General features: G+C 40.3%; 4 protein-coding genes across 6 annotated transcripts in view; 1 reads left to right on the top strand and 3 right to left on the bottom strand.

The window, feature by feature from the left end:
- Nucleotides 1-3,859, bottom strand: part of LOC148861466 (serine/threonine-protein phosphatase PP1-like) — a 3,944-nt gene extending 85 nt beyond the window's left edge. The window contains exons 1-4 of the mRNA XM_088941966.1: nt 3,143-3,859; nt 1,320-1,879; nt 700-903; nt 1-566 (exon numbers count right to left, since the gene is read on the bottom strand). The exon at nt 1-566 is cut by the window's left edge and continues 85 nt beyond it. Coding sequence (XP_088798092.1) covers nt 543-566; nt 700-903; nt 1,320-1,879; nt 3,143-3,332 — 978 coding nt within the window. The 5' untranslated portion in view covers nt 3,333-3,859 and the 3' untranslated portion in view covers nt 1-542. The remainder of the gene's footprint in view (nt 567-699; nt 904-1,319; nt 1,880-3,142) is intronic.
- A 15,363-nt stretch (nt 3,860-19,222) lies between these two features.
- On the top strand, nt 19,223-20,568 carry LOC148861465 (late embryogenesis abundant protein Lea5-like). Its single transcript, XM_088982684.1, has 2 exons — nt 19,223-19,688; nt 20,021-20,568. The coding sequence occupies exons 1-2, from the start codon at nt 19,618-19,620 to the stop codon at nt 20,271-20,273; spliced, it is 324 nt and encodes a 107-aa protein (XP_088838810.1). The 5' UTR covers nt 19,223-19,617; the 3' UTR covers nt 20,274-20,568.
- Nucleotides 20,569-22,093: 1,525 nt separating this feature from the next.
- LOC148861464 (uncharacterized protein At5g01610-like) lies at nt 22,094-61,214 on the bottom strand. 3 transcript variants are annotated; one of them, XM_088985158.1, is made up of 2 exons: nt 60,340-60,982; nt 22,094-22,396 (listed from the first exon to the last, which is right to left on the bottom strand). In XM_088985158.1, exons 1-2 carry the CDS (start codon nt 60,832-60,834, stop codon nt 22,268-22,270), a joined length of 624 nt encoding a protein of 207 aa, XP_088841284.1. In that variant the 5' UTR covers nt 60,835-60,982; the 3' UTR covers nt 22,094-22,267. The 3 variants fall into 3 exon arrangements, with proteins under 3 accessions (XP_088841284.1, XP_088841286.1, XP_088841285.1); XM_088985160.1 differs by lacking the exon at nt 22,094-22,396 and adding an exon at nt 45,822-46,233; XM_088985159.1 differs by lacking the exon at nt 22,094-22,396 and adding an exon at nt 49,332-49,642 and having other exon boundaries at nt 60,340-61,214.
- Nucleotides 61,215-63,785: 2,571 nt separating this feature from the next.
- Nucleotides 63,786-64,316, bottom strand: LOC148861463 (uncharacterized protein At5g01610-like). Its single transcript, XM_088985048.1, has one exon. It carries the CDS (start codon nt 64,314-64,316, stop codon nt 63,786-63,788), a length of 531 nt encoding a protein of 176 aa, XP_088841174.1.
- Nucleotides 64,317-72,089: the final 7,773 nt, after the last annotated feature.

Here is a 72,089-nt window from a genome sequence, read left to right as displayed (position 1 = left end):
ACATGACATACAATCAACTACAATTACAATTCCAATTACAGACGGGTTCACAGAAACCTCGACACCCAGACTACAAACAAAAGAACCCAAATCAAGATGGGAAAAGAGAACATCAGGTTACCATGCATGCTTCTGAAACTAAATGACCAAGCAGAAACTGACATCATATCTGAACTCGCAGCAGCAAGTTGGACGATAATAGCCAGATCTAGGTTGATGAAAGGGCCAAGAGTTAATATGATTTGTTCTACCATTACTCTCTTTTAATGGTAGAACTATTAAAACTCTCAGTTCCTGTACATAGGGCTCTCTCCATGGTTAATTTACAGACTGTATGAACCTCCCAGTGCACTTGGACTACTTGCAAGCTTCAATCTCGTTATAGATTCTGATTGCCGCAGGATGGATAACAAGGTGTTCAGACCAAAAAATCTACTAAGAATAATTAAGCTTCAGAAAACGAAGCCCTCAATATCAAACTCCTACCTCCCTATCCAATGTGAATTGAAGGGGATCCCAAAAGGTGTGGGATATATCATATCTCAAACCTTACCACCTTTGGGTACCTATACTCAGCAAAGAATTTCAAGTACTGATCAAAATTTTTGATGAATACAAAATAATCAATCAACAATACATCTTAAACCACAGAATATAGTTGATAAATCATATATGAAAAAAAGATGCTAAAATATATACCTTATGAATATTCAACCCTGATGTATTAGAACCACCTGGTTCTGGTTTATTATCAAGTGGTTTCAATATCTCAAAAGAACATGTCAGTTCTTCATCAACACTCAATAAAGCACCTGCATTATCAAATTCCCCGCCATAATTTGGAGCTGAGAATATGGTGACTAATCTCTGCTTAGCAAAAAATTCATACCCATCCTCTACTACCTGCAAGTTCATTTAAGAGCACTACTAACATAAGTTAAATGTGGAATATGAGAATCATGTCCCTATTGGAAGATGTGTCATCCACATTTACTGTAGCTTGAATCTTGCATTTAGGAGGAATAGTGAAATCCTCTGTTCAATGTAAACTAGTTAGGAAATCTTGTAAGGCCGAAGAACAGAAATGTTAGAATCATGATAATCACATTCTCCTGGACAGACAAAAACATAGTGAAATGGCAAGAAAAATAAAGAAGATTCATACATATATTATGCATAGTTATGTGGTTTGCAGAGAACATTCTCAGACAACTTAACAAGAACCTTAGCTTTCTTTTTTTTTTTTTTTTGATAAGTTAAACAAGAATATTAGGATTGCCACAAGCGATGCAAAGGTTGGATAAATAAAAGTTGCTTACCTGATGGGCTCGGCATATGAGGTCAAGATCATTCTTCTCTAAAAATTCATCAACCCTATCAGGTCCGAAGGTATATGAGACGCCTCTATCACTTTCCCCCCAACCCTCGATTTTGGCATCAGGATCCGACCAAAGCAAATCACAAAGGAGACCATTATCCGGGATCTCTATAGGTCTTGGGAGGTCATTTATTTGATTGACATTACTTAATTCTGGAGAAAGACCTCCATGCATGCAGAGAATCTTTTCATCAATGAGTGCAGCCACAGGCAAACAATTAAAGCAATCGGTAAATGTCTTCCAAAGCCGAACATTAAACCTCCGTTTACACTCATCATAGAACCCATAAATCCTATTGATTTTCGCATCTTCATGGTTTCCCCTCAAAAGAAAGATTTTGTCAGGATACCTTATTTTATAGGCCAAAAGTAAACATATTGTCTCCAAGCTTTTCTTTCCTCTATCAACATAATCCCCAAGAAAAAGGTAGGTTGAAGAAGGAGGAAATCCACCACAATCAAAGAGCCTCAAAAGGTCTTGGTATTGCCCATGTATATCACCTGTAGAAGGAAATGATCAACTTAGTAAAGCAGATAGCTGCACATTTAGCACATAAACCATTGTTGATGCTATTATGCATCAAAATCTCAGGTCGGTAAGCATGAAATCAAGGTTCCAAACATCGGTTCACCCGGATGTGGTAGATGGGACGTATTCGACCCCACACACCTTTATTTTTTTTAGTTTTTTTTTTTTTCAAAAACTGGTCAGGGGGTCTGTCTAAGGGCTGCCTACCCTCGGAAATGGGTCAAAACCCCAAAATACCAAAATTTCGCATGTCAGTGACCTACAGATGGACATGTTCAAGTGGTCACTTAATGCTAAAATGCTAGAGTTTAGGTCCGTTTGCAGGTTATAGACATGAAAACCCTTCCCAAGACCCTAGAAGCTGGGACCAGCTTTGGCTTGGCCTTTGCTGCTTGATGCATGAATCAGAAAACTCCACATTTACAACTTATATACATAATATGCTTTGACTGTTTATTTGCATCCCCTGATCGATGTCCATTAGGTGTGTCTTAGTAATTTGACATATCAAATTCAATTCTCAGATAAATACTTTCTGAGATATACCATAATAATTCCAATGTTTCATTATCAGCTAAAGAAGAAAGGAAAATGGAGGAGAAAAAAAAGATCTTCAAACCAACCAACTCAATAAAACATCCCAGTTAAAAATACAGTTAACTTGGCAACAAATCTCCAACAATGTCAACCAACTTCCAATTCAGCAAGCCCCAACCCCAAGTCCTTAACATTCACAGATAACTCATCAATTGATTCAATGAACCTGGATAAATTCAAGATAAATGTACTTAAAATTGCCCAATTCGTTTAAAACCCTGTATATATTCATCCTAAGAATAATTCATCACATGCCAATGCACAAATACATTGGATGAGCCAAAAATAAAAAAAAAAAATGCATTGGATGAGAAACAACAAAAGGGAGAGAAAGTAAAAGAATTATATAGTTATATTTTCTTTAAATTATATCTGCCATTGTAAATCATTATTCTGCCGATCCCATATGGTTGGGATAAGACTTGGATGATGATGATGATGATTGTAAATCATTATTCATGTCCAGACTAGCTGAAGAGATAATTATTGAAAGACAGAAAATTCGTTACCTTCAACTTTCGTATTCTAAAACAATCAATTAAAGACGGTAATGGGAAAAAAGCTTGAACGGGATTCTGTCAGGAATTGCTGATTAAAGAAGAAAGGAGATTATATTGGGGAGGAAAACGAGAACGAACCGCAGATCTTGATGGGAGCATGGATCTGAAGGAGATTAGGCTGAGAGAGGAAGAGGTTTCTGGCGTTGACACAGAGCTGCCGGATCTCACCCTCGGATAACTGAACCTGTTTCCCTTTTCTGCCTTCGAGAAGTCTCCAAATGATGTCTTCTAATACAGACCCATCTAACGTTCTTTCTATAGTCATCATTTTCGCCGTCTATCGGAATCCAAAGATCTTGTTCCTGCACCCTGATTATTGTTGATGGAGTGAAAGAGAAGAAAAAGCAGGAGATGCAGAGAGCTGCAGCTTTTCAAGGAGAGAGCGAATGAGCAGAGAGGAATAGGGTACGAGAGATGGGCATCTAATAAACGACTTGCAGGAGATACACGAGGCGAATTCACATTGTTGTGTCTGTCTTTTTTCCATTACGACTGCTCTGCTCTCTTGTTTCTTCATAAATTTCTGCGGGGATTTTTCTTTTCCATCTATTCTGGACTTCTCTTCCTGAATCTCTCTTCTCAGCCCTTATTTGAGAGAAATAAGAAGATGATTTCATCCGAAATGGTTGAAACCTTCAACAGACGCGTAACCTGCGATTTATGAATTGTGCATGCTATTGCTAGCAACCAACAAACCTTCTGGCTCCGGAATGGTGCCCTTTTCTTTTCCCTGTTTTTACCGGTATATCATTTAGTCAGCAACACAATTTTCCGGATTATTTGGAACGAACACGTGTTGATCCTCTAATTTTCTTCATTTTTAATACGCCACCTCATAGTATAAAATTCTGATGATGTGGCAAATTATTCTAAACACATTACCCAATCGTCCTACAGGCCACAGATATTGTGGGTCCCATAATTGTCTAGAAATTGAAAACTAACCGAATTAGACACGCGTCCCACACTCCCCCACCTAGACGCAACAAACTGCATTCGTTTGATCCAGATTCAGATCCCAGCACGTTCCATTTTTAACCATTAATCAAGAGTTGACTGGGTTCATCCGAACACTATCTCTACCCAGTTGGCCCACCAAAGAGGGAGGTTAGTTATAATTTATCAAATTCTTGCCCCCATAAAAAAGGTCATTCATTAGACACCCCAATACTTTTACATATTTACTATAATCTATCCTTTATTATATATATATATATATATATATATATATATATATATATATATATATATATAATAAAATACCCTATAATTTATAAATTACTTAACTGACCCTTCATCAAGAATTATTTGTATTTTTTTCATTTACCCTTGAGGGCATGCATAAAATATAAAGGGGCATAAGTCCAAGGTTTTTATTAAAAAAAATAGCCTTAATAACTCTTTTATCAATCTTCTAAAAGCAAACTTTAAAATCCAAGTGATGGCTCAGTTGATAATAAGTTTAGGTAGTCCTAAAAGCGATGGGTTACCTAGCCCCGTTATCATTTCCCGCCACCATACCTTTGAGAAGAGTTATCTGATTGCTGCTGAAAAAAGTAATGTTTTATGCCAACTAAAAAATGAAATACAACCCTTATCCTATGAGGGTAAAAGATGATGATTCAATATCAAAAGAACAAAAAAAATCAATGGTTTTTTTGGGGAAAATCCGATTTTTTGAAAAACAGATCCCATTTTTTCCAGTCTCATTGTCTGGTCCGATCCGATTTTGAAAATTATGACATAAATATATACAAAATAATATAAATTATAAGGTTTTGCACTGTACATATTTGCATTTATACTCTTTCCAAACTCAGCCTAATGGACAACTGAATAAAAAATTGCAAACTATTGGGAATGTTTTATTAATATGCAAACTAGAGAATAGGTTTTTCAAAAAATACATGAAACCATAAGGACTGCTAAGTAAATGACCAAGAAAACAAAAGTATATAAAATCCTTTTACAATGATAAGTGATAATCCTTTAACAAAGACACCATCAAACTGAGATGAGATGAGATGAGATGAGATGATACGAGACCTGTAACCTAACAAGTAAGTGCTTTGCCCAATATCACAGATACAATATATGATCAATCGTCATCATATCATATATCATAGACAAGTAGATTTACCCTATATTCTTCTGATTGCATGGAATCTCATTTATTTATTAATACATAATTAAAAAGCGAATTCAAGGGGGGAAGAAGGAAGAAAAAGGAAAGGCTCAAGTTATACCATCATTCATCGAAAGTTAGGTGAAAAACAAATTATAATGGCCCTGATTATTTGTTGAGCTTGAATCCACCTGTTTCATTAAAAATTACTTTCTAAGGAAACGATTGTTGCAATATTATAAGGCATAAGTTTGGCGATTACATCATCAACAAGAAGTAGCTATGATTTTAATGTCTCAACTATTAATTTGGTAGCGAATTATTCAAACAACAAGAAATAGACTGGTCATTTCATATGGCATGAATTTAAATTTTAAAACTGAGTTTGGAAGGAGTACAAATGTAAATACATAGAGAGCAAAATCTTATATTTTGTATGTATTTATAATGTAAACTGAGCCTTAAGTAATCAGACTTTTAAGACTAGAGATATTAATGTAGGACTTATTAATCCTGTGTGTCCTATGCAAAATAAAACAATAAGAAGAGTGAGCTGTATCCTTGGGGAAAAAGCCCTCTCAGCTCAAGTCGGTAATAAGATGAGGTAATACGCTGAATTTAGATAGCAAAGTTGGTTATATTTGTTTTCGGTGTAAATGTGAATTGATGTAAAATTTTACAATTGATTTGTATTTTCAGTGTTACCCATTGATAAATGATGTTAATATACATCGATTCAATTATTACATCTTAATATTTATAGAGGAGAGAGAGGAGAGCTGTGCTCCTCGCAAAGTTCTAAAGTTCTAATCCTCCTAGGAGATGGTTTCCCCTAAACGAACCAAGGAGTTCGTATGGGATATCTTCATCCAGTCCCAGGTCCAGGAGAGGTGCAAGGTCAAGGTTATTCTGATCAGCATAGATTTTGGTTCCGATTGGCACAGGTCGTCAACAAGTTTCCCAAAATGCCCATCCATTCAAGGGGACATGACAAGCTCAGATCGGGGCCACATCAAAGGGGACGGATGCATCAAGGGTGCTACCATGGCAAAGATTGGCCATCCCAGTGTGGAGGGAAGGTAATCAGGCAGCCGATTGGCTATCCTACATTGGTCATACAGCAAATCTAAAATGCCAAATGTTATTTTCCTTTGTAACTTGAGTTATTTCTAAAAAACCCCGAAGCATGGGTTGCCCCAACTTAAGTATGGCTTTGGGCAAGGTTTAGTCAGGTTGATGATTGGGTTAAGGTTAAGGTTAAGTAGGGGTGGATTCGAGCCAAGCCGAGTTGAATATTTGGCTATCGAGCTCGGCTCGCAGGAATAGTATTTGGTTCGACTTTGAGCTCGACTCGAGATAAAGACTTGAAATCAAGCTCATCTCGGTTCATAGTTCGCAAGTTCGAGCTTGGCTCAAGTTTTTCTTTTTTTTTGAAAAATAAAAATTATATGGATAGAGCTGTAAATCATATGAGCCCTTTATATGGATAGAGCTGTAAATCAGGCCATGTCGTTTGCAGCCCGGCACAGTCCGATATGATGGAACGTGGGTCGTGTTGGACTTGGGGTCTTAGGTCCATAGACCAGCATGGCACGACACAATTCCCGTGGGCCCACAATGGGCCAAGTGCAGCCCGTATGGCTAGTTTAATTTTTTTAGGGAGTTTTTACAGAAATACCCCCTCAATCAACAGTTATAAGCCTATAAATAGCTATATAGGAGGATATTTATGTATTTTGGCTTTAGAGAATAAAAGGACAATAATGCTCCTCCAATAACTATATCATATTATCCTATATAACAGCTAGTTTGGGACCATGGAGGCATTTGGGTAAAGTGATAAATGACTTTATTTTCAATTCCTATAAGTAGCCCTATCCTCCACCATTCTCATCACACTAATTCAGAATTTCTCTTATCAATTCTCATACTCTCTCAGTCTCTCATACACTTGGCAAGTTAAGAGGAGGCTTTGAGGCTTCAATCGCCTGAAATCAAGTTGAGATTCCAAATCGGTAATCCGGGTAAGTGCAATTAAATTAACTTTTATTTTTTTAGAATTAAAAAAGTGGCCAATTCCTCCTTCTGAAACCAATTCCCCAACACTAAATTGACTAGCCTAATTTGAAAAGTATTTAAAATAGAAGAGGTTGAATGGAAGGAAGAGCCGTCCACCAAAAATGTAGGATTAACTTTAGCTTCAGTAGCAAGGGTGGTACTAGCCATTTGGGTGGACATTTGTTCTCCCATGAGAAACAAGAAACAAACATATACTTTAATGATTTGTTGGATGTTGAGGATAAATTACAAGACAAAGAATGGCATGACACTATACCTAATGAAGCAAATGATTAAAGTTAAGGAGAAGGAGTAATTTTTTCAATTTTATTTAAATTATTTCTTATTTTTAAACAATGTATTTTTTTAATTTTCAATTTGTAATTTTTTTTATATTTTAAATGAAATAAAATTCTTATTTTTTTCCAATTTGTTGTCCATTTTGTATTTTGGTAAATATTTTTTTTTTCATTTCTTTTTTAGATTTTTCATTTTTTTTCAATTTGCTTCCAAAAGAAAATTAAGTATTTTAGTTTTACTTAGCAAAAAAAATAAAAAAATCAAAATATATATAAAAAAAAAACAACAAAAAGAATAGTCTGGGCCTTTTTAGCCCGGTTCAGCCTAGGGCCAAGGCCCAACCCATTGCCCCGCCTGGCATGGCCTACAACCCACCCAGCCCAGCCCAAACCCGCAGCATGGCATGGGCTTGCACGATTTCAGGCCATGGGCTGTACCAGGCTGGCCCAACAAATTATCCTAAGGGATAAAAGGCAAAGGTTGTGCCGTGCTGGCCCAGCACAAAAAAGAAACCTTAAGAGCCCTTCCCTTTCTCTTTTATTTAACTGAAAAAAAAAACAAAAAAGAAACAAGGAGTGGGGGAGGGGGGGTTCTTGGCTTGGGGCCAACATCTTTGGCATGTTACATATTGAGCCTACTCATGGGATATTATTAACATTTTAGTTTTAATGTTCTACATGAAATTGTTAGTTGAAAGTTGGCGCAGTAAACCAATACTACAGAAATTTCACAATGACAATATTGGTTGTACCCTAAAAAACAAATAAAAAATCAAGATATATATCGGATGGAGTAAGTTTCAAAATATCGATACACTTAATACGCCAGTAGGGGCATATCGAGTAATTTTTTTTTTTGCAATTAGTTCGGGAGAACGTATTAGAAGAATCCCGGAATGATACGTATCAGCCAATATGAACCGATACATATTGATACTTTGAACCTTGGGATGAAGTCCATAACAGGTTAGGCCTGCTTATGATATGGGCTTGGACTTCAAGTTTGATTCACAAATTGGGCTTTAGTGAAGGCTCAACTAGTTAGTGGTGTGGGCAAATCTAGGTTGAGCACGGGTGGAACCAAGCTCATCGACCCCATGCTTTATCACCAAGTAAGTCAACATAATCATGTTATAATCATGTTTAGGGTGTTTAGGCCTGTATCTAAGCCCACAAGAAAAAAAGAAAAAAAAATTCTCGGACATCCTTCTCCAACCTTTTCTTTATTCTGCTTCTTTGTGTGACTTTCCCCAATATGGTCCACTGTCTTGGTTGAATCAACTCAACGCTTGTAAGTTGTAATTGTTACATGCCACCTTCAGAATTAATGCTCGACACAGTTCAGAAGACCATAGTCTCTGTGCTTCATACCAAATGTTTGATGACTTGAGGGATGAGAATTTTGTTGCCAATTCAACCTTGATGCATCAATGAATCCATTGGTGAAAAATAAATGGTGTGAGATTCAAATTAAGAGATGTAATGGAGGATTTCTTGGAAAATTGGAAATTGGATTTAGTGCTTAAAATATTATATTCACACTACTGTTTTCACAACCCTTTTTAGACGTGCATTGAGAACATCTTCCCGTGAATTAAAAGATACAAATATGGATATATTCCTAAAAGAAACGGGCTGTATGAACAGTGTTAACACAATTTTGTAAATAGGAATGGCAATGAGGTGGGTATGGGGCAGGGCACCCCTCCCATCCCCGCTCTTGGGCTAAAATCCCCTAACCTGTTCCCGCCCCATCCCTGACCCTGTCGGGCATGGGAAATCCCCACATTTCCCTGCCCCGTTGTCTGGATTACTCCAAAATCTGTTCTATTAATAATAAGTTTAATATGGGTTTTACTTCTCAGCATTACAGGTACAGACCTCGAAAGATTATTCACAGCATATGTCAACTGGAAATGGCAAAGGAAAAAAAGCTCTCACTACTTAGCATATAGATTTTCCTTGCATCCAAACTCCAAAGGTAGAGGGGGTTCTTATACATTCTATAGGGAGGTTAATCCTTCCTTACAAGAAATTGTTAGGTAGGTTCAGTTTGAAAGGAGTACAAATACAAATTTGTAGATTATAAAACGTTGTATTTTATATTATTTTGTATGTATTTATATTGCATATATTTGTATTTGTACTCTTTCCAAACTGAACTATAGAAGTAGAATTGTGAATGGTAGGGAAGTGGCTAGGTGGGCATGTGACGACTGATTAACCGAAGATCAAAATGAAAACAAAGATTTGCTTTGGGAGCCGTTCAAAACACTCTGATTTGTGTTTGTATGGTTTTGTATTGTGGAAGTGGAACTAACTTACTAATACTCTGTTATCTAGTCTTTTATCTATATCTGCGGCACCAAACTGTGTGATGCAGAAAAATAATTAAACAAATATTATTTTTTATCAGTAACAAACGATACAACTACTAGCATGCCTCTATCTCACCGAAGCAAGAGTATGTTAATGGAAAATGATGTAGGCGCTTTCGGCAGGCCTATGGCATGTTGACACGTGGCACAGTGTGGAACCAATCAGCATGTTTGGCAGGGCAGAGGTCAGTGCCCAATGTGGGACCAATGGCACGATTGTACACGGCAAGCTCAGATGACTGCTCTCTCAGGGCTGGATCGCATCTTGACCGTCTACATGCGTCCGCTATCAAGCAACCTCAAGTATAAATAGGGCACTATTCCTCCAAGGTAAAGGATCCAGAACTGATCCCTCTCTAGCTCTCTAGTTTTTTGGTGATCTCGTCCGAACTCCTCGGACCTTGCCCGCCTTATCTACTACGCCCTCACTAACTTGGCTGTCGGAATCCCCTCCTTGGGTTATCACCTGGGGCCTCTGATGTTCCCTTCCTTGCAGGTACTCAGCCTTGGCACCCCCTCGGATCCATCCACTAGCCATCTCGTCCCGAAAGCTAAACAAAATTACTGTGTTGCCCTCAGTCAATCCGAGCATCAACAATTGGCGCCATATGTGGGAACAACTACGGAGCCTTCCCCCCAGCACTACAACTCAGCTTCTAGTGGAATGGCTAGAAACAAGAGAGCTCCATAGAACTTGGTCACCAAGGACCAACTCCAAACGGTCCTCGACCAGCTTGACAACCTCACATAGAGTCTGGACGAGGTGGGGCGACCGGCAGGAGGCCGCCCCGCAAAAAGCCTAGGGTATCGCCATAGACGCCCTTCGTGGACTCTGCTGGCTAAGTGGCCTAGGCCGACCCCTCAACGTCCGGTAGAAGTGGTCGAAGTGTGAGTCAGCCACTAAGGACCCTCCAACCTCCCGGTCAAAGGGAGGACGAATCAGTACGGTCTCGCGACCACTGCCGAAGTCAAGGACACCCCGCCGACCAGAAGCACCACCTCCACCTCGCAACTCGAACCTCCGTGACTACCTCGGTGACCGACGAGCCAAAAGGACCCGAGATGCAGCCGGTTCGTCCCACTGTTGAGGACACCAAGATGAAGCCAAGGTACCTGTCGGCCAACAGATCACTAACCTATAGGCACAGCTCGGCGCAGTAAAGAATGAAATTCAACAAGTAAAGGAGATCTGAGGTGACACCTCGGCAACTCAGCATGCCTCCACTAGGATGGACACCTTCACCGTCGCCATCACCTCGAAGCCTCTTCTGCATCATTTTAAAGCTCCCACGCCGAAGACTTACGATGGCGCCTTAGACCCAAACGAATACCTGGAAAGCTTCCGGGAACTCATGTTCCTGTACGGGTACATTGACGCATTGATGTGCCAAGCCTTCCAGGCGACCTTCAAGGGAGCAGCTTGGCGTTGGTTCTTCAGGCTCCCACCCTACTCCATCAGCTCTTGGGACTAGTTCACCAACCTCTTCCTCACCCACTTCATCAGCAGTCACCGATTCCAGAAGAGTGTCATCTCGCTCATGGCCGTCCAACAGCAACATGGCAAGAGCCTGCGGTCCTACCTCGACCACTTCAAGAAAGAAGAATTCGAGGCCTGTGACCTCAACTCATGTCTACATGCATGCAACGATCCAAGGCCTCCTTGGGTCGGCCCTTAAGCGCTCTATTTCCAAGACGCCGCCCAAAACCAAGGCATAATTTTTGAAGAAGGCACAAAAGTCATCGCCGCCAAAGAAGCCTTGGCTGGCGAGCCCCGAGGTGGAGAGGCCAACCTCTGCCATGGCAACCACTGATGCGAAGATGGCCGCGACGATGACAACAGCAAGAAGCCACTGGCCTCATCTTACGACCAGTATACAACCACTCAACTCCACCCAAGCACACATCCTCATCCAAGTAGGAGGGGAGGAGTATATGAAGTGGCATGGGAAAAGAAGAGGAACCCCAAGAGGGGTGACCTAGCAAAATGCTGCACGTTTGACCATGGCGCTGGCTATGACACCGAGGACTGTTACAACTTCCAAGATGAGATCGAGTCCCTCATCCGCCATGGATATCTGAAGCAATATGTCCGCACTGACCTCATCACTCCGCCCCTGTAGTAGTTGTAATCGGTCATCATCATCGACACCTCGGCCTTAGGTGTGCTTGCAGACCGGACCATGTAACTACAAGAGCTCGGCCTCAGCTGACCATGTAAACATTTTGTAATGAAGCAAGTTTCTCTTACCTTGCCTCAAACCCTCAGCGTATACGTTCTCGTCTCAACCGAGCAACCTTTCACAACATACAACCTTACCAAGGTTACACGCTCGAATTGGACCTCGGTCCAAGGCACATGATCCTTGGAGGTCATACGCCTAGTTTCCAGGTCCCTCACCTTGGTCGATCGCTTGGTCGCAACATACAACCTTCGCCAAGGTTACACTCCCAAACCGGACGTCGAGCCAAGGCATACGACCCTTCCGCGGCCACACACCCTCGGGCAATCGGCTGGCCACTGCAAACAACGTTTGCCAAGGTTACATGCCCGGATCGGACCGGACGTCGGCCCGAGACAGCCTGTTGGAGGTTACATGCCTACTCATTCCTTCTGATAGGGAACCTATTGGACCTTGGCTGCAGCTGACGTGTCAGCCCTTGATTTTGGCTTCAGCCTCAGAGAGACCCTCCAAGCGAGTGAGTCCTCGTCCAGGCTCGAGAGCTGGCACCAGCCTTCCGCTTGGCTCAATTCATGGTAGAATAGACATGCTGAAGGGAACAACACCACTTCACTAAGACTAGGGCGGTCTGTGGCACTAGTCGGGCTCTACGCAACCTCGGCTATGCACGGGTTCACGCGCCCTGTCCCCCATGGGATGGGTAGCCAAGACAACTATGGTGTGTGCCTCCCTTACCTTCTCGCTAAGGAAGGGGACCCCGTCTTTACGGCGGCGAAGCTAGGCCTTAGCCTTACCCACCTGGGTGCCTAAGCAGATGGTTTGTTGAGTGATGAAATCTTTGGAACTTGCGACCTCTTGGAAGGGGGCACCGACCTCTACATAGAAGAAACACAATCTCGACTAGGGGGCATGCAAGTCTCATACTTGTAGGAAACACGGTATTGGGCTCTCTTGAGCTGAGGCCAATGCCTCCGCACTCTTTGGCCCTCCACAACCTCCTCAAGGAGAGGAATCAACATCGTAGCTAGAGGAAGCCCCTCAAAGCCAAGGATGATGTCTGCACGCTTATGGTTTGGACTACCACCGATATGGCCTCAGTTGTAGTCGATGTCTCCATGTTTCTAAGCTGGGCTAACCTTAACAACTCTGAAATCGGGACCAGTACCTCCGCGCTCGAAGACAGCTCCCTCCAGCTTGGCTACAACCGAGGTCCTCATTGTATAAGGCCACTCAACACCTCCCAACAAGAATGACACACTTTTTGGCCGAAGCTGAGGTCCTCAGCTAAGATCTCCACCCCGACCTCAAGAGTGGAGGGCAAATGATGTAGGCGCTTTTGGCATGTCAACATGTGGCACAACGCGGAGCCAGTCAGTGCATTTGGCAGGGCAGAGGTCGGCACCTAGCGTGGGACCAATGGTGCGACCGCACGTAGCGAGCTCGAATTACTGCCCTGTTAGGGATGGATTGCATCCTAACCGTCCGCATGCGTCTGCTGTCATGCGACCTCAAGTATACATAGGGCACTACTCCCCCAAGTTAAAAGGATCCAGAATTGATCCCTCTCTAGCTCTCTAGATTTCTGGTGACCTCGTTCAAACTCCTCGGACCTTGCCCGCCTTATCTGTTATGCCCTCACTAACTAGGCCGTCGGAGTTCCTGCCTCAGGTTATCATCTGGGGCCTCTAATGTTCCCTTCTTCACAGGTACTCGGCCTTGGCACACCCTCGGATCCATCCACTAGCCATCTCGTCCTAAAAGCTGAACAAAATTACTATATTGCCCTCGGCTAATCCAAGCATCAACAGAAACGATTCAAATCAATAGATCTCAAAACTTGTAAAGGTTAAAGCCTTAAATACATACCGCAAAAAAACGATTCTGGAGTAGAGAAACACAATTACAGAGTAATGAGAGAGAGGGAAAAACAGAGAATGGAGCCACCGGTCTCATTGCTGCTACGGTGCCCGACGGTTGGCTGGCGAATTGAGAGAGAACAGAGCCAATAGTGCAAAGTGCAAAACCGTCCTCAGCGGTCAGTGGGTGAACTATGATCTATGAAGACTGAAGAAGAAGAGGCAAAGACGAATTGTAAGTCCGGAACTGGAAGTGAGAAGAGAAACCAAAAGCGCAAAACGCCAAAACCTAACTCACATCTATAAAGAAGGGTATTATTGTAATTTACAAGCGGGTTCGGGGATTTATCTGTAGACCCATCCCCATTCCGAGGCAAAAGAAAAATCCCCAAACTCGATGAATTCCCGTTTATGATCGGAGAAAATTTGCCATGTTCAGGCAGATTGGATCTGAGACTAAATCCGCCCTCTAAAATTTGAGGTACCACTTCCTGCAAGGATTTCGGATTTCGAATGGGTCTATCTAACCATAAAAAATTAAATCTCATTTTTAGAATTTGGGTTTAATAGGTTGTATCATAAAAGTATGGTGACTTTGTCCACCACTACATCTACGTCTATACTTCTATACTTTTTTTTTTTCTTTGCGATAAAAACCCTCGTAAAATTTTATGTTACGATAAATGCCCCATCGGCTGTTAAGTCAGATAATGAAAAGCATTAAATTACGAAAATATCCCATTAAACTTTTTTTCTTGCCATTCTCTCTTAAAACCCAATTGACCCAAAAATACCTTTCTTTGTTACCGGATTATTATTGGAAGCTTCACTTTTTTGTGGTAGTCTTGCCGCAAAATTCATTTCCATTGAATCTCTGATCAGGTGGATGTGTTGTCCATTCTTCAAGTCAAGGGTCAGGTCAGGTCAGGTGGATGTGTTATCCATTCTTCTGCAGCCAATTTGGCCGGTTGCTAGCGGCAAAACTCTAGCATGGGTTGTAGCTCAGGTGTCATGTATACTGACATGGCCACTAAGCTCTTGAACTGCAGAGGGCGTATTAGGTATGGGCTCATCATAGTGACCGATGACGTCAACTTGAATTGGTATTTTGGCAATGACCGCTCGATGCTCGTCACCAATTGCATCTTCCACGTTGGTTGAGAGAAGCTAAAATGGAACTCGTGCACATAGCGCATGAAAGAAGCCATTTGCTTTGATTGGAGATTTCATCCGCAGAAGATAAGGATGATTTGGGTTATCAAGAAATGTGAGACGATGCTTCCAAGAGAAAGGATTTTCAATGGGGATTGGAAAATAAGAAGTGTACAACTAATGAGAAAGGATTTTCAATGGGGATTTCATCCGCAAAGAATCCTTTTTTTTCTTTTTCAAAAAAAGAAGAAACGTCTTGATTGGAGATGTTTCGCCATGAAAGACTAGAAGCAGGAGTTTGTTTCCTACTTGACTGCTTGGTGGAATTGTGAAAATGGGTAGAGGTGTCAATGAGCCGAGTTTTTAATGCGTTCAAGCCCAATTCACCGGCTCGATTATGAAACAAGCCAAGTTCTAGTAGGTTCGAGCTGAGGCTCGTAAACCGGCCCAAATACATATAAAAATATTATAATTCTTATTTTTTGAAATATCAAATAAAAATATTTTTATATATAATTTTTTATTTTTATAAAATATTTTTTTCAAAATCGAATTCGAACTGAACCGAGCCGAGCTCAAACTTATAAATTTTTTACTTGAAACGAACTCAAACTCAAAATTCTAGTTCGAACAAATTCAAACTCAAGCATTATAGAACAGTCTCAAGCCAAACTCAAACCTCATATAATTCGGCTCAGTTCAGCTCAAATCCACCATTAAGCAATGGACACGAGTGGAATGAAGGTGCGGGCTGGTCGCATATAAGGGAAGCCAATATAGAGTTGAATTATGCTGGGGTGGCCGACGGAGGCACTAGGGCTGGAACTTGGTACGGATATCCGATGGAAATGGATACATGACCAGTAGAACCAAGGCAGGGTTGGATGACGGTGGAAGTGGAACTAGAATGGGTGGCAGAGATACCGAAGATGAAACTAGAAACGTGTGGCCAGAACCAACCGCAGTGGTGTATGACACTGGAGCTGGAATGGGTGGCAATACCCGCGGAGACAGCTGGAACTGGAACGATGACAATTAGAGCTGGAGGGGGTGGTGGAAATGGCAGAAACATTGTGACCAGCATGATTCGCATCTCCTCTTCTCTTTGTCCGGTCACCCCAAATCTCAATTCTCACCAGTGATCGTCTCCAGTAAAGGATAGTTTAGGCATTTAGAAATTTTAAACAGTTAATCTTTTTTTGAAATTCACTGACAAAATTTAAACGAAAAGGGTTCTCGTCTCACGGCCAAAGTAGGGGTATTTTTATGGAAAAAATGTAAGGGTACAAAGAGTGTAATTTACCCTAAAAATTAAATTGATTATAATATCAATTTATAAATTTACCTACAATCACACATCGGGAATATCTTGTATATTACAGCACATACCAAATTCTTATTTTACACATGTATGATACAAGCAAATAAGTTTGACCCCAACCGAAGACCAAAAAAAAGAATATGAGATGAGATCCGATGGAGATAAAACTAAAATAAATAAATAATTAAAACTTTACCTTACCACAAGAGTTGTATAAAAGCTACTGGGTAGAAGAGAGAGATGCCCCAAAAGCGCCCTGTACCATCTTCCAAGTGTGACCGACTGTTATATGCATTCCTGCTGGCTGAATATAATACCATTGGCGCACGCTGTATTTTGTTAGTTTGGCTGGATTAGGATTAGAAACAGGGCGGGGATCATATTTTTTTGTCTTCAATCTCGATTCTGAAATTATCTCCTATCCCCGTTTAGGGTGATGTATTGATGCCTTAGTTATCTAAACACAGTCAGTCATACCACTGACGCTGGGATCAATAATCAGTTTAACGGGCAGGAATCATATTTCTTAAACTATTCCTATTATTTAGCTAATTGACAAATTGTAATTTACAGTTTAACTATTGTCTTACATCATCCTATTGTTTTTAACAACTATTATCATATCATTGTTAAATTCTAACAAAAAGGATGAAAATTCAGTTTTACCTATTTATTAAATCGCGCCCATCTGTCTTACCTCCGTAGAAGATTAAAGGTTACTGTTCCCCCTTTAATCATAATGCTCTCCCTCTGTTGATCTCCGCAGTAACCTAGCATGTTTGCAGTGTTTCCCCCTTTAATCCTGAGGGTGCACCACAAAAGAGAACTGGATTTCTCTTCTGAAAATTTCAAGTCCGGGTATAAAAGAGGGGATTGACAAAGCAAGCTTTGGTCACGCCAGAAATTCAACAAATAAGGGGACGATCTGAGTATCTCTTAGATCTAAGAGATACTCATCTTTCATCGCCTCAAATTTACATACTTAGATCAAAATTTCATTGCCCAAATTGTCCAAATCCCCTATTGCAAGCTTTCTTCAACCAATCGCTAGTTCAAATCGTCCTTCCCCTACTCAATTCTTATTGGGTGCGAAGATCGGATTCTGATTGCAGAAAAAAAGAAAAAAAAAATCATGCTGAAATCCCCGATTCCCGATGGGACCCGATTTCCCCGACCCCATCAGGTCAGGGATGGAAATTGTTTTGGCGGGTTGGGGACGGGGACGGGGATTAATAGGAATCCCCGATCAGGGTCGGGATCGGGGATGGTGATTGAGGTCCTCACCTCTCCCCGACCCCGATTATATATATATAATTATTTATAATTTAAAATTTCTATTTACTTTAAGTATTTTTTTTTCAAATAAATACTGTTATTTAAAAAAAAAATCAGAGATTTGGGTCCCTGCAGGAAACCCATCCTCGCCAGAAATCGGGGATGGAGGACCAATTTTATCCCCAACGAAGATTGGGGATGGGGACAGGGGTTAATTTCATAATCAAGGTCAGGGACAGAGAATGTAATCCCCGCCCCGAACCTGCCCCGTTGCCATTCCTACCAACGACTACTGTGAAGAAGGTGTCAACTGTGAAGTTCCTGCTAAAAGAATAAGACTTTGAAGGAGGAAAAGAAGAAGAGGAAGAAGGAGGGAATGAGGCGAGGAATGAAGAATAAAATTGAGTTTTTAAAAAAATATAAGTTATGTGATATAACGTATGTATAAATTTTGACGGAATATTAATAGATGCTAAATATAAAGATAGAACTAATCAATTGTCAGACACAATACAAATAGTTTAAAATAATAATTAAACAGTAAGAATATAGTTTATCAATTAAATAAATATTAGGAGTAAGTGTGGAATTCCGTTTTCATCAAAAAAGTGGATGTTGTCAAGGGGTGTCAATTGGACTGGATTTGGTCCAATCCGACCCAGTCCAATGTGAGTCCATTATATATGGATCAGGTCCAATTCAATCCAATGAATATTTTGGACTAAATTGGACTGGTCCAATTTAATGTTTGAACCATCCAGTCTGTTCAAATTCATTTTGATTTAGATTGGTTTCAACTCAAACCTAGTCTATTGACACATATATTCTTATCTTATATCAATGGACCAGATATTGGCTTAACCCAACCCAATCCAATATTCCAATATAAATTTGTTACAGACGGATCAAGTCTAATCAAATCTAATAAATATTTTAGACAGGATTAGTCAATGAGTTATGAGCTAAACATCCGCCGCCTCCCTCCTAGATTGATTGTTAAACTTGTGTGACCTCTCCTCTCTTCAGTCTTCACCCAGGAGAAGTTGAAGTACTGGTGGGTGGTGGTGGAACAGAGAGCAATTTGTTCTTCTATGATTGCATTCTCCAGATGCAAAATTCTGAATACTGTTTATTATTGACTTTTAGATAGATTAAACAATGGAAGATTCTTTAACTCAATCAATGGAGGAGAATGCCTTGCTCTCCCACTTTAAAAAAGATTGGTGCGATGGAACAGAGAGCAATTTGTTCTTCTATGATTGCATTCTCCAGATGCAAAATTCTGAATACTGTTTATTATTGACTTTTAGATAAATTAAACAATGGAAGATTCTTTAACTCAATCAATGGAGGAGAATGCCTTGCTCTCCCACTTTAAAAAAGATTGGTGCGACCTTGCCCATCCTAAAGTCTAACAAATGTAAATACCAATCAACCTGTTCTTTTGACCTAATTTTATCATTAAGCTCCTCCATATGACCGCACGATTAGAAAGAATTTCAAATGAATCCTTCACTCCTATGCCAATGGAATCGACGAGTAGAACTTCAGTAGGCAAGAACTGGAAGGCAGCCCACTTTGACGCGTTCCAACTTCGTACCCTTTTCGCTTTTGAATATTTAATTAATATTCTTGACCTGTTCATTGTTTCTCCAAATCCATACAAGCCTCTGCTCCTCTGCTTCAGTCTCACTTCTATATAAAGATGTGAAGCCCAGGTCTGTCAGAGCAGAAGCTTTTGAGTTTTGAGTTTTGATTTTTGGAGGAAAGAAGAGGCGGGGAGAAGGGTCCTACAGTGGTGGTGTCTCTTCGCTTCGCTGCTGCAGATAGTTTTCTTTGTAATCATATCGGAGATCAAAAGAAGAAAGTTTCCTGCAGCAACCATTTAAAATCCTCCTCAGCGCATCAAATGGCTCGCTCTTTCTCGAACGCTAGGCTTTTCTATGCTCTCGTGGATGGAGTCTCAGTTTCCGTCAACAGGTAAGAAAGATTAAAAGTTTCGACTCTATACCCTGCTATACCCTGAGTTTCTTTGGTTTTGATATTAACTGGACGGAGGAAGCTAGCTCCATTGTTCAAATCAATCCCTCGTCAGTTGGTAGTCCCATTTGAGTTGTTGGTTCGAGCCCTCCTTTCTTCTGGGGGGGTTGAACTTGAACTGCGCTCAGAAATCCATTCCATTGTATTTCTTTATGACTCAGAGTGGGAGCAACAAGCTCGGGTTGATGGAAGCACGTGAATATATTCTCTTTAGCTTTATTTTGAGTTGTTTTATGACTAATTCTTTACTTTCTCTGAATGGAACGTAACAGGCGAGGTTATTCGACGGCGGCAGCAGCAGCAGCGTCGGTAAGAGGAGGTGGGGCGATGGGTGGAATGGGGAAACGAGGAGGAGGAGGAGGAGAAGAGAGGGGAAAGATGAATGAAAGAACAGAGATTTCTTCGTCGTGGGTCCCGGATCCTGTGACCGGCTACTACAGACCGGAGAATCGTGGTGCCGAAATTGATGTAGCTGAGCTTCGAGAGATGGTCCTGAACAACCGCAAGATGAGGCAACAACACTAGAAGAAAATAAAAGGCTCTTCAACACATTGGATTTGGACCTACTTGTGATATTTGTCTGTCTTCTTCCCTCGAGGAAGAGTTTTTTTTTTACTTGGATGGTTTTGTTTAAAAGCCTAACAGACATTTCTTTCTTTCTTTCTTTCTATCGTCAGTAGGAATGTAATCGCCACCGAACGAGGGGTGCTTATTTTATGTTTAGGATTGTAATTCCAACTTCTGTAGTGTTATTGCTACCCATAATTCGAACCAGAGTCAGGCTCAAAGGCAAAATAAATACATTTGAATTTTGATGTAATGATCCATCAAATATCCATCCAAAGGATATGATTATCCAACCCCAGAGTCCCAGACCCCTACTCCCAATTCCTACTAGTTGTGCATAACCCACAAAACAAAAGAGACTCAATTGGTCTTTGATTCTTGAACAAGAAAGGCATCCTAAAAGAAGGAACTTGGAAGGTGTAATTGTTTGAAAAGATCAGTCTCACCTCTCACCTTTTGGTAGGGTCCAGCCATGTATACCAGGTCAAAAACTCTCAAAGGGAGGCTGATTCTCTTCCGCAATAGAGAGCCTTAACACGGAAGAAAATTACCTTTATAATGACACAGCTGCCTTTTCTCTCTAGTTCCTACATACAGAGGTGATAGGGCTTCAAAGTTCAAAAGCATCGGATTCCAACTGGATGTTCAATTAGTCTTCATATTTGCATCCAAATGCACCTGAATTAATTTCTCATATCAACCGTCAGGCTTTATAATCAAAAGCCAAGCCTTTGCCCCCCACCACATTCTAAATAATAATATAATTAAAACTAAAAGCATTTTTACCAGATTCATCCCTTTAGGTTAATATTTTGAGCCTTGGGTCCTTGGCCAGACAGATTGGTATCAGCAGGAATAGTATCCCTGCTGGTAGCACTTTGGTGGGTTCCTCATCGTCAAACTATTTAACCCGTGACCCAGCAGACATTTCGGTTTTGTGTCCGGTCTGAGTCTTACAACATCCATTCCTGCTTTGGTCAAGGCCTCAAGCCTGTCAATGATATTCGAAAATCTAAGCCAATCTGATCTCCATTATCTTGGATTCGGATTGTGTATATATGTAATTGGGTCGGATTCAGGATGTTTTAATCTATATCCAATTAATAATCAGACCAGATTAGGATTTGACTCCATCTGATCTGATTATAATATGATATTTATTAATTTTAACATATAAGTTTTATATACTTATATTTAAAATTGTAAAAAGATATTATATATTATATATATAATGAATTTAGTGTGTTATATTTATATTAATTTATTATATATAAAGGTTAAAAAATAAATAAATTTTTAATTCTTCTGGTATTTTAGAAAATTTATAGAAGAACCAGATTAAATCCAAATCCGATCTGAGTCTATTAGGATCCGGGTTCAAATCCAAGTCTTTAAATCCAATAGGATTTCAGATCGGATCGGATGCGGATTTTGGTGCATCCGATCCGATTACAGCCCTATTCTCAAGGCTGATGGAGATTACGGTGGCGAATATAATCTATTAGGGCCCACTTGGTTTGCAGGAATAAAGGTCTGGAATCAAAATTGGAATTGGCTATTCCAATTTCAACTGTTTTGTTGGGCAGAATCAGAATTCCATTTCCATTTCTAGTGGAATGGCATTTTCCCATTAGAGGGAATTCCCTTCCTTTGGGAATGAAATCCTATTCCTGCTGATACCAATAATTCTCATTCCAATTCCTGTTTAAACTAAACAGATTATGGGAATAAATCATTCCGATTCTGAAGGATTTCAATTCAAATCCGATTCTAATTCTGATAATGGCTGCGAAGCAAACAAATCCTTAGATCATTAGATGGACTCAAGGTGAAAAAACGATCAAAATCAGTGAACCGTACACTTTCTTCACGTTCAATTTCCTCGAGTGTAAATACTAGAACCTCACACTAATACTGTAGATCATAGATGCATGCCTCAAAACCTCTAATATTTATTCTATAGTATCCTCATTACAGGGGAGGCCAACAATCTTAATAGGGACAAAGCAAGACCGAGTAAAGGGAGAGGCTTTTACTCCCAGCCAGCCTCTTATAGAAGAAACTCCACCTTCAAAGTCAAGCTACAAAACATGTAAAACTGAAGTGTCTGAAAAAAAATATCGTGTAGCTCCAATAACAAAAAAAGGATTGAGAACAAAGAGAAGATTGGGATGAAAGGTTCAAATACTCCAGGAAGAGCTTCCATCAATTATAACAGGTATTTATCTTTGCTGCAATTATTCCATTCTTTGTTAGAATCATTTTATGATTCTTCATCATCATCATCATCCAAACCTTATCCCACTGTATGAGGATAATAATTTTATGACAAAACAATAGATAACCATGGATGCGATTTATTCTCAACTTGTCGTTGCCTAATTAAATTCATGGACTAATATGCCTTGATATATGAACCCATGAGTCAGTTTGATGCTTTCTTACTAATAGACTATAAATGTGGAAAAATGCTTTCTGTCAAACATAGAACATGTATAGGTTTTCTAGGTGCACTTGGATACAAGTCATTGCCCAAAGACCTTGAGAACTATGAGTCTATGATTCGAAGTTTCCAACACAAGTTTGCTTTAATTTCTTTAATTTCTTTTACCTCTCTTTGTTTCTTTGTTTTCTTATCATCTCATCTTCTTCCTCAAACCTCTTCAGTCTCAGTACCATTAGAAATTTAGAATAGAGAAAGTCTTGCCACCGTGAAGCTTCCTTATGCTCTTGGAGAACCAGCCTGTTAGGTTGAAGAGACGCTAAAGGAAGATGATTTACTGGGGTTTTGTCTCTTGTTTCTTCTTGGTTAGTTTTTTTCTGGTTCCCATCCATACCTTCCTTTATATTAAATTGAAACATTACCCCATAAAGTAGGTGTTTATTTCCAGTAATCCTGGCCCATTAGAGGGGCAGAAGGGGCATTGCATAACAGCAATAGAGAGGAGAATCTAGTGGAAAGTTACAGTCGTATAGGGGAAGTCTTTCCACAGGCATAGAGTGGGTTTTCCTTCAAGTTAGGAATGGATCCTGGTAGGACTCGCACATGATCATAAGATGGATGGTATCCAAATCGGACAGGCCTTGACATTTGAGGCATTCCCAAATCCTTCATCTAATAGATTGAATGGCTCATTGCCAAGGTGACGGCCCGGCAACAGTCAGGCTTGAATATATTCTTAGGCCCATGGGCCCAGGCTCAGGATTTCACAAAGAAGCCTAGCCCAATCCCGACCCCAGCCTGGCATATATATATATATATATGCCTAATCCCATTTTCCTAATTTTCTCATTCGAGTCACCTCTCTTTCGAAGTTCGAACTCCAAACTGGAGGCCTGGAGCATTTCTTCCCTTCCACACTGGTAGTCGGAGGCATCACCTACAGCGGCGACCGGCAAGGCAATGACAATCTTTTTCTGAGTTCCGACTCCAAGTATGCATGCCAGCCGGAAGGCAACGACGGCAACTCAAATCTATGAAACTGTTCTTTAGTTTCCAGTTCCACACTATTCCACCCTCTTCCAAAGTATTACAGTCTTACGACAATATCCACGTGTACAATTCTTTGTAATTTACATTCTAAAGTCTTTTGTAATCCATTATAAATATCTAATGATAACATGATCACAGTGCGCTTCCATTAATTTTAAATGGTATCAGAGCACCTTAGGCTCTCTCGGTCCGTTCCTTTCCTTTTGTGTGTCTACAAATCACCAGAGTCAATGGTTGCCACCACTGCAACTGGTAGCTTGGATGTTACCTGCGATCCAATTTTTCCATTTTTCTTGCATCCCAACATTTTAGAACCACAGTTGACCTGAATGGTCGGACCGTTCAGCCCGGGAACCGTTCAGGCAACTGGTTCCATTTTACCCCAAACCTAGAATCTGGTCAAAAACCATTGAAAAAGTCAACAAACCGTTGGCCTAAGCGGTCAAACCATTGACCCATTGACCCATTCAACGGTTTTTGACCGTTTTTTTACTTTTTAATTTTTTTTTTTTTTTAATTTTGCTATCAGAATGGATCATCCGTTCGAACCGGATGGTTAGACTGTTGACCCAGAAACTGATGGCCAGAACAATTCCATTTCTGAGTCATTTTTTAAAACGTTGTTGCATCCTTCAAATAATCCAGGTGTCGTCTTAGTTTCCTATCCATTAAATGAAGAAAACTACCCACCTGGAACAAAGCAATGCGAAATGCATTGTAGAGACCAAAAAAGTCACCTGCTCAAGAACTAGCCTGGAATAAGTGTAATTCTATGGTCATTTCTTGGATTTTCAACTCTTTGTCCTATGAAGTACATGAAAGTGTGGTGTATGTTGATTCTACTCATGAGATCTGGCATGATCTGAAGGAGCGATCACAAGAGAATGCTTCTCGGATCTTTCAACTCAAGAGAGACTTAGCATTGCTTCAACAGGAGAATCTCTCTATCTTTGCTTATTTCACAAAGTCCAAAACCTTGTGGGATGAATTAGCAACCTATAATTCGATCCCAACCTGCTCATGTGGAGGCGCAGCGAAGGAATTCATTGCTAAACGCGAGAAAGAAAGTGTATCAATTCTTTATTGGATTGAGTGAGAGTTTTAATACTGTTCATTCTCACATCCTCAGTCTTGATCCCTTACCCAACATCAGTCACATTTATGCACTGGTTGTGCAAGAAGAATGCCACCAGAGTCTCTCGTCTCAGCGATCACCTGTTGTTGAAACAACAACACTACATGTTGTCGCTGCATCATCAAAACCCCAAGATAAGTACACCCGTCCAAGATTCAAATGTGACCATTGCAAGCGCAATGGACACACGAAGGACCAATGCTATGAACTTCTAGGCTATCCACCAAGTTGGGGAGACAAAAGGAATTCTGCATCTGGCAAATCTGTAGACAAGAGTTCCTTAAAGAATACAACAGATGCCTAGACATTAGGATTCAGTTTCTCCAATTGCTGGTTTGAGTCTTGATTAGTGTCAACAACTTATGGATCTTCTGAACTCCGACAAGCATGCTATTGCAATAAATTATGTTGGTAAGGCTCATGCTTGTCAACCTTTACATCCTTCTAGTTGGATTCTAGATATAGGGGCCTCGGACCATATGATTGGTGCACAATCCGATATGATTCTTGATACATAGCTAGTTAGTTCCCATAAACCAGTCCATCTACCCAATGGCATTATAGTGCCTGTGCGAACTCAATGATCTATCAAGATTACTGATCATATTCATCTAGCGAATGCTCTTATTGTTCCTGATTTTAATTGCAATCTGATATCTGTGAGCAAACTCACTAATCAGTTGAATTGTGTGGATTTATTTTTCCCCACCTTCTGTGTCCTACAGGATCTAATCACAAAGAAACCAATTGGAGTGGCTGAAATGAGGGATGGTCTTTACCACTTCACTAGACTTCCAAATTTTACAACTCTACATATTAGCTCAACTGATTTTTCTCAATTGTGGCATCATACGTTAGGACATGCTTCCTATGATCGATTGTCATTGATTCAAGAATGGCATGTTTCCCTATCTACAACTATTGTGTGTTGTGATGCATATAATCGTGCTAAGGTTACAAGATTACCTTTTCCTCTTAGCTATTATAAAATCACTACACCTTTCAATATTATTCATTGTGATATTTGGGGAGCATACCAGGTGTCTTGCCACCCCGGGGCTCATTATTTCCTCTCTATTGTGGATGACTACAGTCAAGCCACCTGGGTCAATTTGATGGCACATATGCCGAATACTTTTTCATTTCTCACTATGTTCTGTGAAATGGTAAAGACTCAAACTTATTTTTAGTATAATGGCATTCTTCATCAGTGAAAATGTGTTGACACTTCTCAACAGAATGGGGTAGTGGAGCGAAAGCACCGCCATTTACTTGAAATGGCACGTGCCTTACAATTGCAAGCAAGGCTCCCAATACAATTTTGGGGTGAATGTGTATTCACTACAACTTTATTGATAAATTACTTACCTACACCACAATTGCATGGGAAATCTCCTTATGAGATGTTGCATGGTAAGCCTCCTACATATAGCCACTTAAGGGTGTTCAGTTGTTTATGCTATACCCGAGTTCAAGGCAAACCCCATGATAAATTTGTTGTGTAAGCCCATCATTGTGTTTTCATGGGCTATCCACAAGGACAGAAAGGTTATCGATTATTTAACCTTGATAACAAAGAGTTGTTTGTCTCATGGGATGTTCACTTCTATGAGGACCAATTTCCTTTCTTGAACATCCAAAACACTCTATAGTCTTCTAATCAGCCAGTGGTACCACTTTCTATAACTGATGACACACCCATTGATACCATTGCAACCTATGATTCTTAGCCCACTTCCTAGAACCGATGACACACCCATTGATACCATTGCAACCTATGATTCTTAGCCCGCACAGCCCATGATGGGCCTTCCTCAGTTATCAACGGGTCAGGAATAGAACCCAACAACACCCTCGTTACACCTATACATTAGTCCAACCGCCCTATTTGACCTCCCAAGAGACTCCAAGAGTTTGTCTATCCTACCTCACAATCCAATGATCCAAGGAACCCCAACACACAACATCCCATATCACATTTTATTGGGCCTTCACCATCAACCCACTCATCTACCTTGCCGAATACTACAACATTGGAAATCTATCCTAAAGTCGCTGCACATCCTAAATGACAATAGGCCATGCAAGATGAATTGATCGCTCTTGACCGAAATTGTACTTGGACTTTAACTTTTTTGCCACCTGGAAAATCCCTAGTGGACTACAAGTGGGTATATAAGCTCAAGCTTAAACCTAATCGGACTATTGATCGTTACAAAGCCAAGTTAATCGCCAAAGATTATACTCAAACTCTTAGAGTTGATTACAACGACACCTATGCTCCCATTGCAAAGTTGGTTATAGTGAGATGTCTTTTAGCCTTGGCTACAGCTCGTCATTGGGATTTCATCAAATGGATGTAAGTAATGCCTTTTTGCATGGTGACTTACGCAAAGAAGTTCACATGTTGCCAACTCCGAGCTTCTTACCATCAGGTGATACATGAGTTTGTTGTCTTCAAAAATCAATTTATGGACTTAAACAAACGTTGCGCAACTGGTTTGACATGCTTGCCACAACATTAAAGCATCATGGTTTCCTTCAGTTTACAGCTGATTACACACTATTCATTTCTTCTTGGCCTAATAGCTTCTTAGCAGTTCTTGTATATGTTGATGATATAATAATTGCTAGAAATGATTCCGATCGCATAGCTAGACTTAAAAATTACCTTAGTAACTACTTCCACATTAAAGACCTTGGAGAACTTAGGTATTTCCTTGGCATTGAAATCTCCAGGTCTCCAAATGGTATCTTTCTTTATCAAAGGAAATACACTCTTGATATCTTATCTGAGACGAGCATGCTAGGCTGTCGACCTAGTTCTTTTCCTATGCTTCAACAACAACAGCTAGATCTTGTAGAAGGGCTTTCATTTCCACACTCAGACAAATATCGAAGATTGGTTGGACGGATGTGTTAGACAGTATATGCCCTTAGCACCAATCAACTTGATGTACATTATGACATTTATTGTAAATGAATAAAGTATATATTTTATTCATTATATTGTGGTGTGTTTCTGTGTAATATCCTTAAACTGTACACTAATGAGACTCGTGTTAGTTTAGAATCTTCACAGCCATTGGATAGATCTGGGGAGATTTATCTTGCTAAAGCTGACACTGATGTGTCGTTAAGTTGGTTGGGGTGGTTTGTCTCAACTGTCAAGGTGAGACCTAAGGTACATGCAATGTGGGTTTTCTTGAAACCCAGAATCGGACCAAATTCCAGTGTTGCCTTGGACCTTGGAGATAGATGGGCAAAACTGAAATGTTACACTTGACCCCTAAACTCGATTATAGTACTGCACTAGGTGTCAGATTAGACTGTCTTTGATATGCCAATCTGTGAAATCCTTAGTGGGGTTCAAAACCTGGGTATGTTGGGGCAATACGAGAATTCACATGAGTGGGTGATCATAGTGATAGGATCAGCCCCTTTGCCGACAAAGTGAATGATCGGAGAATGCACTTTCTCTGATGGAAACCTAAACTGTTGACAGTGGATTTCAAATGTGTTTGAAATTTGGTTGTGCAAAATATATTTATGAGATATACTTATATATTATGGTTTCAAATTGTTTGCAAAAAGGTTTAAAATCCCGGGATCTATGTGAGTAGAGAGTGCAATACTGTACCTTGCAACCGAGGGAGAAGTTCTCTTGTCAAGCAATGTTGAATCATTATGGGCTGAGAGGTTAAGTGTAAGACCATTGAGGGTTATACCTGATGGGCTAATCTTGCATCTACCCATAGTCCTTGGGCCTCCATAAGATGACTAGACCCAATGACCATTTAGTGTAAATGTTGGGCCCATTAAGAGCCCATGGTGGACTTAGGGGTTCACTGTGTCCTATAGTGAATTCGGCTAGGCCTTGTAACTGAGGCTGGGATGAACCCATGTGACTAATGTGTAGATCAATGATAGTGTCCCATGCCATACAAACTAGCTAGCATTAAAGGAACCGAGCCTACAAGCTTAATGGGCCTAAAGCCCATTTCAAATTGGGTTAATTGGATTAATTAAATAGGGGTGAATCTAGGTATGGATCAGTAGATAAGGATAAGAGGATAACTCTTATCCACTTAAAAAATCCATATCCAAATAGAGATTTGGATTAGAGAACTTCTAATTTGATTAAGAGTAGCTGATCTTGATCTACAAATAAAGGATTATCCTTATCACTTAAAGAGTTCAGATCCAAATTTCTCAAATAGAAATTTGGATCAAGAAACCCCTAATCAGATTATGAGATTATCTCTTTAAGGGCTATACATAAAGAGCAGGGTGGACCTGAAAAGAGTTACACAGTTTGACTATTTCTGCCTCTAGTTTTCTCTCTCTACTCTTGCTGCCCTACCCTATTCAATCTCCATCTCTTGGAAGTGATCAAGATTTAATCTTGATATTGTTTCTTGTTGGAAGAAACAATTTTGAAGCTGTGCTCACTACCCCATTCGGTTCTTGCTGAAGAATCTGAGGTTCTTGGTGGAAGAACCACTTGTTGATTCTACCTCATCGTAAGATGTGTCATCTTTAGTGGATGGAGGATTTGGTACTTTGTTTGGGTGTGAACACTTGCGTTGGGAGGAGCTTTTTGTGTGGATTCCGTATCAGGTATGCCTCTCTCTAATCATGGTTTCAAATTTAGTTTAGTTTGGTTACAAGAACAAACCTTGAAAATGCAGTTTTCTAAATTGGGAATGCAATTCCCATATGGAAGTAAGAAAAATTTTGAAATTTTGCCCAGCTACCCTACATGGTTCGGCCATCCATATGATAGATATCCCATCCCTTCAATGGTATCAGAGCAAAGTTCAGGTCTTGAATCGAATTAGATCAGATCTGATTCTGCATAAATGGGCAAAATGCATTCTACTCGATTTGCATAGTTAACAGTTTTCTGGGAATTGGTTCCCAGATTTTGGGCGAATGATCTAAAAAATAAATCTTTGTTATTCTATTATATTTATGGAATTTTTCTATGGATGTTTCTTGAATTCTTTGGCTGCACATGTGATAGAGATCAAATCTTTTTGGTGGTAAGATTTGCACACCCTGCTATTTCTATTCTATTCAATTTAGAGAAATTGTATAGAATTCAATGTGATGTAATAATAGAAAGATTAGGTTTTTTCTATTTTATTTCATCTGAAGATTGCTGGAGTGCGTGATAGAGGAGAAGAAGAGTTCGCAGATAGAAGTTCTACGATATGCAATTTGCAGATTTCAATTCTGCAATCTACATTTAATTTTTCTTTGTAGGTTTGCAGGGTGTTCAAGATTATCACAATGCAGTCCTCTGATTTTGTTTTCTTGATAATTATGATTATCTTGATTTAATTTATTTTTTAGATCATTATTCTTGAATTAAATCTTGAACTGAACACCAAAACTTGGGCCGATTTGCACTAGATTTGGTCCAAGCTGGTTGGATCGAATTCTTGGTTCGATGGGATTAGTTTTCTGAGCCAAATTCGATTTTGGCCAGAGGGTTGATAGCCCACTTCAAGTTTTAATTCGGCCCACCTCTATAAAACCCAGTTTTAATATGTTAAAACGGCATTACCCCGAATCAGCATAAATGCTATATGGGTCGAACTGCTATTTACAATTAAGCCCATATACCTAGATAATGTTATTTGATAATATTATGGGCTTTATTGGGCTAATACTGATTTAACCTAATTAATTTAGGGTTTTACAGATATTTTGATTGATTGGATCAATTTGTTTCATGCATGTGATGTATGGATGTGTGATGAGCTACGTACATGAACCATAAGCACTTGGCCCATGTTAATTCGACAGTGGCTCTTTCGCATACTATGACTAAATGCACATCATTGCCATGGTGTCCATAAGATCATTGGATGATCTCCCTTCTTGATGGGCCCATATCAGCTTCCTCCCCAAGAGGAATCGTGCAGAACCCTAGCCGTTTAGGGCCTATTTAAATCTGACTTTGAGAAAGTCAGTGGGAACCACTTTGGTTTGACCTAAATCAGAAATAAGGCATAATATTTCGTTCCCTCCAATAAAATATAAGTGCATGTGATAGGGAGATCCATATGATGAACTCTCTAAATGCCTTCCATCATTAGCATGAAGATGGACCCTTTAGTAATGAGAAGATGCACCATAAAATTGGGTTATCCATTTGTTGTTGGGTCTATTGGATTGTTTCATAAAATGATAGGAGCGTCATAGACCGATGTGGGAGGGGCCTATTTTAAAATGGAAAACTCTCTCACGGTACCTTGGCATTCACGAATATGATGGGTAAGCACTTATTGGACAGAAAGGTTTAACCTAAAATGGCAATGAACCTTGTCTGATAGAGGCCAAAGGGAAACCTCATAAGATGAGTGGATATGATCATTCACAGAAAGTGATGGGGCTATGTAGCTAAAACAGTTGGCTCCATGCACTATATGCGATTTCCCACATTTCCAAAGACATAATCTCGTATCCGTCACTGAGATAGGAGGGAAATATCATAAATGAATAAATGAAAATGGAACATGGACTAAAAGCCATATCTATGTAGTAAACATGAATCAAATTAGGTTGTGGACTAATATTTGCTTTGCCTTTTATCAGAAATGGCAAACGGACAATTCGCCAGACTATTGGACGATAATAAGCTTAAGGGTCCAAATTACGCTGACTGGTATCGTAACTTTATGTTGGTTCTGGCGTCCGAGAAATTAGACAAAGTTGCTAAGAACCCGACTCCAGATCACCTGGGTGATAGGGCTTTTGAAGCCCGTAAGAGGTAATATCAAGAATGGAAAGAGAAAAACTCTCTTGCCTAATGCTACATCATAGCTTCCTTAGATAATCCGATATAGAGAGTTCAATCGATCAAAGTGTCCAACAAGGATATCTTGGATAATCTAAGGACCATGCACGAAGAGTAGGATCGTTCTACTCGCCAAAAGGTCCTAAAGCAGCTTATGACTAGTCAAATGTCCAAGAACCAGCTAGTTCATGACCATTGTTTTAAGATGATGGGATAAATTAATGAACTGGAGGCTCTTAGATCTCGGCTAGATCATGTCACCAAAGTTTGTGCCATCTTGAAATTTTTGCCTCCTTCCTTCAATCAATTCATTATGAACTATAATATGAACAAGCTAAATGTCAGCCTTCAAGAACTCAGCAATATATTACAGAAGGCCGAAGAACTGATAAAGAATGATGAGCCCATGGCCATGCTTGTTGAAGGTGGCAAGTCGGGCAAAGAAAAAACCTCAAAAGAAAGTTAGCAAGCCTAAAAAGCAGAAGGACAAGGCATCAGATGCCTGTCACTTCTACAAGCAGACCAGGCACTGGAAGAGGAATTGTCCTCAGTACCTGGAGGCCAAGAAACAATGTAATTTCAAATCCTATCGTAGAGATCAACATGTTAATCACTTTTGCATCCTGGTGTATTGACTCTAGGGCTTCTACTCATACATGTAATACATTGTAGGGGTTCAGGACAAACAAAAGACTGAGTAACGGAGAAGTAATTCCTTACTTGGGTCTGAACCAATGTGGCTGATGTGTAGATCAATGATAGGGTCCCACACCATATGAAGAGAGCCAAGCTAGCCAGCATTAAAGGAAGTGAGCTTGAAAGCTTAAAAGGCCTAAAGCCCATTTTGAATTGGTTAATTGGATTAATTAAATAGGGGCAAATCTGGGTATGGATCAACAAATAAGGATAAGAGGATAACTCTTGTCCACTTAAAGGGTCTAGATCCAAATAGAAATTTGGATCAAGTAACTTCTAATTTGATTAGGAGTAGCTGATTTTGATTTGCAGATGAGATAAGGGATTATCCTTATCACTTAAAGAGTTCAGATCCAAATAGAGATTTGGATCAAGAAACTCCTAATCAGATTAGGAGATTATCTCTTTAAGGGCTATACATAAAGAGCAGGGCGGACCTGAAAAAAGTTACACAGTTTGACTGTTTTTGCCTCTAGTTTTCTCTCTCTGCTCTTACCGCCCTACCCTGTTCGATATCCATCTCTTGGAAGTGATTAAGATTTGATCTTCATATTACTTCTTGTTGGACGAAACAATTCTGAAGCTATGCTCACTACCCCATTCGATTCTTGTTGAAGAATCTGAGGTTCTTGGTGAAGAACCACTTGTTGATTCTACGTCATCTTAAACTGTGTCATCTTTAGTGGAAGGAGGATTTTGTACTCTCTTTGGGGGTGAACACTTGTGTTGGGAGAAGTTTTTTGCGTAGATTCCGTATTAGGTATACCTCTCCCTAATATTGGTTTCAGATTTGGTCCGATTTGGTTACAAGAACGAACCTTGAAAATGTAGCTTTCTAAATTGAAAATACGATTCCCATATTGGAGTAAGAAAATTTTTGAAATTTCGCCCAACTACCCTGCATGGTTTAGCCATCCATATGATGGATCTCCCATCCCTTTAGGTTGATCTATTTAACAATTACCAAACTTGAAATCACATATTCAGTACATGTGCTCAACCAGTTTATGAGCAAACCTAAACAAGCTCACCATGATGCTACAATTCATGTTCTTAGATATTTGGATTCCACCACAAATCATGGTCTTTCTCTCCCTGCCAACAATATCTTGATCATTCGTGGTTACTATGATTCAGATTGGACAGGATGCCCCATCACTAGATGATCAACATGTTACTTCACTATGTTGAGTACTTCACCTCTCTCTTGGAAGACACGTAAGCAGCCCGTCGTCTCAAAATCTTCAGGAGAAGCCGAATACCATTCTATGGCTGCCCTAACTAGTGAATTTATTTGGCTTAAGCGACTCTTTCATGATCTTGGGTTAAGCCATAATCAGCCTATGCCTGTCTTCTGTGATAATAAGGTAGCATTTACATATTGGTTCTAATCCGGTGTTCCATGAGCGGACAAAGCATGTTAAGATTGATTCTATTGATTCTAACTTTGTCCGTAAACATATCCAAGCTCGGACTATTGCTACCTCACATGTTTCCACCAAAATCCAACCAGCGGATGTTTTCACCGAGGCCTTGGGCAATGATCAGTTTCACATGTTAAAATCCAAGTTGGGTGCGGTCCTCTTCCATCTCCAACTTGAGGGAGTATTACAGTCTGTTGCAATAACATTGATGTGTACAATTCTGTTGTAATCCATTACAAATATCTAATGATAATATGATCACAGTGCGCTTCCATTAATTTTAAACAGTGGTCGGCAGCAGGCAACAACGACATGCTCCTAGCTGACGAGTGGCAACATTTGACCCTCCTATCTATGGTTCCCAGTCCCTCTTAGCCGACAGCAAGTTTTAACCCTTCCCAGTTCCAACTTCCAACTGGACAGCACTGATATCCTCATTCCCCAATCCTCACAATCAGGTTTAATTTGTTTCTTTCTTCCCAATTCATCAACCTGTCGTGTTTATGGGCTTGCTCCAAGCCTCCAACCAAGTGTGTTGGCTTGTGTTTTATTCAAGTAAGTTATTGAAATTGGATTTTTTATTGGTATCTTTCATGCTTAAATAAAAGTGGAGAACAAGAAAACTAAATTTCACATTACTAGATTAATATTGGCTCTCTCTGTATTTTATTTTAAATGATGAATTGATGAATGATGATTAATGATACTAGGTGAAGGCAATTGGTCAATGGTCATCCATGTATACGTTTTTAACTTCTAACTCAACTTGAATTGAACCAGGAGGATCAAACTTTTATTGTGAAGCTGCATTCATCCTTTCCATGAACAGAATTGAAAAAAAAATGGTACAGGTGCTAAAATTTCCAATTTACAGCTCGAGCTTTTATTAGGGGCAGGGTCGGGCTCAAGATATAAACCCGATTGTCAGGCCAGGCTCGGGCTCGGGCTCGGGCTCGGGCCCGGATATATTATGTTGATAAAGAGTGAAAACCCGGCCCTAGTCCAGCCCAGCCTGGACCATAAACAGGTCTAGGCTCAACCACAGAAGACTTTCACTGGGGAATAATAAATGGGGAGAGAATGGTTCGCATATAACTCCTTTATCATTGTATTTGTGTCTCAGTAACTTCTGGATCTCTTCTATACATGGGAGGGGAGAATGCAATGTCAGCTAGTTAGATGTTTTTCTTAGTTCTTTCTTTTTTTTTTTCAGAGAAAGGTAAGTAATATAAATCAGAAGGCAAAGTGGCAAAAAGCCCATGAACAACAGGTTGATTTAAACAAGAAATATACAAAAACCATACATTAACTATGTGATCTGATCATTTCTGTTTACAAAAAGATTCGCAAGATCAAAAAGAATTAGAGTATCTTCCTTTATACAACCTGTGGCACGCCAACCAAGTACCTTCCCCATGATTCTGTTAGTCAATACTTCCTCAGTTATGTTAATGATAAAAAGAAGCATCATCTAAAATACTACAAATTCCAGAAATCCTTATTCTTTAGTTGGCTGAACCTAATACCCATGTCAGGTTCTTGTACGTGCATCTATGAGTGAACCCAAAGATGCAAATTGTCCAAGGCATGTACCTTTCAAAGGAAAAGCTGTTTATTTTATGATTTATTGTGTTTGGTTGTCACCCATTTTCCTCCTGGTATTTTGCATAACTAGCAATGAGTAACATTTTATGAGTCAGACTTTCTCTGTATCAAAGTTTTTTCGGCTATTCTTGTCTGTAGAATTCACTCTTACACCCGTCCAAGAGGGCACTATAGCTTCATCCTTGGCTAACAATAGAAAGCATTTCTAAACAAATTCCAACTCAGCTAAATGCTTTCAACAATGGCCAGGTAAGCAGTGCCCCATTACTTCAACATATATTCTTGATAATCACTGATATTTTTTAGCAAATTATCATAGTTTGTGCAATGACCTTCAGCCTTTTCCGTCCTACAGGGGATATTTTTTCCCGTAATAGTATGGTAGGCATATCTAATCAAGTCCGGGAACCATAGTTGGCTCATCCAAAATCAAAACACCCAGTTTCTGTTGCCTCTTGCACAATATAAGGAGTTACTTTCTTCTAATAATCAGGTTTTAGTAAACATTAAACATGGAATTTTTCCAATGAAGATCAACTCTTCATTAAAAGGATTAATCCTGCCAATAAGCATAGTACTCAAACTGATTGATCTATCATAATATCCACTGCTTTTAATTGATCAGATTCTAACGTATCTTTATATTTCATTATAGAATAAATCGTCAGGCCCATAGGTTATGCTACATCTGATGCATGTTTCAAAAACCACATGAACTACAACTACTTGCCTCAAATTTCTTGCAGATAGTTGCTATTCTTTTAGCTCTGGTGTAAACAGATAAGATCAAATCCTAACAAAAAGAGTAAGCCTATGGCACTGCTTTCTAACCACCTATTTTGTATTAGGAACTACTTTGTGGTTCATTCCTTGTAGCATTGCTCCCTGTTCATTAACCAAGAGTAAGGTGATCTTTTTTTTGATAAATGAGAGTAAGGTGGAGATCTTGTACGTTGTAGTATCCTTAATGCCAAGCCAAATGTCATTTATAAATTAGAGGCTAGAACCTATATATTTTGAACTAAGGTTGCTATCTACCTAAGAACCCACAGGGATTCCGTATTTGCATATAGGAAGCCTAAAGCCCTACACAGACTTATATGGATATAAAAAAAATACTGGGTGAAAGTTGTGCTCTTAAGGAGCTTCTTCTCTCCTCAGGTCTGATAGAGGTTTTTCCTCTCTACCTTGCTCCTGGCCGGATTTTCAGCCTAGTTTATCTGTGTTCACACCTGCTATTTTTTCACTTCTATTAGCAAAATCGATGGAGGCAGATGAAGGTTCGATGAGCCTGGAAGAAAAATGCAAGCTTTTCCTGTTCATAAGGTTATCTCAGATAAACCTCTGAATGCATATGGTGTACTGGAGAGACTGAAGAATATGTGGAGGAAAAAGATCAAATGGTATGAAGTTAAAAGACTAAGAGGGGATGTCTTCATCATTTTCAGAAGAGAGAAAAATACTAAAAGAGTCCTCAAGAACCAACCTTGGTTATTCAAGGATTACCCAATACTGTTCCGAAAATGGGAGCCGGACCTAAAATACAGCAAGATGGAGTTCTAGTTTCTAAATATTGGTGTGAGGATTCTCGATCTCCCAACAGAATACATGTCAAGGGCCCATGCAGAGAGGTTAGCAAAACAAATAGGCAAACCAGTCCCCTTTGGAGGAGGACGATGTAAAGGATCTGAACTCACCAGAATGGGATCTCTTCTCCTACGAGGTAAAGTTTGCATCAGTATCAACACACCCCTAGTGAAAGCAGTTAAAAAGTTGAGAAAGGATGGAAGTGAGGAATGGCTTCCAATCAGGTATGAAAAACTCCCGAGTTTTTGTTTTCTGTGCGGAAGGGTGGGACATGAAAAGGACTCCTGTAAGTATCGAAAACAGAAGGACCCCATTGAAGAATTGTCGGAAAAACTAGCTTCTCAATCAATGGTTGAACTTGGAATCCAAAGGACTACAGCCTGTGGTTAAAGGCTGGGGAAGAAGAGGAGGAGATGAAATTCATAAATAAACCCAGGAAAGATTCTGGCCAACCTGGAAAGAAGGATGATGAACCAGTCAATGGATCCCAAAGACCCTCATCTGAATCAGAGGGGTCGAGTGAAGGCTCTCCAGAGTCCATGAGATGAGACCTCCAAAAGGAAAAAGGTTCTTGCCTCTCTCTCTCTCTCTCTCTCTTCGTGTAGCAGTTTCCCACTTTCCCTACAAGTCAAAAAGGCAGAGATTGGTCTCAGGTACAGCATTACAGGTATGATCAGAACCTCCAACTAGTCATCTCGCCAGTCATCCCTCTCCGGCAAGAGGATCCATCTTGCAGAAACTCTGTAAACATGGTCACATTGGCAGATTTGGGTGGCTCAAGTCTTGCAAAATTTGGGAAATACCCAGACAGAGAGCATAAAGAAAATAGAAGGTTTTCACTTTCAAGGAAAGCCTCAGGAGTAATTATCGAGGAGATATCAGTACAGTAGGAGGCCAATCAAGGAAGGTTTCTAGAGTCTACAGATAGCTTGGGACAGAAGAAAACTGCTTTTTTAGGAAAGAAAGGACTACAAATGTTGGAAGAAGAGAAAGAAACGCTGAACGCTAAAGCTGGAGTTAAATTGAAGTGGTCTATGTCAGAGCAGAATGGGGCTGGATTCGGAACTGAGTTCGTGAAATCCGGGTCGGACTTGGCCCCAGTTTTTAAAAAGCCTAAGTTTGCAGCAGCCTGTCTTCAAACTTCCATGAGATTACGACCACCGGAGGATTGGCTCTCAAATCCTAGCCACACCAACAACCAATCTATGACGTCGATGAGATGATACCTGAGGTATGTAACTTGTCGAAAGGACTCAGTTTTTTCCTTTCCCAACATAAACACAATCAGTTGCATAGAAGGAATCTCTATACAAAAGAAAACAGGGGCTCCACCAAAGGAGTAAAGCCAAAGAAAAGGAAAGGTGTTGGAGAAAACCAGGATAAAAATTCTTCAATCATATATCTCAAGCCTTACCAGTTCAAAAACCTAAAGAAGCTTAGTTCTCTACTTCAGTGTGCAGATTTCCTTTACAGAAAAATGAAATCTTCGATAAGAAGGAAGAGGTTTTTATCCGCAAAATTAGAGAAGGTTTCAAAATCTGTGAGCCGAATTTCTATCATAGACTCCTCCAGAGTTGTGGCATTGGTGGTTAAAATCTCGGTTAGACCGTTTCTGAACAACAAAGAAGATAGAAGCTTAATTAGGATGGTCACTAGAAGGGGTAAGGGAGTTGACCCAAATCAACTCCAACAGTGGAAATGAGAATAGAAAGCTGGAACTATCAGGGTCTGGGATCCCCCTGAACAGTTCGAACAGCAAAGAGGATTCTCAAGAAGTTAAGTCCTGTGGTTTTCTTTCTGATGGAAACAAAATGTAGTTTGTTAGAGGCCCAAACAAAAGTTAAATTCTTTAGAGACTGGGAATGCTGGGGAGTGGACTCAATAGGCCAATCTGGAGGCCTAGCTCTGTTCTGGTTCCCAGAAATAAAGCTAAAAATTTTAGGGGCAAACAAAAACTTCATAAATGCTGAAATCTCTAAGAACAGTAAGGATTATTGGTTCTGCTCCTTTTGTTATGGTGAGACAAAGAAAAAAGACAAGAAATTTTTTTCGGAAATTTGGAATCAGGTAGCAGCAAACAGTGGAGGAGCTTGGGTGGGAACAGGGGACCTAAATCTCACCTTCTCACGTCAGGACAAGGTAGGAGGTAAGGCAGAAAAGCAATGGGTGTTTGTACAGAAACTTGAAAGCCATAAAAAACATGGGACTGTCTTCTATTCCTTTTTTTGATCGAAAATATACTTGGAAAAATAAAAGAGATGGGAGGGATAATGTGAAGGAAGTTCTTGACCGAGCCCTAGGAAATCAAGAATGGATGGTCTTGTATCCTCAGGCTGCCATCTTCCATCTGCCCCTTGAAGGGTCAGATCATCTACCCATTATTCTTGATTCACTCCCTTAAATGATGAGAAGAAGAAGACCATTCAGATTTGAGGAAATGTGGTGTACCAACGAGGAATGCCCCAAACTGATTGAAGACTTATGGAAACAAAATGCAGTGGGCTCAAGTCAGGTAATTTAGAGGAATAAATGCAAATGGCTCCAAAAAGAGCTAAAGATTTGGAATAGGCAAAAATTTGGAGATCTAAGCCTAAGATTCAGGATGCCCAAGCCGAGTTGGAAAAGGCTTATAATGGGGCGGGCCCTTCAAGTGCAGAGGTTAAAATCAGAGTGTGTGAGGAAATTCTGGACAAGTGGCTGCAAGGGAAGAAATCTTTTGGGCTTAGAAAGCTAGGTGTAATTGGCTAAAGTGGGGTGACAGAAATACCAGCTATTTTCACCAAACCACCCAAAGTAGAAGAGCTGGGAACAGAATCCTAAGAATCAAAGATAAAAATGGGGAGTGGGTAGAGGATCAGGGAGCTATAGTTGAGGAATTCAAATCTTTTTTCAATGAGTTATTCACCACTTCCAATCCTGAGAACATTGCGGAAGCCATTAGCTCCATAAATAGGGTTTTGATTCAGAAGATGCTAGAGATTTGGAGAGAGAGGCTTCAAATGAGGAGATAATTACTGCCACTTCTCAGATGCACCCAAAGAAGGCCCCAGGTCCAGACGGTTATCAAATTTCTTCTTTCAGAAGTATTGGGGAATAGTTGGGGAAGATGTTATAGCAGCAGTGAAGCTGTTTTTTTCAGGAAGGCAGAATTCTTAGGGACCTAAATAATACTTTCATTACCCTGGTATCAAAAGCAGACCATCCTTAAGACCCTAGCCAATATAGGCCCATCAGCCAGTGTAACACAATTTACAAAATAATAGCAAAAGTCCTAGTAAACAGGATGAAACCAAAATTAGGGAGAGTCATCTCCCTAAATTAGAGTGCTTTTCTAGAAGGAAGGAATATTAAAGGTAATGTTTTAATAGCACATGAAATCTTCCACCACCTTAAGAAGACTAGGGCAAAAAAAGGCTACATGGCTATCAAATTAGACATGAATAAAGCCTATGATAGGGTGGAGTGGGTCTTTCTTAGGAAGGTCATGGAAAAAATGGGTTTGGGTGAGAAATGGATAGGCTGGATTATGGAGTGTGTAACTTCAGTATTCTATCAAGCCCTAGTAAATGGGACCCCAAATAAAAAGATGTATCTTGGTAGGGGGCTAAGACAAGGGGACCCTCTGTCCCCTTACCTCTTTCTCATAGTTTCAGATGTCTTCTCAAGAATGTTGACAAACTTGGTTGAAACTAATAAGGCCTCAGGTGTGAAGACAATCATGCTTGTCCAACCATCTCTTATTTATTGTTTGCCGATGATAGTTACATCTTCACAAAAGCTGACCCCTTCGAAGAGGATTATGGAGGCCATGAGGCCATTAAGGTGTACAAGTTGGCTTCAGAACAGCAGGTGAATATGGGAAAATCTGAAATCTCTCGGTAAAAATGTTCACCATAGGATTCAAAGAATTATGGCCAAAAGTCTGCACCTAAAACTGGTTCTCAAGCCTTCAGTCTATTTAGGGCTCCCCCCTTCTTTAGCAGATTAAAATCAAAATTATTTGGTTTTATCTTAGATCATGTGGAAGGTAGGGTTCACGGATGGAGGAGCAAGGTATTAAATCAAGCAGGTAAAGAAATTCTAATCAAATCAGTGTCGAATGCAATCCCAGCTTATGCCATGTCTAGTTTTTCAATCCCTGCTGGGGTGTGTGAGAAGATAAAGAAGTTGCAGAAGTTTTTCTCGTGGAACTCGAGTGATGAAAAGAAAGGAGTCAACTGGGTTACTTGGGACCAGCTAAGCAGAAATAAACTTGACGGGGGTCTGGGCTTTAGAGACCCAGCTAGGTTCAACCTAGCTCTCTTGGCTAAACTGGCCTGGAGGCTATCCAGAGGAGAGGACAGTCTTTGGGCCAGAATCATAAAAGGAAAATATATTAGAAGTAAATCCTTTCTAAATGATGCTCTCCCCTCCTCTGTCTCTTGGGGATGGCAGAGCATCTTAAAAGGGAGAAGTCTTCTGAATGATGGCTTGTGTTGGGCAGTGGGTTCAGGGAGGAGCATTTCAGTTTGGAATGATCCATGGGTCCCAGGACTGCCTGGATGCAGAATTCAAGGTCCCAAACCTAGAAATGCTGATTCCCAAACTGTTAGTGATTTCATTGATCTCAGTAATAGATCCTGGAAGGTGGATATGATAAGGAATTATTTTATTCCTACAGTGGCAGAAAAGATTCTAGAAATTAAGATTCCCTAATTAGAGTGGGATGACAACATTATTGCGCTTCCTGATAAAAGAGGAATTTTTACTGTGCAATCTGCTTATTTCTTATCAAAAATCAATGTGCTCAAGCCCCTGAAGTAGGAATTGAGGAGAAAAATCTGTGGTCCACAATCTGGAATCTCCAGGTCCCTCCAAAAGTCAAGATGTTTGTGTTGAAGGCTAGTTTAAATGCAATTCCTGTTAAAAAAAAAAACCTAGTATCCAGGAACATTCTGAGTGATGCCTTATGCCTATTATGCTCCCAAGTGGAAGAATATGTTTTCCATACTCTTTGCTTGTGCGATGTGGCGAGCAGACACTGGTTTGGGAGTCACTTAGGATTATCGTTTGATTCCTGTGGGGAAAATACTGATTTTAAATCCTGGCTGCTTAACTGGTTTAAGAGTGCTCTGAGTTAAAAGAGTCGAAGAGAGATTTACTCTCTTACTCGGCTCTAATGATTTGGAACATCTGGTTAATGAGGAATGAATTTTTCTTTAAAAGAACTGACCCAAATCCACTGGTGACTACTAACAGGGTCCAGAGACAATGGCGGAATCTGCTGAATCTGGAAGCTTTATCATAACCAACACAGCCCCCTTCTAAAAGGAGTGTGCCTAGCCCCAATTTCTGGTGCCCTCCAGCTGATGGGTGGATTATAATCAACGAAGATGGGGCTTTCAAGAACCGTAGGTGTGCTAGTTTTGGAGTGGTTGCTCGTTATGCTTCAGGCTGGTGCATTGCAGCAAAATGTGGCTCTCTGATGGTTTCTTCTTCTCTTCAGGCAGAGGTTTTCGCTGTTTTTCAAGGTTTATCAGTAGACAGTAGCAAAGACTTGTAACTTCAGTCAGGTAATTGTGGAGAGTGATAATCTCTCTCTAACCAGGTGGTTATCAAAAGTTGATGAAAATCCCTCAGTGGAAGTTAGTTTTTTGATTCAGGACTGCCTTCGTTTAGCAGCAGATCTTACAGTTAGTTTCTCTCACGTTGGAAGAAAGGCAAATTCTGTAGCTCACTCATTGGCCCAGAAATGCCCGTCTCCATGTTTTTGGTTGCTTTCCTTTCCAGACTGGTTATCGTCAGCTTTGAGAGGAGATCTCCCTCTCTTAATCAGCGCTCAGTAGTGTCTCTCTAGTTGTTTTTTTCTCTTTTCTTCTGTTTTTTCTTCTTTGTTTCCCTCTGTAGTGCTGTTTCAGTTTTATGAAATCTTGTTTTACTACAAAAACAAAAAAATAAAAACAATTCAGATGGAATACAACACATCTGAATAACCAATCTCACAAGGGGTAGGATCAGGCAATTTCAATAGAGTAAAGAAATTGTACATTGTTTCGAATACTGCTACAGTAGTCCGAACCAGGAAGAGAAGGAAGGAGAAGAGGAAGAAGAAGAGAAGAAGAAGAAAGAAAATAAGGGTCTGTCAAAATCTATTGGATTACCCCTACAGTCGACCCCCTTAATCTTCATTAGATTCTAATGATCTTTACAAAGACAAAAATGCCCTTACTTAAGTGAGGGGCAAAGTGACTCTAATAACACTGCCACATAAGCAAGCTACTTAACAAGCATAAGAAGACTAAGCTACCCCTATTCGGCACACTTTAACACTCTCCCTCAAGCTGGAGAATATATGTCATATAATCCTAGCTTGTTAAATAGATAGTTCAATTTCCCTGAGCTTAGAGCTTTTGTAAACAAATCTCCCCATTGGTCATTAGAGCCCACATGTTCTGTATTTATCTCTCCAGCAAGGACATTCTCCCTCACAAAGTAGCAATCAACCTCTATGTGCTTTGTTCTCTCATGAAAGACAGGGTTGGATGAGATATGGAGTGCAACTTGGTTGTCACAATACAATCTCATAGGTTTATCCATGTGAAATCCAATTTCTTGTAGGAGATTCCTCAACCAGACTAATTCACAGGTAGTGTGCACCATGGCCCTATACTCGGCTTCAGCACTGCTTCTGGCCACAACCGCCTGCTTTTTACTCTTCCATGTCACAAGATTTCCTCCAAGAAATGTGCAATATCCTATAGTAGATCTTCTGTCATTCACCGAGCCTGCCCAGTTTGCATCTGTATACCCAACTACCAAGTTTTCCTCCTGGTTTATACAATAGCCCATGGCCTGGAACTCCTTTCAGATACCTCACAATTCTAAGGACTACATCCCAGTGAGGTATACGAGGGTTCTGCATGAATTGTCACACCACACTGACTGCAAAGGAGATGTTGGGTCTCGTGATAATCAGATAGTTCAGCTTTCCCACTAGTCGTCTATACCTTCTAGGATCTTCAAATACTTCTCCCGTATCACTCCTCAACTTAACATTTGGTTCCATAGGGATCTTAGCCGGTTTTGCACCTAACAGTCCTGTTTCTTCCAATAGATCAAGAGCATATTTCCTTTGGCACATATTTACACCTTGTTTTGACCTGGCAATTTCTATTCCCAAGAAATACTTTAATGTTCCAAGGTCTTTTGTTTGAAAATGATTTTGCAGAAATACATTTAATTTGCCAATCCCCAATTTATCACTACCAGTAATGACAATATCATCCACATAGACCACTAATAAAATCTTCCCAGCTTCTGAGTCATAGTTGAACACTGAGTGATCAACCTGGCATTGCTTCATTCCAAAACTCTTCACCACTTTGCTGAACTTCCCAAACCAAGCACGTGGAGATTGCTTCAACCCATAAATTGCTTTCTTCAGTTTGCATACCTTACCATCCTCCCCCTGAGCAACAAACCTAGGTGGTTGCTCCATATATACCTCCTCCACCAGATCACCATGGAGGAAGGCATTCTTTATGTCAAGCTGAAAGAGAAGCCAATCATACATATCTGCTAGGGAGAATAGTACACAAACAGAACCAATCTTAGCCATCGGAGAAAATGTCTCCATGTAGTCCATTCCATACAATTGTGAGTACCCTTTAACAACAAGTCTGGCCTTCAAATGCTCCACATTACCATCTGGCAAGTATTTCACAGTATACACCCATTTACAGCCCACAGCATGCTTACCAGGTGGGAAAGTAATAAGTTCCCACGTTTGAGAATGTTGATGAGCAGAGAGTTCCTCCTCCATTGCCTGCCACCATCCTGGTGAACTAAGAGCTTCTTGAACATTGTTAGGTGTGGAAATAGAGGACAAAAGTGAAACAAACTGGCGATGTGAGGTAGAAAGACGAGATAATGAAATAAAATTGGAAATGGGATGGAGGGTAGAACTGCATTTACCTTTCCGTAAAGCAATGGGTAGGTCAAGGTCTGAAGGTTCAGCACTAGGAGCCATGAGAGGATCCGCAGATGAGGTAGAAGCTAGAGGAGGGGCAGGTGTCGTTTGACGTGTAGAAACTTGTCGGATCGGTGGTCGTTCGGTGGTGACCTGCACTGAATTAGGTGATGAATCTACTCCCACAACAACATCTAGAACTGGATCACTGACAAGAAGAGGAAGAGGAAGTGAGGGTGAAGACAATGATGCATCAAGACTTGAGAAGAAGGATACAGACTCAAAAAATGTGACATCAGGGCAGACATAGCACTTTCGGGTAATGGGATTATAACACGTGTACCCTTTTTGAGTCTGAGAGTAGCCAGGGAAGACACATTTAATTGAGCGTGCATCTAGCTTGTCTATTCTAAGACTCAAATTGTGGACAAAGCACGCACAGCCAAAGACACGAAGAGTTAATGGAAATGGAGATAAAGTGGGAAACAAGATAGAGAAGGAGAACCGACCATGAAGAATAAAAGAGGGCATCCGATTAATGAGAAAATATGCAGTGAGTACAGCATTACTCCAAAACCGTTTAAAAACATTCATGTGGTGAAGCATAGACCGAGCAGTTTCAATAAGCTACGATTCTTCCGTTCAGCTACCCCATTTTGTTGAGGGGTGAATGCACATGAGGTCTGATGAATAATGCCATGTTCTAAATACTGTTGAAATGAAGTAAGAAAGTATTCACGACCATTATTTGAACAGAGAACTTTGATTGGAACACCAAATTGTGTGCATATTTCAGCATGGAATTTCTGAAAAATGGAAAATAATTCATTTCTTTCTTTCATTAAATAAATCCATGTCATTCTTAAACAATCATCAATAAATGAGACAAAATACTTGTACCCATTATAAGACTATTTTGATTGGACCCCAAACATCTGAATGAACCAAAGAAAAATGACTCAACATACGACTCTCAACTCTTGGACTGAAGGACACATGACGATGTTTACCAAACTGACATGACTCACATTGCAAAACTGACAATTGACTCAATGACGGAACCAACATCTTGAGAGCCTTGAGAGATGGATGTCCCAGTCGGCAATGCCATTGTAGAGGAGTAAGTGAAGTCTGAAGAGCAATTGAAGATCCACCACCATCAAGGTAATACAATCCACACCAGCTTCATGCCCCCACCAATCTTCTTCCCTGTCTTGAGATCCTGGAAAACATAAGTGGAAAGAAAGAAGGTAACAGAACAGTTAAGAGCTTTGGTTATCTTACTAACAGACATAAGATTGAATGGAAACTTAGGTACATATAGTTGAAAAACAGTCCTAGAAGTATGGGACTGTGCTAGAAAACCAGAAAAACTAACAAGAGAAGATTAGAGAAGATTAGAGAAGGAGAGAGAGAGAGAGAGTTGCGGCAAGGGGAGTATGAGGAGTTCGAACTAATCCTCCCTCTAACACTCTAATACTCTTTTATTAAGTTAATCTTTGAGTAATTATAAGAGATGTCCTTAGTTGGATAAGAAATTACAAAAAAGGAACATAGAAGAGTATGGGCCCAGAATAAGGCCCATTACAGAGAAGAACATAAAGATAATATAAAGTAACAGCCTATGGGCCATTCGGCCCATCTTCTCTACACTCCCCCTCAAACTAAGCATAGATGTTAATCATGTCCAGCTTGCTAGTGTTATGCAGAAGCCTTGCCTTGTGAAGACCTTTGGTGAGAAAATCTGCCAAATGTCCTTCAGAGGTAATGAATGGAAGACACACTTCACCTGAAGAGACTTTCTCGAATAAAGTGTCTATCAACCATGTTTAGTTCTATCATGTTGTACAGGGTTGTGGACAATGTTGATGGCAGTCTGATTATCACAGTACAACATCATTGGCTTGTCATAATCAATCACGAGTTCTTCCATCAATGACCTTAGCCACAACAATTCAGAGACTCCATGTGCCATGGCCCTGTATTCTGCTTCTGCTGAGGATCGAGCCACAATTGATTGTTTCTTGCTCCTCCAAGAGACAACATTACCGGCCACCAGACTGCAATACCCTAAAGTGGATCTTCTGTCATCAATATTTCCAGCCCAGTCAGCATCAGTATAGGCTTCGAGTTTCATATGTCCATGCTTGGTAAACAAAATCCCTTTTCCCGGAGAGCCTTTCAAATAACACAGAACTCGTTCTGCAGCTGCCATATGAGTATCTCTAGGTGCATGCATGTACTGGCTAATACAGCTAACAGCATATGCAATATCTGGCCGAGTCATGCACAGGTACAGAAGCTTCCCAAGAAGTCTCTGAAAAACCCCTTTGTCTTCCAACAATGTTCCATCTGAAGCAAACAGTTTGTGACTCATATCAATGTTGGTCTAGCACCCATCTTCCCAGCTTTAGAGAGCAAGTCAAGGACATACTTCCTTTGGGAGATAAGAATCCCATTCTTGGATCTAGCAATTTCTATGCCAAGGAAGTATCTCAATTCCCCCAGATCCTTAATCTCAAATTTTGTACGAAGGAAAGACTTAAGAGCACGAATTCCTGACGCATCATTATCAGTCACAACAATGTCATCAACATACACAATGAGATAGACTGCCAGGGATTCACTTCTCTTCACAAAAAGAGTATGATCTGACTGTGTCTGAGTGTAGCCAAATTTAACAAGTGTTGTTCTAAATTTCTCAAACCATGCTCTAGGAGACTGTTTGAAGCTATAAAGAGATTTCTTCAATTTGCATACCTTTCCTTGCATCTCATTTCCATACATTCCTAGAGGGAGAGACATATAGACTTCCTCATGTAAGTCACCATTTAGAAATGCATTCTTTACATCCAACTGATAAAGGGGCCAATCAAAGTGAGCAGCCAGAGATAAGAGAACTCTCACAAATGTCATCTTCGCAACAGGAGCAAAGGTCTCCAAGTAATCAATCCCATACGTCTGTGTGTACCCTTTGGCAACTAGTTTGGCCTTATACCTCTCAATAGTTCCATCAGCCCGATATTTAATGGTAAAGACCCACTTGCAACCAATCGGATCCTTCCCTTCTGGCAAATCCACCACTTCCCAAGTATCATTTTTGTGTAGGGCATCCATCTCAGATTGCATGGCATCTCTCCATTCTGGAATCTCAAGAGCTTCTGACACAGATCTAGGAATAGAGTTAAAAGCAACTGAAGAGACATAGGCAAAGTATGAAGGAGAAAGTAGGTCATAAGAAAGGTGTTTGGAAATGTAGTGTACAGTGCACTTCCGTTTTCCTTTCCTAACAGCAATAGGAACATCAAGATCCGGGAAAGATGGTTCCAAAGAGGTTAAAACTGCATTTGTTGTCTCATCTGTGATTGGAAGTGTATGAGGCTCATCTGTTACAAGAGAAACAATCTGCTCATTCCTGGACCTTTGCCTTCGATACACCTTGGGATTGTGGGTAGGACGAGGAGGTAAAGAGATAGGAGTACTAGGACAAGAAGAATGAAGTAACTGGTCCTCCCTTGATTCATTTTGTGAGGACACAGGCCCATCAAGAAACTCAACTGGGACAGGGAGAGGAAGAGCAAACACTTGTGACAAACTCTCCCCTTGTTGACAATGTCCTTCCTAAGGGGACCCATAAAAGAAAATTCATCAAAGATAACATCCATGAAAACATATCAAGTGCCAGTCTTTGGATCAAAACAACAGTAACCCTTTTGTGTGGGGGAATAACCAAAGAAGATGCATTTGTGGGCTTTTGGTTCAAACTTATGTCTCTGGACACTTGGAATGTGAACATAACAGGTGCAGCCAAACACACGGAGAGGAATCGGGAAGAGATCCTTGTCTGGATGAAGAAGACTGAAGGGGGATTTAAACCCTAGAACCCTGTATGGCATACGGTTTATGAGATATGTAACAGTGAGAACAACATCGCCCCAAAATCTTATGGGAACATGTGAGGCAAACAAAAGGCTCCTTGCAACTTCAACAATATGCCTATTTTTTCTTTCAGCAACTCCATTCTGTTCAGGGGTTCTAACACAGGAACTTTGATGAACAACTCCCATGTCAGAGAGATACAATGATAAGCTCTTCTCAAAATACTCTTTTGCATTGTCAGATCTGAAAATCTTGATTCTAGTATCAAACTGAGTTAAAACAAATTCATGAAATTGCCTCACAAGTCTTGGAACTTCTTCACGAGATTTCATTAGGTATATCCAAGTGAATCTAAAAAAGTCATCAATAAACATGATGAAATATCTGTAGCCCCCCATAGAAGATAAGTGGTAAAACCGCCACACATCAGAGTGCACAATATTAAAAAGAGAAGATGATCTTTTATTGCCCAAAGGGTAATTGTTTCTACAATGCTTTGATAACTGACAAGACTCACAATTAAGACTGGACACACTAACTCCAATAAACAGTTCAAGAAATAGATGACTTAAAGCAGAATAAGACAAATGACCCAAACGACAATGATTCAACATGATTCGACTGACAGACTCTGACAAGGTAGATCCAAAAGCAGCATTCTTAGGATGATCAATGCATTATCCAGGAGTGTCAAGCAAGTATATTCCATTCGCTTCATGGCCACTCCCAATCACCTTCCGAGACTCCAAGTCCTGAAAAACACAATAAGAAGGAAAAAATGTTACACAACAATTCAATGATTTGGTTAAGCTACTTACAGATGACAAATTAGTATTCAATCTAGGTACATGAAGTGTGGAGGATAGGAGTAAGGAGTCCGTAGCCTTAACAATTCCCTTGTCAGAAATAGAGGCAAGAGAGCCATCAGCTAAGGTGTACAGATGACAAATTAGTATTCAATCTAGGTACATGAAGGGTGGAGGATAGGAGTAAGGAGTCCGTAGCCTTGACAATTCCCTTGTCAGAAATAGAGGCAAGAGAGCCATCAGCTAAGGTGATTTTGTCACGACAATGAAGCAAATCATATGAAACAAACAAAGTGGAAAGATTGGTCATGTGATCAGAAGCACCTGAGTCTATGATCCAAGGGATCTTAGGATTACCTGAGGTGGTTGCATGGTTAGCAAAAGCCCTTATACCTAAGTGAGCAAATGCAGTGGTGCCTAAATTTTCTGAAGGGTTGGATGATGAGGTCACTCCTTCAAGATGGCTGATCATCTTTCCAAACTTTTCATACTCAGCCTTCATGGTTGCCAATTGTGCACAAGCAGACACAATTTCAGCATCTGTACCCATGGCTGCATTTGCACTCCCCGTCTTCCTACCATCAATTTTCTTCTGAAATCGAGCAAGAACAAGCCCGGGATGTAATTTCCAGCACTTGTCCTTGGTGTGCTTTGGCTTCTTGCAATATTCATAAACAACCTCTTTCTTTCCAGTGCCACTGGGAACCCCTATAACTCCTTTGGGTTTAACCCCCCATCACCTGAGTCTATGATCCAAGGGATCTTAGGATTACCTGAGGTGGTTGCATGGTTAGCAAAAGCCCTTATACCTGAGTGAGCAAATGCAGTAGTGCCTAAATTTTCTGAAGGGTTGGATGATGAGGTCACTCCTTCAAGATGGTTGATCATCTTTCCAAACTTTTCATACTCAGCCTTCATGGTTGCCAATTGTGCACAAGCAGACTCAATTTCAGCATCTGTACCCATGGTTGCATTTGCACTCCCCGTCTTCCTACCATCATTTTTCTTCTGAAATCGAGCAAGAACAAGCCCGGGATGTAATTTCCAGCACTTGTCCTTGGTGTGCTTTGGCTTCTTGCAATATTCATAAACAACCTCTTTCTTTCCAGTGCCACTGGGAACCCCTATAACTCCTTTGGGTTTAACCCCCCATATTTGCAAATGCATTAGTGCTAACTCCTTGTACCTGTACCTGTCTTTTGCTTTCTTCACTACTGACTAAAGCATATGCTTGTGATAGTGAGACACTTTCCTTAGACAGAATATTTTGTTTTGTGATGTCATATTCAGGGTTTAGCCCAGTTAGGAACTCAAAAACCCTGTTCCTTTCAACTAATTTCCGGTAGGTCTCTGCATCGTTGGGGGTATCCCATGTCACTGCCTCTATTAGATCAATTTCTTACCACAGAGATTTCAAGGTGGAGAAATATGTTGCAAGGGATTTCTCCCCCTATCTCAGATTCTTCACATCACTCCTTAGTTTATAGGCTCTGGCTACATTCAGTTTCTGAGAGTACGTTTCTACAACACTATCCCAGATTTCCTTAGCTGAATTCATCCAGAGATAATGCTGACTAATCTGTGGCTGCATTGAATTCACAAGCCACCCAATCACTGTGTAATTCTCTTGCACCCATTTCTCATAAGAGGGATCATCCCCTGGGGGAGCTTTCTTGCTCCCAGAGATAAACCCCCACTTTCATCTACTACAAATATGATTTTTTACGGATTGTGACCAGGCCAAATAATTGGTTCCATCCAGTTTAACTGTAGTTATAGTCAACAAGGAATCGGTTGTAGTTCCCGAAGTATGTCCATATTCAGTAGTACTCTTGTTCTCAATTTCTGAGAAGTCCCTTATGTAACAACTTCAATTAGGGTTTCGGCAAGCCACCAATAGTATACTGATTTTAAAGAACTCAGATTGAGTTGAATCAACAACAAACACAGCAACTCACAAACTCAGTTCAGGCCTGACAGCCGTGAGAACCAAGTTCGGTGGCAGCACTTTCAAGAAGAAGAAGGCCTGATTCAGCTTTCAAGGAACAATCAGCCAACCTCCAAACACTATGTATTCTTGGTTCCCAACAATATTTTCCCAAAGAGAACAAAAAATATAATTCACAGTACTTAAGAGGCCTTTTTACAAACACTCTGTATGCAGCAATCAACACTTCACTGTTAACTAGTAGGAATCACTTCAAGAACACTCCATATAGGTCCAAAAAGTAGTTGAACTAAAGTAGAGACTCGTACCACTAAGCCCAAACAAGTTTCGGCCACTTGGCAGTCCAATAAGATAAGAAAATAACTCAGAAATCTCTGAGTAAAAACAGTCCAGCAACAGCCGAACAGTAGAGCAGATATAGAGGAGTTTCGAGTACTTTAATAGCTCCCCAAATCAGAAAAATAACCCAGCAACAACTCAGCAATAACTGAAGCAACTTACAGTCGTATGAATCTCTGATTTGAGCTTCAAATCAGGCCGAACAATCTATCTCTCTGATTCTTCCTGGTCACTGAACTAATCTCCAAGCGAATAGAGTCTTGGGCACCCTTCAATGACCTCCAAGAGTCAAGCAAGTGAGTCTAAACTTCCAGCCCTAAAACACCCTCATGCAGTCGGTTGGACTACAACCACATGAGAGCCATGCCAAGCTCAGTCCCGCTCTGATACCAAGTTGAAAAACAGTCCTAGAACTATGGGACTGTGCTAGAAAACCAAAAAAACTAACAAGAGAAGATTAGAGAAGATTAGAGGAGAGAGAGAGAGAGAGTTGCGGCAAGGAGAGTTAGAGGATGAGGAGTTCGAACTAATCCTCCCTCTAACACTCTAATACTCTTTTATTAAGTTAATCTTTGAGTAATTACAAGAGAGGTCCTTAGTTGGACAAAAAATTACAAAAAAGGAGCATAGAAGAGTATGGGCCCAGAATAAGGCCCATTACAGAAAACATAAAGATAATATAAAGTAACAGCCTATGGGCCATTCAGCCCATCTTCTCTACACATATAAAACAGATGATAAGAGCACAGAAGCCATGTCAACATTACCAACACCATAGAGGGGAGATGAGGACCCATTGGCAAATGTAACAGTTTGTGATGTGGAGGTTTCAGAAAGAGAAGAGAACACACCTGGAGTCCCAGTCATATGATCTAAGGCTCCAGAGACAATAATCCAGGAAGAGGTTTTAGATGACATGCAAGCAATACCTGAATGGGCAAGTGTGGCAGTGGTATGCTGTGAAGTAGTTTGAAGGAACCGTTCATACTCATCACGCGGTACACTCACCATCTCCCTCCCAGAAGTAGATGCAGATGTGGGAGGAGTTCAGTCTGCTTGTTTACAGTCACTGATGTCAACCTCACCTGCTACAGCATGATTAGCCCATTTAGAGGGAGGGCCATGTACGTCATAACAAAAATTCACTGTGTGTCCTTCCCTGCCACAATGAATACACTTCCTTGCAGAGTTATTCTTCCCTCTGTCACAGCCTCCCCCTGAGTCACGACCACCCCGAATAATCATGGAACTGACACAGCCTCCTCGGGAGGCATGTCCTCCCCCCTTTGTATTGTGTCCACCTCCTTTAGCAGTCACAAGTGCTGATCTATCAGACTGTGTGGGATTCTCTGTCTGTCCCAAAGAAATTCTGTGAAGCCGTGAGAATACTTCCTCAAGTGTAGGAAGAGTGGAGCTCCCTAATATTTGGGCTCTAACTGGTTCATACTCTTATCTCAGCCCCACCAAGAATCTTGTAACATCTAGTTGTATCATTTGTTGTTGCTGAACTTTAATATCTGGAGTGAGGGGATGATAGACATTGAGTTCATTCCTTATATTCTTCATGCAGGCATAGTACTCTTCTAGCGTTTTGTTTCCTTGTTGCAAATCAAAGTACTCCTGATAAAGTTGATATACTCTTGTTGTATTATCTTGTCCAGAATACAACTTCTTAGCATGTTCCCATATATCCTGCTGTATCGAGAAACATGAAGTTGGCACTGATTTTGGGTTCCATACTTTTTCATAGCCAAGTCATGATTTGAGCATCTTCTTGTTCCCAATCATCAAACCCTGGGGAGTCAACCGATGGTTTCTCATCTTTTATGTACTTCACTTTCCTCTTTGCCTTGAGAAAAACTTCCACAGATTTAGCCCATGGAACATAGTTCTCCCCATTCAGTTTAATTGAGGTCATCTGTACACCTAGGTAGTCAGAGGAAACCACCACACTAGGTTTCTGATCATTATACCCATCTCCTATTGCTGCCATTGTACTCTTTCACAGTTGCTTCTAACCTGAATTCTCAGTAACAAGCTGATTGTTGTTATTCAAAAAATTGATGTTTGCTAGGAACTCCTAAACACAAAAGTGGGTACAGACGCCTTGTTCTTATTCACACTACTGCTGATTTCACAACACCACTGACCACATAGGCATCAATTTAACACTCACTAATCACATGTAAGCCCTTTTACATCCACTCAATAGGGATTGTGCAACATAAGCACCACAACATAGTTAAACCTGTTACACCCAGTTCAGACTAGTTTAACAGTTTTAAGAGGGCACTACACACCCACAAAAAAACTCAGCTAGGACACAGCATTACACCTTACACCACTCGGCCACTCACAACAGCCCTAACACCACTCAACAACTCACAGCAGCCCCTACACCATTCGGCTACTGCACACACAGCCCTTTCTAGGGCAACAATGAACCTAGTTCTCTAGGTTCTGATCGATACTAGCAGCTTCTTGTAGGGTTTCTACCCAGAAATATCAGTAACACAAGAAGAGATAATCGACCTTCCTTTGAGAATATCAACCAACCATTCACTGCTGAAGTCACTTTTCTTGATGAAGAGGGTTATGCACAGCAGGGAGAGATGACCTGTGATGTTTCAGACCTAGAGCGAACCAGTTCTCACCATAGACTGACTAGAAACGAAGGAGGAGAGTCACGAACACTGCTGAGGTGCTTTACCAACTGAAGTAGGTCAAGAGCATGGCTCTGATACCATGTTTCGAATGCTGCTACAGTAGTCCGAACCAGGAAGAGAAGGAAGGAGAAGAGGAAGAAGAGAAGAAGAAGAAAGAAAATAAGGGTCTGTCGAAATCTATTGGATTACCCCTACAGTTGACCCCCTTAATCTTCATTAGATTCTAATGATCTTTACAAAGACAAAAATGTCCTTATTTAAGTGTGGAGCAGAGTGACTCTAATAACACTGCCACATAAGCAAGCTACTTAACAAGCATAAGAAGACTAAACTACCCCTATTTGGCACACTTTAACATGAGTGGAAGTAATAGTTCTTTCTTGAAGAAACAAGTATGTTGGGTTTTCTTTTGCATAATACAGGAGAGAATGGCTTCTCTAGTTTGAACCATCAACCCCAAAGTTGTGATAGACAGACCAAAAATTGCCAAGGGAAAGGCCCATCCTTTTGTTGCCACATGCTTATTCATCCTCAAGCCAAATTTTTTTTGTGAGGAAAATTTAACCAAAATTCATTAAAAGAATAAAGAAGAAAAAGTACATGAGAAGTTGTACAAAACAGGGGAAAAGCCCCAAAAAGCTTACAATTTACAAAGGAGGAACCCTATTGCTATACAGATTTTCTAAGCAAGCACCAATTTAGCTAATCCATCCGCAATGTGATTCAGCTCCCTCGGGATCCAAATCAGGTTTGCATTTAAACATTCCAAGGAATCTCTTGCTTCTGCCAGATAATGACTTAACCTCCAAGGTCCGCCCTCCTTGTCCTTCAGCCATTTAATGCTATTTGCTGAATCTCCTACAATAGGCAAGTTCTGAATACCCAAGCTTTTTACTATTCTGATTCCAGTGAGAAAAGTCAACACTTTAGCCTTAGATGAGTCAGTATAGCTGATTGGCCACTGAAGACCCAGCAGATACTACCCCTTTCATCCCTCAAGAAACCCACCCCAAGTACCAGCTAAACCAGGATTGCTTGCAGCACTTCCATCAAAGTTTAAAGTCATCCCTCCTTCACTAACAAGTACTGGCTGTCTCAGGACAATTGAGAAAAGTGTGGAAGGAACAGAATAGTTTGAATATTTCTGTTAAGGTCATTGATTGAGAGACCTTGGAACAGCTCCGAATTAGCAGCCCTTTCTTTCCTCCCAAACTCCCCACATAATTGCATGTAACACCGTTTGCCAGTAGACTTTGCCTCTTTTACTCAGGCCTGTTCCTTGCCACTGATGAAGGAAGACCAGAATGTGCTCTGGGTTAACCCAGTTGTAACCAGCTAGGCTTAAGAAGTGACACCAGATCTTTTGATTGAGCTTACAATGTAATTGGTAGGTGATTGGCTGATTCACCTTCTCTCAGGCATAACAAGCAAGTATGAGGAGAAATATAAAGTCTTGCCAAACTCTTTTTCTGAAGGAGATCACAGGTGTTTATCCTCTGTAGGCACGCTTCCCAGACAAAGAAACAGACTCTTGATGGAGTGTGACTACACCAAATCTTTTTGTATGGGAAAGCAGAGCTTTGCTCACCTGCAGTTAGAGCCTTGAACAGAGACTTGGAAGAAAATTCACCATTTGGGTGGAGGGTCCACACTTGGGTGTTAAGGAAAAGGGGGGAAGTGTAGACTTCTTTAATGGTTTGGAGGAGAGACACAAGGTCTGACATCTCTATGTCCCTTAAGGGTCTTCTAAGGTTTAGGTTCAGGTTTTACCAGCAGGAAGGTCAGGAAGACAAGAAGAAACAGTTGAGTCTTGATCTAGGGAGAGATTGAAGATTCAAGGGAAAGAGGCCGCTAGGGTGGAATTCCCCCACCAAATGTCTTTCCGGAATTTTATTTTAGAGCCATTCCCCACTTTATATCTAATGAAAGGAAAGAAAAAAAGAGTGCGAGGAGACTATACCTTTCCAAGGATTTGATGATTTTACCTGGTTCAAATGGAGATTGTTATCCCAGCCCTTTGTACTTGATCCATATTTGGTTGAAATAACAGCTTCCCAAAGAGTATTGGAATCAATAAGGAATCTCCAAAGCCATTTACCCAGAAGAGAGGTATTTTTCTCTTTTAGATGTCCAATTCCCAATCCCCCTTCCTCCTTCGGCTTACAAACTTGATCCCAACTTCCTAAATGGTGCCTTTTCTCCCCTCCTCCATCCCACAGAAAGTTTCTTTTGAGTTTCTCTATTAGGTTTCTCAATTTAGTCAGAATTTGGAAGATTGAAAGGCAGTAGATTGGTAGATTTTCTAGGGAGGCCTTTAAGAGTACAAGTCCTCCCCCTTTTGAGAGGCATCACTTCTTTCAGGATGCTAGTTTCTTTTCGCACTTCTCCACCACTGACCCCCAGAAACTTAAGGCTCTTGGGTTTCCTCCAAGAGGCATCCCTAAATAGGAAATAGGGAGGTTTTCCACTTTATATTCCACACAAATTTGAAGTGCTCTAATAGATCCCCTTCTACTGAATTTATGGCTATGGTGTTGCTTTTACAGAAGTTAACCCTCATACCAGTGATTAGTTCAAAGCATTCAATTACCTTTTTCGCATTTGAGATGTTTTCTATGGAGGCATCCAAGAACAAGATGGTGTCATCGGCAAATTGTAAGTGTGAGATATGAACCAAATCTCTCCCCACCTCAAATCCCTTAACCAGATTTAGGAGATTGGCTTTGTCAAATAGATAGTTAAAGATATCCATCACCAAGGTAAAGAGGAAAGGAGGGAACGGGCAGCCCTCTCTGAGCACTCGGCTAGCCTTGAAATATCCCTTCGGTTCTCCATTTAGCAGCACTGAAAAACAAGAAGAGCCAATGCATCCTTTAATCCACCTAATCCATCTACTACCAAAACCCCTCATTCTTAAGCAGTCTAAACTAAAATCCCAATCCACTTTATCATATACTTTTTCAATGTCTAATTTGACTAGAACCCTCAGCTTCCCAGAAGCTTTTCTGTCTTCTACACATTCATTTGCAATTAAAATGTTGTCCACAATCTATATTCCTTTGATAAAGGCAATTTGATTTGGGGAAATCAAATCTCCTAGGACTTCTTTATGTCTTCTTGCTAGCACTTTGGCCAATATTTTATAGGTGCTCCCTACCACGCTTATTGGTCTAAAGTCCTCGACCTCCAAAATTCCCCCTTTCTTTGGAACGAGACAAAGAAAAAGTAGAGTTTATGCCTTTGTTTACAATGGCAGAGTGAAAATGCCTGAAAAACTATAGCATTCTTTAACAATGTCCCAACACTTTTGAAAGAAGAATAAGGGGAATCCATCTATACTAAAAACTGCCTATTTGATTTCTATCTCTTCAAAACTTCTTTCCAACCAAGATTTCTTATCCAAATCCAGGGTCGATCCTTCCCATCTACTCAAGAAATACCGACAAGGTCTTCCCCTAGAGTAAAAGCTTTTAAAGTAGAGGAGAACAGCTTCAGTGATCTCCTTAGAGTTCTACACTGTCCTTTGGTCCACTTTCAATTTAGAGATGAAGTTTTTCTTGCATCTTCCTTAGGTATAAACGTAGAAGAATCTAGAATTTGTCTCCTTTCAGCCATCTCACTCTCAATCTCTGCCTCCAATAAATTTCCTCTTTTCTGACTACCTTCTCCCATAATTTCCTCAAATCAGCTCTTCTTCCTCTGCCTGAATCATCTAAAGTGTCAATTTGTTTCCTTACATGAACTCATCCAGTTCCATAAGAATTTTCCTTTTCTCATCTTCAAAGGCATTATACTCCTCTTCTCCCCAAGATTTTAGTTTCCTGTTTAGGAATTTTAATTTCTGTAAAACCCCAAAGCCAGCCCAGCCCTCTACATTCCTCCCACCAACCAGCTACATTGTTCGTGAAGTCCTTGTGTAAGGCCCACAATTTTCCAGTGTGAAAGGGGGCTTTCCTTTAGGCTATGTTTGGTTTAAAGGAAAAGGTAGGGAAAGGAAGGGAAAGACAGGGGAACCTATACAAGGTTTGTAAAAGTTTCCCTACCTTTCCCTACCTTTCCCTACCTTTCCCTGCATTTTCCTTCAAACCAAACATAGCCTTAATGATCAAATCAGTGTTCAACATGATAGGTCAGTGATCTGAAGTGCAACGAGGGTGTATTTCCTCGAACAGATTGGGAAATCCCTCCACCCAGCCATAGTAGAAAAGAAATCTATCAGGTCTGCAGCTTATGGTCCGAAAGGGTACAACATGGTCATAACCTTGAGATGTATCCATAAAGAGCTCAAAATCTAGGTACAACCACAAAACAAATTTCACAAATCAATATAGCCCATTAATGGCCTAGAAAGCGTGTATAACCAGAGAATACTATGCTTTCATTGACAGTCCACTGCACTGGATGAGAACTTATTTTTTGCATTCTACCAGTGAGGAAGGCCACAGTTGTATTTACACGCTGAAGTAATGAAGACTTCCTGGTTTTTCTCAAAAAAATTAGATAAAAAAATGTCAACACCAATGCAGCTCTAGTCCGGACAATATAAGAAATAAACTAGCACCATTGATCACAAGTTTACAAACAACCCAACCCTATGTACTCCGAACTACTGTCTGAACAAGTGAAGTCACTGAATTACTACAAGCTGTCTTCACTAGACACAAAGAAAATCTATTATATTATCTACTGGATAATATCCTCCTATGCATATGAAAATGAAAGGTTAAAAAGAAAAAATAAAATAAAAAACTAGGCCTTAGATACTATTATAATTGAATCCAGGACAAAAATCTCATTCTCGTGGGTTCTCATATCAATCAACCAGCTCCATAGCTGACTGTCTTGCCAAAAGAACGTTCTAAGGAATTCATTACTGATTGAATTGCATTGTGACTTGCCACTTTGACCCTTCCCCTAAGATTATTTTATAAATTTGTTTTATCATTATGAAAGGCTAGAGCCGTATCCAGTTTACCCCTCCCAAGACTTAAGATAACCATGCCGAAGATAAAATGACCCTTAGTAAATATTGGGATAACCAGACTAGCACTACGAGGCCAGTACTAGAAACATAATTTGCTACTATATTTCTATTAATTGGATTTTATAATGAGTTAAGTTAACGAGTTAGAGAAAATATCAGGATCCAGCCATAAAAATTTTGGATTAGGCAGATAAGAAGAACAGAAAAATCAGGTGCAAGAGCATCACTAGGATTCAACATCCAGAATCAAACCCATTGCCCTGTCTTCCTCAAAATCCAAAACCTTTTGGCCCTCACCAACTAAAATGGAAGTCCATACTCCATACCCCGTGTTACAAGTTGCAATCAAAGGTTTACATTTTCCTATGGTTGTTCTATTCGGGTGGTTTGTATTATCTGATAGTCATCTATAAGAAAAACCAAAGGGAACTTTATAGCCATGAGAAGAACCAAAATACGCAAGCAGACAAAAGATAGAGAAAAGAACCCAACAAATCATGCCCAGACCAAGACAGAGAAACATAATTCAAATAAATAGGAAATGACAATGCCGATTAATATGAAATAAACGAACAAAAAATAGAATGGATTCCAACATGGAGAAAACGGAAATGTTTTCTTTTGTTTCTCTCTCTCTCTCTAGTTGAAGACAACATCCCTAAGAAGAAGAAGAAGAAACAAAAGGGTTGATTCGAATGCTCCTTACTTGGGCATTGACGCAATCCATACCACACCCGCACTGCGGGCACTCCACAAAGTTATCAACGGCGAAATTAGCAGAAGTGATGCCGACGGAAAATACAAGATCGTCGCCGTGCCGAACAACCTCGACAATGTTAAGCCAAAAGAAGAACACCTTAACACTAATACCCTCTAGCTTGGTGAGCTTTCCTCGGGAGATGTGGCCCTTAATGGTGGAGCCGTAAGCCAAGTGGTACGAACCCTCGATAGAAAAGCTGCAACTTCCATTAAAATACGCAGAGAACTTGCCGGTAGTTTTATCCAAATCGTAACCGATGACCCCTTTTGGGAGAATACCCACGGGGAAGTCATAATCTTCAAGGGCCTCATAGACCGTCGGTGTATGGTCGGCGGCGGTTAACAGCGGCAATAGTAAGAACGTTAGGCAGGCGAGTCTGGTAGACAGACATGCCGTATTAGATACGGATCTAGGTCCAACGACTCCGAACAAGTTCATCATCTCTCTCTAGTCTAGTCTTTGTCTCTCCAAGGGAGATTGCTCGGCCGTCGGCGCCAGGATCAGAGCCCAGATGATATGTGTGATGGAGATGATTCCGCGAGACTGGTATCACGTAAAACTGCTTCTTTAAAACCAGATGATTAAGACATATATCGGATGGTTGTGTAAAAATTAAAAGGTGATCTCATTCAACCTTTTTGTTTCGGTGCACGGTGACGATGCTATTCCTCACAAATGGGCGCCTCACAGATACATCATCGTGAGAACATCTTCCGTAAATAATAACAAATAAGATGTGGCTGTGGGTTTCTATTTCGATTTATAATCGGAGATGCCTACCAGTCAACGAGATCGACGACTTGCAACGCTCGGCTGGAAGCCTGGAAACTGGAAGTGGAACGCACTTACAACGAGTAAAAGGAAAGATCGGAGCCGTTAAATTCTTGCCTCAACGGGTCAGTGGATGGTATATGTTGATCTGTACCAATTACCAAACGTGTCGGGCTTCCGAAATTAAATAATAACAAATAAGCATGAAAGATGTTGATGTATAAGTGGGACGCCTGTGAGGCGTAAAATGTGAGGAGCAGATCCGGTCTCAACAGATCATGGTGATGGTTTTCGCTCTCACCTTTCTGCGAACTGGTGAGTTGTACAATTGTAATTGCCGATAGAATATTTTGAAAAGAGTACAAATACAAATATGTATTATTGATCATTCATTATCGAGGGAGACTTCAAAATGGTCATTTCTTATCCAGGATTGCAAAGGGCTCAACGATAACCTTGAGGGTGCTTTTATTTATAATCATGTTTGGCGGACTGGGGTTTATTCATCAAAATTTGAGCAACCTCCCTTGTGGTGATTTAATTTACGCAAAACCTATTTATATTTATACTCTTTTTAATCTGAGCCTAAATAAATATTTGAAGCCAGTAAAAACTCTGACTTTGCTTGGAAAAAAAAAAAATTACCCATTTTACTTTGAAATGAATGGTAACCTAAACAAGTTTTCATCCGTTAATTCATAAATCCATCCTACATCCGTTTTTCATTTGATTCAATGACATTACAAGCAGTAATTTCGTTTCCTTTGCTGTGTACCGTGAGAAACTGTGTGTGGGAAGAAGACCCCCCTCTTTGTCCAGACTTATAACGTGGAAATGGTCAAGACATTTTCTTTCCCAATTCATTATTCTACCATCCTCCTCTTATATGAAACTACACAGGCATTTTATAAGGTAAAATATTAATGAACAACATCAAAGTTCAAGGATTGGCTAGATTTTTCATTCTTAAAAATGAGATTTCCAAATAACAATACATCAAGTATCTGGGGGGCTTCATCAATGGCTTTACTTTAGTGGCTTCGTTTCATCATGACAAGGGTAAATTAATGTTTCAAGGCCTATCACATATCAGCAGACAATTGAAATAAGAATAATCCATTCCAAACCCCTATTCCCATAAATCCAAAGGGGTCCTAAGTGTTCATTTCTTATCATTTTGTGTCTTCGACCGGTCCACCCCCACTGCCCACTTCATTGTCTTGCCTGTGCTAACAAAACCCTATCGAACACTCATGGGTAAGGCATCTCTTTTCTCTTCTCTTTTCTCTTCCCATCGAACACTTTCAACACCACTTTGGATTTGATAGGCATAACCATGGTTTTCAAAGCCAAACCCGATCAGACGATCAGACCAGAAAAATCGGGAATAGCTTAGGTGACCGATTCCATTTTCCCCAAAAACTGAATTTTTCTCCAAAACCGTTGATTTTGGTCAATGAACCGTTGAACTAGGTGGTTAACCATTCAAACCATTCAAACAGTCAGACCGTTCAACCCAACAACTGGACCCCTGATTGATTCAATCACCGAGTCAATTTTGAAAACTATGGGCATAACATTGTAAAAAATTTTGGAAAAATTCCCGATCAGTACATTATGCTTTGACTCGAGTAACAATTTGATCCCTGAACTTTAAAATATGACAATTCAGTACTCAAACCTTCAAAATATAACAATATATTGCTTTCATTAATCAGTCGTTAATCAACCGTTAATCAGTCGTTAATATTCCAAAGGCATTTTTAACTTTTGAACAAGTACTTGTCACATTTTGAAAGGTAAGTTAGTAGATTGTCCTTTCCCAACTCCGCTGCTCGAATTCTGAATTACAACCCCCATAGTCTAGTCCTTCTATAAACCGCATCCCAATCAGTCATTTTTCCAAATTTTTTTTACACCTGTCCCTTAAAATATCCTAAAAAATTAAAACCTATTTTGACACTTATAAGTGCCCAAAGATTAAAACCTATTTTGACACTATAAATGCTCATTTAACGTACTGGTGCAGTCCTAAAAAGTCATTACAGTAGGCCCGCGTGGCAATAGGTCCGATTATGCCACGACATCCCTCCACGTGGCAAAACTTTACTCCAATGCAGGCTCGAAGTAGACCCAGAAAAAAAGAAAAACTAGTAAGGAAAAAAGTTGGCTTTCTCCGTTGTACAGCCTGTGTGCGGTGTTGTCCATAGGGATAATGGGATATCGTTCCGTGACACGTTAGTTCATATAACGTGTCACGTGAAGAGGTGGTGGACAACCATGGTCATGAACTCATGGTGTACCACTCTTCCAGAACTAAAAAATTGTTTTATTAGGCTGTCTTGGGTCTTGCGTGATGATAAAAGTCAACAACCGGAGCAGATGGATAAACAATAAACCAACAATAATCAACAAAAAGTTAAATTTAAAGAACAGTGCAAAATAAAAGTTAATATCGATTGCAGATTGCTCATCTTAGAAAAGGAAAGGGGATCAAGAATCAAGATTGAAGAAGAGAAATAGAAAACCCACCATACAGATGAATCAGCCATTGATGATTGATAGCTCTTGAAATAATTTAACAACCTTGCCTTTAATTGCCCGGAGACGGGAATTAGGATTTAGGAAGAAGAAACCAATGAATTTGCTCCCATCTTCCTCGCTTGCGCAGTCCGAGTGACGCAGTTAAATCCGCACCCGCACTGTGGGCTCTCCTCGAAGTTATCAACCGCGAAACCGGCTGAAGCGATCCCCACCGAGAAGTCTAGCGTGTCCCCTTCCCGAGTGACCTCGATAACGTCAACCCACAGAAAGAGCACCTTAACACTTACGCCCTTCAGGTTACTGAGTTTGTTCTTGGAGATTACCCCGGTGATGGTCGATTTGTATGCGACCTTGTAGGAACCCTGAATGGAGAAGCTGCAGCTACCATTCAGGTAGGCGGAGAATTTTCCGGTGGACCTGTCCAAATCGTAGCCTACCGCCCCTTTTGGAAGGATACCTGACGGGAACTCGAACTCGTTGAGAACTTCATATGCCGACGGCTTATCGTCACCGTCAGCGGCTCTTAACGGCGAAACTGAATAGAGGAGGAGGAGGAGACAGGGAAAGGCAGTTAAAGATAAGGATTTTGAGGAAGCGAACGAAGCCATCGAGCCTCAAAAGAAGAATAAAGGGAAGGAGTGGTGAGGTCAGGCGATGTTGTCTGGGCGAAAAGTTGATGAATCATGAAACGATGTGTGTGTGTGTGGAATTAATATATGGGGATTGTTGTTAATAAATGAGTCAGTTTGGCTTAATAAACATCAATAATAAATTTTAGATGGTGATGGAGGGTTCACCAAAAAAGAAATAAGTTCAGGTTTTGAATGGCAACTGATGCGTAAGAGGCAAGTAATAGCCACGTGGTGATTAATTGCTGACAGAAGATAGGTCCCACGACAAATTGGAAAATCTCTCTTCGGTTTAGATTGGGCTTGATTTTATTTTTATATGATGGGGAAAATTCCATAGCCTGAACTTGGATTCTACTCATACCTCAATTATGTACAGATAAAAGACTTATTCTATTTACTTTTTTTTTTTGGAAAATATTATAACACCGTAACATCTACCAAGTTCTTCACATGGTATTATGGAAAAGAAAAAATATCCCTATTCAAAGCTTTTGACTTGGATTCTACTCATACCTCAATTACGTACAGATAAAAGACTATTCTATTTTCTTTCTTTTTTTGGAAAATATTATAACACTGTAACATCTACGAAATTCTTCACATGGTATTATAGAAAAGAAAAAATAACCCTATTCAAAGCTTTTGCCCTTTGCACTGTAATATGAGTAATATGAGTAGGGACATTATATTTTGGGAAAATTTACCCTTTACTTTGGCTCGAGTGGTAATTTGGCAGTATCGGACATGTGATAATTTAGTATTTAAATTTTTAAAATGTGACAATTTAGTATTTGTCGCTAATCAGCCATTAAATGACATTTAAAAAGTCAAAAATGTCCTAAGAATGTCATCTAATTCTCTTTATCAACCATTCAAATATGGACAATAAAATGAACAATCCGAAATTCTAGATTGTTCTAAACAGTCATTAACTTTTTTGAATAGAAGAGGCTAGGATTTGAGACTATTCAATTTTTTGTCAACGTTAGGATGGTTGATAAAGAGAATTAGATGGGATTCGAATGGCATTTTTTACTTTTTAAATGTAACTTAACGGCTGATTAACAAACTAGTTAATGATAGGTACTAGATTGTCACATTTGAAAGTTTGGGCATTGGATTGTCACATTTTGAAAATTCAGGTACTGAATTGTCGTATTTTAAAGTTTGCAAACCAAATTATATAGCAAAAGGATGAAGCTTTATCTTGGAATTGTCACATTTTGAAAACTTAAAGGGAATTTTCCCTTATTTTCTATTTATATAGCAAAAGGATGAAGAGATAAAATTTTCTAATAATATCTTGGTCTCTTGTAAAAGAGGCAAGACCAAGGAAGAGAAGCTTTATCTTGGAATGCATAATATGATCACTTTGCAAAAGAGACTCCTTAATAGATTGCTTGCAATTCAGCCTCCTCTAACGAACCCCAACTATGCGCCTTCTCACCCACTTTATCTCAACGTGTAAAACGAGTCATGTTGGGTCAGCATGGCATGGCTCGCCTGCAGCCCATGCAAAGAGTTCGGCTTTAGTCAAGGCAAAGCCCATTCGAGCAGCCTTTACTGCCTTGCATTGAGAATATCTCTGTACTTATATGTTTTATTTCATGGGGAGATATTCTTAATGCAAGGTTGGGAAAGGTTGTTAGAATGGTGTGGGCACAAGTTTGCCCCGATGGAAGCCGATCTCCCATGCAAAGTGCAGGCCGTCCTGGGTCATGCCAGGCCTTAAGCATAGGCCAAATCGAGCCAGATTGATTTTTTTATTTTTTTATATTTTATATTTTTATTTCTTTGCTAAGTAAAATAAAGTATTTAACTTTCCTTTGGGAACTATTTGAAAAAAAAAATGAAATCTAACAAAGAAATGAAAAAAAATACTTAACCAAATAACAAATTAAAAAAAAAATAGGAATTTTATTTCATTTAAATTTGAATGGTACAAAGCATACAATGGTTGGATTTATGAAATATGAAAATTGGAAAATAGAATATATTAATAAAATATAAAAAGTATAATATAGTTACAAATTGAAAATAAAAATTACATTATTAAAAAATATCAAATAAATTAAATAAAATTAAAACAAAATTTACAATAATTTGAAAAAATGCTATACAACTATTGAGTATACAAAAAATATTGACTTCATCATTTTCACCTATTGTTCTTGACTTTGATCATCTGCTTCAAGTGAAACGTCAAGTCTAGTGTTATGCCCTTCTTTGTCTTGTAATTTATCCTCAGCATCCAACCAATCTTTAAAGCAGATTAATAACTCAAGAATTTCATCATTCATACAAATTCTCTTGTTGTCCAACACCCTAATACTTGCACTAAAACAAGACTATGATGGAACTATAAACATTAAAAGGGTTAGTAGATCACGTGCCATGGCAACGAGAACTGGATAATTTTTTGCATGTTCACTCCACTAGGATAAAATATCAAAATTATTTGTTCCCTCTAAGGTGAAGGAAGAATCACCTAAAGTAGAAAAATTTGCTTGTAAATAAAAATTAAGTTCAGTAAATGAATTTGTTGTCGAGGCAATGGATTTCTGCCTCTTACTTATTAAATAAAAAAGTTTTTCTCTTTCACTACTAGTCTCAAGTTTAGAAGTGGAAGATGCAGCTGTACAAGTTGTAGAATTTTTCTTATTCCCCGTTACTTCATATTCATATAAACTATACATTTAAAATAATAAAATATTAATTTCTTCATTTTTATTTCTAATTTCAACATTCATATTTTCACAATATGTTTCAAGTAAAATATCTAAACCATCTTTCCTAATCATAGAATCTAATATTGTAGCTAAGCAATAAAGGGAAGAAATGTTCTCTCAATATATATTTTTTAATTTATTTTTCATTTTTTCAACAATACTTTTAAATTGTGGATTCTTTCTATATTTTGTAAAATAATCACTAATCATCATTAATTAAGCTAAATTACAACTAGTTTGATAATAAATATCCAATAATTCATTAGTTACATCATAAAAATGTTTAAAAAATCTCTTATACAAATTGCCATTTCTGAGTCTTCCTTAAACATAATATCAATAAGCATTTTTGCGTTAAAAAAATCACTAAGAATTTGGTTGTGAGAAATACAAATTTCTAACATAGCACAGGTAGAATTCCATCTATGTTTAAAAAATTTCTTATACAAATCGTCATTTATGAGTCTTCCTCAAATATAATATCAGTAAGCATTTTTGCATTATAAAAATCACTAAGAATTTGGTTGTGAGAAATACAACTTTCTAACATAGCATAGGTAGAATTCCATCTATGTTTAACATCTAATATAAAATATTTATATTTTAAATCATAATTTTGACATGAATATTTAAATTCTTGTTTTCTTGCTCCAAAACTTTTAATATATATTGATGTAACCGTTTCTGGTCACGTATCATTTTTTTGGCTAAGTACCTCGTCATCTCGTCTACTCCCATGTGGTTGGTGACTCAGAGGCAGAAGTGAAGCTCCCTGGTGGCGAGCTGCCTGGTGGTGAGCTACTTGGTGGCGAACTGTCTGGTGGTGAACTACCTTGATGAGCTACTTGGAGGTGAGCTACCTTGATGAGCTGCCTGGTGGTGAACTACCTTGATGAGATGCCTGGTGGTGAACTACCTTGATGAGATGCTTGGAGGTGAGCTACCTTGATGAGCTTTGTTGCTTTTTTAGAGGCCTGTAAGGAACCAGATGTCAGAGGACCCGGGGGTGTTTACTCGGCGAGGTTACTCCGATGGCTAAGTTAGCACTTAGTGGAGAGCTAAGATGATATTAGAGAATGAGAGAGCTAGAGAGCAGAGGTTACCCATCTTCTCACCTCCCTTTGCCCTTGGGGTTGAGGTCTTTATATACTGGAGTCCTTGTGGGTTAGGTGGAGCAGTTCCTAGATTCCTGTTGTGATGGAACCTGCTTTCGTGTTAGGTGGGGATAAAGCCACCAACTGGTAAGGTTGCCCATTTCCGCCTAACTCGGGGAGTGGGTGAGCTAATATAGACGTTACATGGGCTAGGCCACCAGGTCGTGCATAGGCCAGGCCGCCAAGTTGCGCCAGGACCAGGCTGCAACTCCTGCCAGGGGCCAGGTCGTGCCAGGGCCAGGCTGCCAGCTCATGCTAGTGCCAGGATGCCAACTCATGCAAGGGGCCAGGTTGCGCCAGGGCCAGGCTGCCAGCTCATGCCAGAGCCAGGTCGCGCCAGGGCCAGGCTGCCAACTCGTGCCAGGGCTAGGCCACGCCAGAGCCAGTCCACCAAGTCGCACCTGTTCCAGGCCACGCTTGTGGGACACCATCAACTTAGCAAAGGCAAGTTGTTGTCCGGGTGTGCTTAGTTGTCAAGAGGCTGCACTTAGTTGTCAAGAGGCTGCCAGGTGTCATAATGTCATTGGAGGGCCAAATCTGCCCTCATCATTTTCCCCCACTCCCGAGCTGAAAGTAACTTGGCAAAAGGAGTACTCCTTTTGGCCCGTAATTCAATGAGCTCATAAGCGTTGATTCAGTTTCTTTAGGCTCTGGGAGCTTCTTGGAAGAGAGATGCCCGTAAGGTGCTGAGGTCTCTGCCAGTTCGGTATTTTAGCCCTTAGGCTCTAGGAGAGACTTATAGTCCACTCTTGTTGACTTCGCCCATGCCGACGAGGCAGTTGGCTCTTGTGTAGTAGTGTTGCCCATGCCGTAGAGGCGACTGGGTCTTAAGCAGCAGTGTTGCCCATGCCGTAGAGCCGACTAGGTCTTAAGCAGTAGTGTTACCCATGCCGTAGAGGCGACTAGGTCTTAAGCAGCAGTGTTGCCCATGCCATAGAGGTGACTGGGTCTTAAGCAGTAGTGTTGCCCATGCCGTAGAGGTGACTAGGTCTTAAGCAATAGTGTTGCTCATGTCGTAGAGGTGACTGGGTCTTAAGCAGCAGTGTTGCCCATGTCGTAGAGGCGACTGGGTCTTAAGTAGTAGTGTTGTGGCCCTTAAACTTTGGGAGCAACTCATGGTCCACTCCTGAACTTTGCCCATGTCGAAGAGGCAACTGGTCTTTTAGCAGTATTGGCCCTTAGTCTTTGGGTGTGACTTGTAGTCCACTCCTGAATTTTGCCCATGCCGAAGAGGTGACTAGGTCTTGTTGTAGCATTGAGGTCTCTGCCTGTGAGGTACCGAGCTGGATTGCTCAGCTTCATTGCTCTTTAGAGACCCGCAAGGAACTAAATGTCAGAGGACCCAGGGGTGTTTACCCGGTGAGGTCACTCTGATGGCTAAGTTAGTACTCTCATAGTAGACTGCGAGCTAGAAATCACAATCTGAGAGATAGAGCTTGCTTACTTGTTTCTGAGGCTGGTGCCTTTTCAGTTCGTAAATTCGCGCCTGTGCCAGGCCACCATGTCAGTGCCCCGTGCTAGGTCACGTCAGGTCGGCGCATGTGCCAGGTTGCCAAGCCGCCAGGTCGCACCAGGTGGGCGTCTTAGAGCTACTTAGTCTGTTAGCTCCTTGCATAGTCTTTGAGTTCATAAAAAAAATGGGGAAACTGTAAAGCGGGAGCTTTGGTTTCTAAAAAGGTGAGGACTTAGCTTTCTGGGAGAAGAGGACTTAGCTTTTTGTAAGATAAGAACTTAGCTTTTGGTAGGATGAGAACTTAGCTTTTTGTAGTATTTTCCCACAGACGACGCCAAATGATGTAACCGTTGCTGGTCACGTATCATTTTTTCGTGTTGCATCAATTTTTTGGCTAAGTACCCCGTCATCTCGTCTGCTTCCATGTGGTTGGTGACTCAGAGGTTGAAGTGAAGCTCCCTAGTGGCGAGCTGCGTGGTTGTGAGCTACCTTGATGAGATGCCTGGTGGTGAACTACCTTGATGAGCTGCTTGGAGGTGAGCTACCTTGATGAGCTTTGTTGCTCTTTTAGAGACCTGTAAGGAACTAGATGTCAGAGGACTCGGGGGTGTTTACCCGGTGAGGTCACTCCGATGGCTAAGTTAGCACTTAGTGGAGAGTTGAGAATGATATTAGAGAATGAGAGAGCTAGAGATCAGAGGTTACCCATCTTCTCGCCTCCTTTTGCCCCTGGGGGTGAGGTTTTTATATACTAGAGTCCTCGTGGGTTAGGTGGAGCAGTTCTTGGATTCCCGCTGTAATGGGACTTGCTTTTGTTTTAGGTGGGGATAAAGCCACCAACTAGTAAGATTTCCCATTTTTGCCTGATTCGGGGGATGGGTGAGCTAATATAGTCATTACAAGTCACAATCCCGTGAAATACGGGGTACGGTGGTGAGCTCCTCGAGGTTGGCACCTATGTTAGGCCGCTAGGTCACGCCTGGGCCAGGCTTCCAGCTCGTGCCAGGGGCCAGGTCGTGCCAGGGCCAGGCTGCCAGCTCATGCCAGGGGCCAGGTCGCACTAGGGCCAGGCTGCCAGCTCGTGCCAAGGCCAGGTCACGCCAGGGCCAGGCTGCCAGCTCATGCCAAGGCCAGGCCATGCCAGGGCTAGGCCACCAAGTCACACATGTGCCAGGCTGCGCCTGTGGGGCACCATCAACTTAGCGAATGCAAGTTGTTGTCCGGGTGTCACCTAGTTGTTCTGAGGTTCCAGGTTACATGAGGGTGAGCTGCTTATGGCGAGCTGCCTAGTGGCGAGCTGTCTATCTGTCAAGAGGCTGCACTTAATTGTCAAGAGGTTGCCAGGTGTCATAATGGCATTGGAGGGCCAAATCCGCCCTCATCATATATAATACAATTTCTAATTTTAGAAATATGAGTAGAAATTGTATTTAAAGCATCCTAAATACATAAATTTATGATGTAACATGCACATCTGATATAAAAGAATTTACCATTTAACATGATTTTAATTGAGATTTTAAAATATTTATTGCTAAATCATTATTACTAGCATTATCAAAACTAATAGAAAATAATTTATTGTCAATTCTATAAGCATGTAAAGAAAGTATTTAAAATACTTGCATCAATAGCTAGGCCAATATGGGCCATTCAAGCCTAGTAAAACTTAACATAAGTTGAGTGCAATCCACCTCAGAAATCTAAAATTGCAATCCCCTCCTAGTCTACTAGTAGCCCCCCTATAAATTGCATCCTGCCCGTGGATTTAGTATCAATCCATGATCATGATTTAGTCCACCCCTAGAAATCTTAGCTCGACCCTAGGGGTGGATTGATTTATAAAAATCCCTTTATTTAAAAGCCAATTTTCACCAATAAAATAACTGGTAACACAAATATAACTCATGTTAAATTTAGAAGTCCAAACATTAGAAGTAATTACAACTTTAGAATTAAGATTTGATAACATATAAATTAAAATTTGTTTATACGAATAAAAAATTTTTAAAGCATCTGATCTAATAGTATTCCTAGAGACTTTTTTAAGTTGTGGATTTACAGAACTACGTAACCATTTTTCAAATTTAGTATTTTCAGCTAACAAAAATGGTTGTTCAACATGTACAAAGTATTTTGCTAATCCTTGCCTCATTTTTTCTTGAGAATATTAAAAGTACCAACCCCCCCCCCCCACCAAATTTGTGTTTGTGTTGTTTCTCTCCCTTCTTCTTCTTCTTCTTCTTCTTCTTCTTTCTCATGGGTGAGCAAATGTCTATCCAAATGGCCAGTACCACCCTTGCTACAATAAAAAATGGCCAGAACGGTTTGGATTCTTGGAGTTTAAAAACCGCCAGGGATTAATGCTTGAACCAAGGATCGAAGTATTAATATCGATATCATAACAATAATC

This window comes from Nelumbo lutea, chromosome 4 (genome assembly GCF_056320005.1).
Source record: "Nelumbo lutea isolate HS-2025 chromosome 4, American lotus-T2T, whole genome shotgun sequence".
Classification (NCBI taxonomy): Eukaryota; Viridiplantae; Streptophyta; class Magnoliopsida; order Proteales; family Nelumbonaceae; genus Nelumbo; species Nelumbo lutea.
Note: the sequence above shows the minus strand (reverse complement) of the source record. Positions and strands in the feature narration are given on the sequence as shown.

Excerpts from the sequence above, each read along its gene's own strand:
- LOC148861465 (XM_088982684.1), top strand. The coding sequence starts at position 19,618 with ATGGCTCGCTCTTTCTCGAACGCTAGGCTTTTCTATGCTCTCGTGGAT. Across the intron at positions 19,689-20,020 it reads GTCTCAGTTTCCGTCAACAG|GCGAGGTTATTCGACGGCGG; the intron begins GTAAGAAAGATT and ends GGAACGTAACAG.
- LOC148861464 (XM_088985158.1), bottom strand. The coding sequence starts at position 60,834 with ATGATGAACTTGTTCGGAGTCGTTGGACCTAGATCCGTATCTAATACG. Across the intron at positions 22,397-60,339 it reads TGGATTGCGTCAATGCCCAA|CTTGACTTTGAAGGTGGAGT; the intron begins GTAAGGAGCATT and ends CATGTTTTGTAG.
- LOC148861463 (XM_088985048.1), bottom strand. The coding sequence starts at position 64,316 with ATGGCTTCGTTCGCTTCCTCAAAATCCTTATCTTTAACTGCCTTTCCC.